This window comes from Muntiacus reevesi, chromosome 2, assembly GCF_963930625.1.
Source record: "Muntiacus reevesi chromosome 2, mMunRee1.1, whole genome shotgun sequence".
Classification (NCBI taxonomy): domain Eukaryota; kingdom Metazoa; phylum Chordata; class Mammalia; order Artiodactyla; family Cervidae; genus Muntiacus; species Muntiacus reevesi.
The window spans coordinates 58,166,049-58,228,716 of NC_089250.1; the positions used below are offsets into that span (position 1 = coordinate 58,166,049).

General features: G+C 48.6%; 2 protein-coding genes across 3 annotated transcripts; one reads left to right on the forward strand and one right to left on the reverse strand.

Annotated features, from left to right (window-relative positions):
• The first annotated feature begins 1,421 nt into the window (after positions 1-1,421).
• On the forward strand, positions 1,422-10,052 carry SDCBP2 (syndecan binding protein 2). The gene is made up of 8 exons (XM_065919710.1): positions 1,422-1,475; positions 2,133-2,202; positions 2,814-2,914; positions 6,953-7,111; positions 7,959-8,134; positions 8,214-8,385; positions 9,654-9,745; positions 9,998-10,052. Exons 1-8 carry the CDS (start codon positions 1,422-1,424, stop codon positions 10,050-10,052), a joined length of 879 nt encoding a protein of 292 aa, XP_065775782.1.
• Positions 10,053-11,313: 1,261 nt separating this feature from the next.
• Positions 11,314-55,318, reverse strand: SNPH (syntaphilin). 2 transcript variants are annotated; one of them, XM_065919712.1, is made up of 6 exons: positions 55,197-55,318; positions 54,849-54,958; positions 21,678-21,774; positions 20,885-20,992; positions 18,459-18,608; positions 11,314-15,448 (listed from the first exon to the last, which is right to left on the reverse strand). In XM_065919712.1, the coding sequence occupies exons 3-6, from the start codon at positions 21,725-21,727 to the stop codon at positions 14,257-14,259; spliced, it is 1,500 nt and encodes a 499-aa protein (XP_065775784.1). In that variant the 5' UTR covers positions 21,728-21,774; positions 54,849-54,958; positions 55,197-55,318; the 3' UTR covers positions 11,314-14,256. The 2 variants fall into 2 exon arrangements, with proteins under 2 accessions (XP_065775784.1, XP_065775783.1); XM_065919711.1 differs by lacking the exons at positions 54,849-54,958; positions 55,197-55,318 and having other exon boundaries at positions 21,678-21,859.
• Positions 55,319-62,668: the final 7,350 nt, after the last annotated feature.

Consider the following 62,668-nt stretch of genomic DNA (forward strand, 5'->3'; position numbering starts at 1 on the left):
AAGTTGATGTGTGTTAAGGCAACAGGTGCAGAGAAAGGACAAGGAAGAGTGATGGAGGGAGATGACCTTGACCCCTGGGGATCACTCAGGAGAGATGCCCAGAGATTCTGGATCTGGTCCAGGAATGTGGGCCCAGTAGAGTGAATAGAGTCCCCCTGGGTCCCCAGGAACTGTTCAGGTGGGAAGACAGACTGAGGACAAGTGAAGAGTCCAGGACGGGAGGCTGGTCCAAAGTCTCTGCTGAGGAGAGGGCCCTGGGTGGGAGCAGTGGTGACCTCAGTGTTTGAGGAGCCAGGGCAGGAGGGTGGCGTAGGGGCTTCCAGCTGGCGAGGACTGGCCGAGCAAAGGCTGGTAGATGTGATGGAGCCAGTGTGTTAGTGGGTAAATGGAGAAGAATCCAGAAACACAAACTGCTCCTTGCTCACATTTCATCTAGGGTGGAAATAAAGCTTTTCTGTGGGTAACTTTTTTCCATTTCTTTGGGTACCTTGCTCCAAGGCTGCTGGTTCTCTCCCCGACAGGTAAGAAGGTTTTTAGTAAATATTTATGGTCCCCCATCATTTCTTTAGCCCTCTGAACAATATTCTGCTGAGCATATAAACTCCGTTACAGTTTGTGTGCATGTTTTTAAGAGTTTCCATTGGCCTTCATCATGATCAAGATGAATACTTGCCAATGAAGCCAGAAATGGCAGTAGGGGCTCAAATGCCCAGAGATGGAGAGGGGTGTAGGGGGGGCAGGGGAGGAATTCTAAAGTGCCTGCTGCCTTTCTGTTGTAATATGAAGTCCTCACCCACTTGACACTGAACTGAACCCCGAGTAGTTGTGGGAGGATGCTGCACAAACCCCTAACGCTGGCAGGGTATACAGCAGGTGCTCACTGTGCACCAACTGGACTGGATTTAGGTCTTGAGTGATAAGATCTTGTAAGGCTGTCTGACCTTTGAAACAGCAGGGAAGGATATGGCCCCCCAGTCCTGCTTTACCTGGTCAGCATGTCCTGGGTGACCCCTGGGTCCAGGTTCTAAAGCCCAGAGTCAGCTGAACATGGTGGGATGGGATTTTGCAGGAGTGGAGAACATGGGCTTGGGAACCAAACAGACTCTGGCTCAACCTCCATCTCTAAAATGGGGATAATAATACCTATTATATAACTAGTATAATATAATAAAATATTATTGTATAATATATAAATATATAACAATAGAACATACATTATATTATATATAACAATATATAATATTATATAATATATATGATATATCATATGTATTATGTATAATAATGTAACAGAAGTATAATAATAATAATACCCTTCCTGGCACCTTTCTCATCCTGAGAGTGCTGAGTGGCACAGTCTCTGCCTCCTCTCACCCTCAGCACCCCACTCTGTGCCCTGCAGGGTGGTCCAAAGAGCAGCCATGGCCACGCTGTACCCATCTCTGGAGGACCTGAAGGTGGACCAAGCCATGCAGGTAACCTTTCAGGCTGTTAGCCCGGGTCCCCTGATGGGGCTTCGGGATTACCCCGGGATGGCTAAGGGAGGCTTGTCTTGGATCAAGGTTAGAGGCCCCTGGGAGTTCCTCATTGGCCCCAAGGCACGTCGGTCCCCAGGGCAGGGCCTGCTAGGCAAAGCCGGAGTCCAGAGGCCGAGGCAGTGGGACCACAGCAGGTGGCGGAGACGAGCAGCTGCAGGCAGGCCTGTGTCTGGTGCTCGCTAGGTCCCAGTGCTTCCTCCTTTGGGGTTCATGCAGACCCCATGCTCTAGGGCAAGCTTCCAGGGTAAACTCCGTGGCCGTGGTGTTTGGCCTCCTCAGCCCCCAGAAGCCCTTTCCTCCTTCCATCCTGCGTGAGGTCTTAGTGGTTTTTGAGAACTGGGGGCTTTTTGACTGACAATTACCTTGGCCGCCGCAGGTAGTAAACGAGTTGTGACATTCTGTGGGTTGCGGGCCCTTGGGAGAACCTCCCTCCTGAGGCATGGAGGTGTGCAAAGCCACATTTATTGAAGGGTTGGATACCCGCTCAGGCCACGAGCATACCTATTGCCCTGACCCCCAACCTCAGGGAGCCCCAAGCTCCAACGGCTCTGGAGTTCCGACCACAGCTGACCGGCACTCCCCTTCCATCCCCAGGCCCAGGCCAGAGCCGTACTCAGGATGCCTGCCCTGCCAGCACGGGGAAAAGGGGACTCCCAGCCTCCAGGTGAGTGATGCGGATGTGGTGCTTCCTGCTGAGAGCGACTTCTGCTGGCCATTTCCGAGAGCCTGCCTCTTGCCTGCCACCGAGTCATGGGCACTGTGTACAGTTGTCCCCTCTACTTTGAGGGGGACACTGAAAAGCTGTGACCTTGTGAGGGCCCCGATAGCCCTGACTTAGGGCCACCAAGGAGACCAGGATGTATGCGGTGGCCCTGGAGCTGCTCTGGCCATCTTGACTCTGGTCCTGCGGTAGCAAACTTGAGCTCAGGCCCAGCTCCTCTTCTCCTCACTGTGCAGCTTCCCAGAGCTGCCTTTGGGTCGGCTGGTGCCAAATAAAGTCAACTGAGCTGAACACCAAAGTGATCTGTGAGGGACTCTGTGTCCCAGGCTGCTCCTGGGGAAAGCAGACCACCTGAGGGGAGGACCCACGTTGCCAGCAAGTGTTCCCAGGGCTGCAGAGCCATCTCAAGAATATACTGCATTCTTGGGAGTAAACAGCATCACGAGCCCTTTTATTTCTTAACAAAGATGAGTGACCCCTTGGGACCAGGCAGGTGTGGCTAAGCTCATGGTCAGAGTGACATCTTTCTTTTCTCCCCCTTCTCTTTCCATCAGTTTTGTACCCTAACCTGGCAGAATTGGAAAACTATATGGGTCTTTCCCTCTCCAGCCAAGAAGTCCAGCAGAGCCTGCCTCAGACTCCAGAAGGTGCCAGTGTAGGTATTTGTCTCTTGCCTGATTCGGGCCCTCCTTCCTTGGTCTTGCCATTTAAACAGACTCGAATCTCCTCTCTCTCTAGCATCCCTGAGGCTCTGTTTCTTGATAACACGTTTCATTTTGAACCTTCATGAGAAGTGCTGTGGGGTTTCAGGGTTTCCTGCAGGCCTTGGGGCTAGAGGGCTGTTGCCTGCCCTTTGACCTCTGACCTGCTGATCTGAGCCTGCTGGATGAGAAGGGAGGACATTAAACCTGGCCTAAACCTGGGTGCTTCTAATGAGGGGCTGCCTGTGACTTGCAAGCAGCTGCATAGTTATGCAGAGCCTGTGAGGAGGAGCTTGTCAGCCCCCAGTCCCCAAATGAAATAATAATCCTTGATTCTTGTTCTCTATGGCTTCAGGGAGCAAAATAATAATAATAATAATAATAACATAGAAATATTCACTCCTAAAAATGTATTCACTTATAGAATCAGTCCCAAACTGTCTCCCCATCAGCTTCAACATTCCTGGTTGGTCCACTGTGCTGGTCCAGTGCAAATAGATTGCAAAGTGCAAATACAAATCTTGGTAAGACTGCAGGATTTCATGAGATTGATAGAAGTGATGATGAGAGCTGCCACACTGACAAATGGGGATTTTACAGGAGAAATCAACAAGGATGAGGACATGTGGGATTCTGAGCAAAGCTGGTGACACCCTGGAGTGTTTCTCCAAAATGACACCCTTGACAGTCACGTAGGGAAGCACACACAGGAAGCAAAGTAGGTCACATTGTCCAATTTTAATCCATTGATTGATCTCTCTTTGGTCAATACCCTAGACAACCTACATTTGATAAAAAAAAAAAAAATATGACAGATAGTGCACTTTCGTAATGAAAATTTTTAATTATTTTTAGTTTAAGTTTTTAAGTAATCGGAGATTCAATCAGGAGGTTGCCAAGACAGAGAAGTCCTTTGTGCTCTTCACCCAGTTTCCCCAATGGTTCCATTTTATGTAACTATACTATAACGCCAAAGCCAGGCATTTTACATTGGTACAACGTGTGTCTAAGGTTCTGTGTCCTTTTATCACCTGCAGCCACCAGCACATTCAAGACCTAGCACTACATCATCGCCACAAAATTCTGTCTCGTGCTGCCTCTTTATAATCATGCCCAGCCTCCCCTTCAGCATCCTCAGCCCCTTGGCAATCACTAGCATGTTTTTGTCCCTATAATTTGGTCATTTCAGAAGGTTATGTAAGTGAAATCACATGGTGTTTGACCTTTTCAGATGGGCTCTTTCAGCATCGTGCCCTGGAGATCCTTCCAGGCTGTCGCCTGTTCCAACAGTTCATTCCTTTTTATTGCAGGATTGCGTTCCACGGGGTAGCTATAGCTCAGTTTGTTTAACCTCTTGAGGGACATTTTGGTTGTTTCCAGTTTTTGTCTTTTATCAACTAAGATATTACAGATGTTTGTGTACAGATTTTTGTATAGACATAAGTTTTCGTTTCTCTGGGATAAACGTCCAGGAGTGCAATTCCTAAGTAGTGTAATACTTGTATGGCTAATTTTCTTAGAAAGAAAGTGCCAAACAATTTTCAGAGCGGCTGTATTATTTTATTTTCCTGCTAACAGTGCATGAGTGTTTTGTTGGCACATCCTTGCCAGCATTTGATATTATCACTATTTTAAATTTTACTCATGTGGGTGTGTAGCGATGCCTTATCGTGGTTTTCATTTGCACTTCCCTAATGGCTAGTGATGCTGAGCATCTTTTCATGTGCTTATTTACCAACCGTATATTCTTTATGATAAAATGTTTATTCACATATTTTGCTCATTTTCTAAATGGATTTTTTTTTAAAGTCAACTTTTGAACCCTTATTCTAATGTCCTTTGTCATTTGATTTGTAAATATTTTCTCCCACTGTGTAACTTCTCCTTTCATTGTATTAAAAGAGTTTATTGCAGAACAAAAAGTTTTCAATTTTGATAAGGTCCAATTTATTGATTGTTTTTCTTTGTGGATCATGCCTTGGTATCCTAAGAAACTTCACTGAGCTCTAGGTTCTGAAAAAATTTCCCTTTTACTTCTAAAACTTTTATAGTTTTTGTTTAAATTTATGATTGAACTTGAGTTAATCTTTGCATAAGGCATAAGGTCACGATTCATATTTTGCCTATAGATGTTCAGTTGTTCCCAGGCCATTCGTTGAGAAGACTCTTCTGTCTCCACTGAATTGTTCTCACACCTCTGTTAAGAAGCAGTTGCCCCTACTTGTGTGAGGCTATTTCTGGATATTCTCTCTTCTGCTCCAAAGGTCTGTCTCTCCTCAACATCACTCTATCTTGATTACTGTAGCTATATAGAAAGTCAGGAAATTTGGCAGAGTGATTTCTTCTGTTTTTTTCTTTTTGTCAGAATACTTTTAGCTGTTCTAGTTCCTTTGTGTTCTCAATGTAAAGTTTAGATTAACCTTCCCTGTATCTATAAAACATACAGACTGTGATAGGAAATGTATTAACTATGTATATCAACTTGCAGACAGTTGACAGCTTCACCTAGTTTTTCTGATACATCAATACAAAATATCTCTTTGTTTATTTAGACCCTTGATCAGGCTTCCCTGATAGCTCTGTTGGTAAAGAATCCACCTGCAATGCAGGAGACCCCGGGTTGATTCCTGGGTCAGGAGGATCCACTGGAAAAGGGATAGGCTACCCATTCCAGGATTTTTGGGCTTCCCTTGTGGCTCAGCTGGTAAGGAATCTGCCTGCAATGCAGGAGACCTGGGATCAATCCCTGGGTTGGGAAGATCCCTTGGAAAAGGGAAAGGCTACCCACTCCAGTATTCTGGCCTGGAGAATTCGTCCATGGGGTCTCAAGGAGTCGGACATGGCTGGCTGAGCAACTTTCACTTTCACTTTCAAACTCACAATACATTAAAAACAACAGTAATGAGTACTCAAAATTTCTCTTTTTAATAACTTCACTATTTTCTACTATATCCTACTGAGGTTATTTCAGTTTGTTTTATCTAAAGGTAGAAATATCACATGATGATGTGATGAGAATTCCATGGACTGTATATTCCATGGGGTCGCAAAGAGTCGGACACGACTGAGCGACTTTCATTTCACTTCACTTCTTTGATCTCTTTTATGAGTGTTTTGTCATTTCCAGCATACAATTCCTGTATATGTTTTATTAGCTCCACACCTAAGTATTTCTTTTTTTTTTTTTTTTTTTGAGCGATTGTAAGTGGTATTGTATTTTTAATTTCAGTTTCCATGTATTCATTGTTAGTATATAGAAGTACAATTGATTTTTTTGGTGTGCATTGGTCTTGTGTCCTGTGACCTTGTTGAACTCACTTATGAGTTCTAGGAGTTTCTCTCTCTCTTTGCACTTTTCTAGTATAGCATCATCTCATCTGAAAATAGGGACCATTTTATGTTTTCTTTTCTGATCTATATGTCTTTTATTTCCTTGCCTTGCCTTATTGATCTGGCTAGTTCTTCCATTACTGTATTTAACAGTCGTGGTGGGAGTGGACATCTTTGCCTTGCTCCAGATTTTTTGGGGGTGGGTTAGTATTCACTCATCTTGATACTTTTGACATAATTTTTTTCAAGGCAGAAATCAACTTGAGCTCCTTTATCCCCTCATTGTTCACTATTTTCTGTGAATCTTTTTATTTTTAAGTGGATTTTAAAAGGTTCTTCTGACACCAAGTTGTCTTGGAAAATGAGGACCCTTTTTCTACAATACACACCTGTCCTCCCGTCTCTATTTTCCTGGGCTGTGTTTTTCGGGGGTGTGGACTTTGACGCCCCCTAGTGGCTTCATGGCGCCATGTGTCCTCTTGCCCGCAGGAGGGAAGTGCGTGGTCTGCGGTGGGCTGGGGCTCAGGGTCCACCACGTTCCCTTTTCCCACTCCCCGCTCCCACGCCTGGGCCTTTTTTTTTTTTTTTTTTCCTCCCGCCCGGGCCCTTGAGGCACGAGGCCCCACGGCGCTGGCTGACCTTTGCTCCCCTGTGGTCTGCAGGCAGCGGTCTCGGGCCCCTCGCCGGGCCAGGTGGTGGCGCCGGTGTCCGGGAACAGCCTAGGCGCGCTGCGTGCGGAGATCAAGCCCGGGGTGCGCGAGATCCACCTATGCAAGGACGAGCGTGGCAAGACGGGGCTGCGGCTGCAGGCCATCGACAAGGTGGGGCTGGGGTCGGGCGGGAGAGAAGGGTAGGGGCCCCGCGGAACGCAGAGGGAGAGCTCGCCCGCGGCCGAGGCTGCCCGCGCTCCCCCGCGTGCCTCCGGGGTTCTGGCCACGTCGTCCACCAGCGGGAGACGGTGGACCACAGTCAGAAAGGTGCTGCGCGGGGCGGGAGCCAAGGCCCACCTGAGCCCTAGACAGGCTCACCCTCTCCATGCCCTCCCATAAGGCACTAGGGCTTGCTCTAGGTTGTGCCAGGGATCCTCCACTTGCCCCTCCTGGGACGTCATGCCGCCTTGCTCCTCACTCACAGGGCTTCTGGGAGGCTTTCTGCAGACAGTGGAAGACGAGGGGTGTGGCGGTGCTGGCTCAGATGCCAGTGTGAGAGGCCTTGTAGACTGGTGACTGGGGATGCAGCCACTAGTTGGAATTCCTGAAAGTGTTAGTTGCTCAGTCATGTCCAACTCTTTGCGACCTCACGTACTGTAGCCCGCCAGGCTCCTCTGTCTATGAAATTGTCTAGGCAAGAATACTGGAGTGGGTAGCCATGCCCTTCTCCAGGAGATCTTCCCAATCCAGGGACTGACCGACTCTCCTGCATTGCAGGCAGATTCTTTATCATCTGAGTTACCGGGAAAACTCCTGAATTCCTGACTCTGTTGCTTCCTAGCTGTTGTGGCCCGTTTCCTCAACAGGAAAATGAGGTACCCTGTATGTTGCTGTACAGAGTTACAGCCCCAGGGCCCAGTAGACTCTGAGAAGATCAAGAGGCAAGCAGCAGCCCAGGAGGAGGCACCTGGGCTCAGGGTGGGCTGGGGAAACTGACTTTGGGGCTCACCTCCTCCAGGGGCTCTTCGTGCAGCTGGTCCAGGCCAACACCCCTGCGTCCTTGGTGGGGCTGCGCTTTGGGGACCAGATTTTGCAGATTGATGGACGTGACTGTGCTGGGTGGAGCACGGACAAAGCCCACCAGGTGGTGAAGAAGGCATCAGCTGAGAAGATCGTCATAGTTGTTCGGGACAGGTGAGCACCCGGGTCCCAGGAGCCTGTCTGTCTGCCCTTGGTTATGTCCCAGGCCCAGCTCACTGTCCCTCCCTGCCAGGCCGTTCCAGAGGACCATCACCATGCACAAGGACAGCACAGGCCATGTCGGCTTCGTCATCAAGAAGGGGAAGATCATCTCTTTGGTCAAAGGGAGTTCTGCAGCCCGTAATGGGCTCCTCACCAACCACTATGTGTGTGAGGTGAATGGGCAAAATGTCATCGGGCTGAAGGTAAGTAAGGGGGAGCGTGGCTCCATCCCAGGGGCTCAGGGGCTGGGAGATCGAGAGGTGGTGGGAAGGTTCGTGTCTGTGGGTGGCTGCTGCCCTCACCCCAGCTTCAGTCCTCATCCTGAGGCTGCTGCAGGGATTCAATGCGATAAAGGTACGAGAGCTCCGAGGACGGTGCAGACACCAAGTGCTCAGTAAATACTCGCTGTTGTTACTTACGCATGAAGGCCAGAGGTGCGATGACAGGTGGTGGTGGTGGGACAGGGTGGGTGCCTTCGGGGAATGGACCCCAGAGGAGGATGAGTCACATGGCTTCTGGTCCCTGGACAAGTGAGAGTGGTTTATCCTGACTGATGCCACCAGAACTGAGAGTGGTTCTTAATGCCCGTTGTGATTTAGAGTGAGGGTCCCCCCTCCTCGGGCATCTAGGGCTTTGGGGCTCGCAGGCAGGTGGGGGTGGCTTGGGGGGGATGCCATCTCACCCCACAGATGACAGTCTTGGCTCCACTGCTCCTCTCTCATAAGGGCCCTCTCCAGGTCACTCTTGTCACACATCTTCTTCCCTGTGCTTGACGGTCTAGTCCCATCTAGCACATCTCCCGTTGATCCTGGCACAGCTAGGAAAGCACACAGCCTGGTCGGAGATCTGTGTAAAGTAAAGGTCACGGTCTCCGCGTAAGGGCCAGAGGCTCGTCTCGTGGCCTTAGCGTTCGTGGCATACTCTATGTAGGTGCTTTTCGTGTCTTGTTCTCCCCATGGTCTGAATGGCTTCTGCAGGCCTTTCTTTTTACTGGTCAACAAGATGTAAGAGGAAGAGGTACCCCGCGGGCTCGGCTCAGGCCGACATGAGCCCAGAGGGTGGGTGGGTGCCTACTGCCCCCCCTTGTCCCCCCACTGCAGCGTGGTTCTCTTTCTGCCTTGGGGTAAGAATCCCAGTGTCACTGGGGCCTGGGAGACGGCACACACGTGTGCTTGGTGGGATTCCCGGGGCTCCTTGGGGTAAGTCATGTCTGTGAGGCTGTTCGGTGTCAGGCCCACACAGGCTCTTGAGGTGAGGGTAGGAGAGATGAGTCCATTTTACTGAGAGAGCCTCAGATGGGAGGCCCACATTCTTGCTTGATCTGGGGGCCTGCCACCCTCACTCAAGGGGCAGCATTCCCTACCGTCATTGTCAGTGGTGGACTCCAGCAGGGCCACGCTGACCACTTCACAGAGGTGCCTCAGAGTTGCCCCTGGTCCCCAAGGTGACCGCTCACTCACCTCTTCTCCAGGACAAAGAAGTCACAGAGATTCTGGCCACCGCCGGGAACGTCATCACCCTGACCATCATCCCCACCGTCATCTACGAGCACATGGTCAAAAAGTAAGGCTGCCCTCCTCCCGACGCCCCCCTCACCTTCCTCCCTCCTTCCCCCCGCCCGCCCCCCTCACCTCCCCACCTCCTGGCCACCGGCTTCCTCTCCTCTTCTGCAGAGCCTCCGCTCTCCTCCCCTCACTTCCCTTCACGGGAGCCAGGGGCTTCTGGTAACTTGGGGTGAGGCAAGGGAGGCACAAGCTTTTGGGGGCAGGGGGAGAAGGTGCTGCCAGTTTTGGCGACTGTCGTTACTGTATCTAGGTTGTCCCCGACCCTGCTCCACCACACCATGGACCACTCCATCCCTGACATCTGAGGCCACGGGACAGCAGCTCAGCCCTATCACCCTCCTCCCGGAAAGGGAATGTCCCTGGCTGCTGAGGCGCGCTGCCTGGGGGCGGGGCCGTCTCAAGGGGGCGGGGTCTTCTCAAGGGGGCGGGTAAAGGGCGGGGCGACATGGCATCCTGTGCGCCTGTCATTTACATACACTGGCCTTGTTGGAGTCTCAGCCACTCAACAGGGCCCACAGGCAGCCATTCTCTGTGCTGATTTAAATGCTCCGCACGTCGGCAGGCCGGCTAAACACTTCCTAAAGTTGCAACTGGGTCCCTTTCAAATTTTTGCCTCTACCAGTAAAACAGTTCCATGTTTTGAGAACACAATTTTTTTTTTGTAAGAATTGTTTCTTTTTTCTTTACTTGTTCTTTGTCACAAACTGTATAGAGTTATAACCCTTCACTGTCTTTTGAATAAAGATTTGATTTTAAATAAAATCCGTTCCTCAAAAGTAATTGAAATTCCAGAATCCTCAGTCCCATGATGCACCAGTGTTGGTTGTCTTTTAAGCAGTGGTGAGACCGATCCGTTTTCTATGCGTTGCCTCTGAGAACATGACTTGCCGCCGTCATATGCCGCCTGTCGGTGTGAAGCAGGGATGACTCGGTAGTGGTGGGGGGTGGTGGGGATAGTGTGGGCTCTGGAAGGGGACACTGGCTTTAGAGCACCCCCTGCTCAGTGACTCCAGCTGGCTTCTGCATCTGTAGGTGTGAGAATCACTTCAGGGGTGCTGGAGAGGATGAAATGGGTGCACTCTCAGGGCCCAATGGGGCTGACACCCAGGGGGTGCCAAGTGACCCCGAGGAGGGGTCAGATGCATAGTAGAGCTGAGCCAGCTTGCAGCTCTCAGGTTCCTTCTACCTCAGGAAAGATCTCTGCCCACTCAGCTCTTTCCAGGGTGTGAGTTTTGACTCCCATGCGGGTAGGGACAGCGTGAGCCCCCTTCATCCCCCTCACTGCCCCAAAAGACACAATATAAAGAAAACAGGCTATGGATCTGGTTGTGTTTTCATGCTTTAATCCAGAGCTGTTCTGCTGTAGGTACAACTCTGTCAGATCAAAAGGACAAAGGAGACAAAAGTGAAGACCCCTCCCCACCTCCCACCCCCTTCCTGTGTCCCCTGAATTCTCTGTCAAGGGCATGGCTGAATGTAACAGTGCACTATGAGTTGTTTGTACTGACCCCTAGGTCACAGAGGGGTCACGAGTTCACTGGGCAGAGGCCCCTCCGTAGGCCTTTACCCCAGAACCTAGTCACTTGCCTCCTGCGCTGCCTTCCCCCCCCCCCAAGGTGCTGCCAGGTACCCCAGTGCTACTGGCAACTGGGAATGGTGTTCATTGAAAAGCTAAGTTACCCCCTTGGGAGATATTTGGAATAAACTTCACTTGAGGCCAGCTCTCTGAGCAGAGTCCTGCCCCTGACTCTGATTCCTGCTTGAGTCTGGACCAGAGGAGCAGCAGGGCCAACTCTGGCCTGGACCCCATAACTGAGAGGAAGCCACTTCTGGCAGCGGGGCTCCAAGGGACTGGCAGTTCCAGAAGGTGATTCCTGAGAACAGTGTTGCTCAGGATCTAATCAGCTCCAGCCAGAGGCTGGGAAGAGGGGAGACCCCAGAGATCTCTGCTCTAGAAGCGGAGGGCAGGAGAGAAGGTCACAGCCCAACAGGAGGAGGTATTAAGCAGGAAGGAAAAGAGGAGCCTTGGAGGATGAGCACTCAGCGGGAGGCTCCGGGGCCCTGGCCTTGCCTCCAGCCCCACATTCTGGGCCCTGCAGTCTGGGCTTGGAGCCTGAGCCGGCGGGCTACTGCCTCTCACCGCCGGAGCCGCCCAGGCAACTCTGCCCCTTTTGCATAGATGCGGGATCCCGAACACACACACACGCACACAGGCACGAGCTGGAGCCCGGCTGACCCAGTCCCAGCACCTGTCCCGGGCCTGGGCCGAAGGTTCGCCTCCTCCAATGACAAGAGACAAAGCCTGTCGAAGGTCCCACCAGACCCCACAAAAGAGAGGACCCGGAGTGGGCTGGGGCCCCTCTGACCAGGCAGGCAGGTCTCAGCCAGAGCAAGAGTAGAGGGTGGCACCAGGTCCTCTTCCCTTGTCCACAGACCTGATCCACACTCTTCCCGAGGGGCTTGTTCAGTATTAGGGACAGCGTGGACCATGGCCCCGGCCCTGACCACGTCCACCAAAACACAAGACACAGTAGGAAGGCCACAGACAGCAAGACGCAGACAGGAGCAGAGGGGCTACGCAGCTCGACTAGATTCCAGGGCTGAAAAATATATAGATTTTATGTTGTCAAATATAGTCATACCTTTATTTTCTCGGCAAAGCTTTTGACTATTTCTAAGGAGACACTGCGCGGCTCCGTGAGTACACGGCATGAGGCGGGGTCCACGGCCAGTCTTGGCTTGGCTTTGGATTGGGGTTGTCCACTGCCCCTCCGCGTCATGACCCCAGGGTCCTGTGGGGCAGCCCAGCCCTGCCCCCAGAGTTCAGGTTTGGCTTGGCTGGGATCGGGGGGAGCTCCACAAAGGATGGCAGGTCTGAGGCCTGGAGTGAGGACGGGGGGCTTCGGAGGCACGAAGCATGTGGCTGAGGGGTTCCCCCCCGACCTGGGGGTGAGGCTGGCTGCCCCCCCGGGCATGCAGGCGTCCCCCGCACCAGCGGAGGGCACAGAGAGGAAGGGCAGAGTCCACGAGTCAGCGGACAGCTGCTGAAACAGCGGGGGTGGGCAAGCAACCTTGACGGAACCAGAGTGCCCCCCTAGGCCAGAGGGGTGGGTAAGACACAGGGTCCCACCAATGCTCCCCACTCCTGCTCCAATGTAGGGTGTAACTCTGAAGAGTGGGTGGGGTGAGCAGTCAGGTATACGTCCTGAACGGGAAGAGGAATGGGTTTACTCTGTAAAATAAGAATGTTAATTAAGTGTCAGCAGCTTTGCTGGTCCCAGGGAAGGAGCGGGGGGCAGTGAACCTTCCCAGATTGACTGGGCTTGGGCTGGGAGCCCTACTCCACTCCCACCTAGGAGACATTCCAGGGCACCCTGCTTTGGCCTGGACGGACATCACGGCTTCAGCACCTCATCTTGCCATTCATCCTGCTGGATATTCCTCCAGAGGCAGATAGGTGTAAGATTTAGGAACCCTCATCCTAGAAAGCAAGCAGCCACCTCACAGGAGATCCTGGGGTGCATGAGAACCAAGCCCCAAAATGAACATAGTGCAAAGAAGAAGTTGGTCCTAGGGTCCCCGGAGAAACTCAGGCAAGCTCCAGGGGCTGGAGTCAAAACAGCTGGGGTTGCCTCCCAGGCTGCAGGGCCTTGTCTCAGAGACTGGAGGAGCCCCCTTGAGCTGCCAGCCCCATCTCTTGTGCTGGCAGAGTCTCCAGATGGGAGCTGGGGCTCAGGCCAGTCTGACTGTCATAGAAGAATGACCTGACACCCGCAGAAACGCCAAGAGGAAAAGTGAGGTGGGGAAGATCTGAGATGAACAGACAGACAGGGGACCCACACTGCCCTCTGCCACCTCTTGCCCATCACCATCTTTCCTCCAGCCCGTGGCCTGACTGCGCTCCCAAATCCCAAGTGGGGAGCAGTCTGAAGAGGCTGGAGCTCAGCGCACACCGAGTGGTTGCAGGCCTGTTCCGAGTCCCAGTCCCCTGCCTGTACTTTGGGTCACAGCTGCCTCCATCTGAGGAGATAATACTGGCCCAGAAGCCTGGGCTGAGGGCAAGGGGTGGCTTGGGAGACAAGGCCTGGGGTACGCAGGGAAACAGACAGGACTTGGGGGCAGGGGATGGGGAGGCCAGGCTGACAAGTCAAGGCTGGCCTCCCCAGATCATCACACGGGAGACTTCCTGAGCAGCGACTGCCCTGTGTCGGGGGCTGGGTGGGCAGGGGGCTGGGGTGGGGGCCTCGCCACTTTCTCTCTCTGCAGTGTGTCTGATCAGCAGGCCTCCCGGCCGGTGGTCTCTCTTCCCTTCTCTCCTGTTGCAGTTTTCGGACACCTTCCCCCAACCTTCACTCCCAGCCTCTGACACGGTTATCATCCTGAAAAAGCCACCTCCAAACCCCAAACTAAAGAAATAAGATGATGTCCCAGGGGAAGGTGTGAGAGGGAGGGCGGCACCCCTACCATCGGTAGTTGGGCCGTGGGAGCCCCTGCCCGGGCCGGCCCTCCTCAGAGCTGGGAGCTGCCTCCGGCGGTCGTGCCAGCAGCGCTCGGGCCCTGATGGCTCAGCGAGCGGCAGCTGATCCTGCGGATGGAGTGCAAGGCCACGGTGCAGCAGCCCCGCAGCAGGGAGCTGATGTTGTAAATGGGCTGGCCCTGGCGCCGCTGGGAGCGGCAGAGCCAGGCCACCGTCGGCACGGCGGGCACCACCACAGCCAGCAGATCCACGATATAGTGGCGGCTCCAGTAGCTCTTGGGCTCCTTCTCGGCCGTGGCTGACTCCTCCTCCTCTTCCACGGGGCACACCACGCTCACCGACGGGCTGGGGTTTGGGTGGGCACCAGGGTGGTGTGGGGTGGGCCCCCAGATGATGGGCTCTGGGGCCTCCAGCTCGTCCCCCACCGTCACCACCACTGCAGAGTTGGGGTCTCTGGGCCCCGGGGGGTGGGGATCCAGCTCTGGGCGCCTGTCCCCTGACTCGGGGACCATCCCGCAGACCTGGGCCTGGGTCACTTTCTCTAGGATGGTGTCCAGGTCAGGCTGAGATGGCATGAAGTCCGTCTGGATGGCGCGCTCCTGCATGCAGCTGGCCTGCACGCCGGCCTCCGTGCCACACAGCAGCTTCTCGTAGGTGTTGCTGGCGGGGAAGCGGGGCCCCAGGCTGAAGGAGCTGTGTAGAGATGAGGGCTCCTCGGGGCCGCAGTCCACCCCTGACGACAGCAGGCTGCTGGCCTCCAACACCTCCGTCCGGCTCAGGGTGTCATCGTTGGCCATGAAGCCGCTGTCGACTCCATCCTCGGCCGAGGTGTCAGGGTGGTCCCCGGGCGGGCGGTCGCCGCAGACAGCGGGGTCGCTCAGCTTGGTGTAGGTGGAGCTGCGGGTAAGAGAGCGGGCCGGGGAGCCACCGGCCGACTCAGCCGCGCCGTCCTCCTTGGCCAAGCCGTTCTGGGCCACTTCCATGCTGTGCAGTAGCGTCTCCAGCTTCTTGTTCTGGATGTTGATGTCCACAAAGTACTTCTGCAGCCCCTTGTCCTTGTCGATCAGGTTATTCTTGACGGTGTCGATGACCTGCTTGAGTTGCTTGATCTCCTTGCGGGCCTCCTTCAGGGCCAGCTGGGCCTCCACGCGGTGACACTCCTCTTCAATCCAGTCCTCCTGCATGCGCGATAGCTGCGTCTTCAGGTCATCTATCTCTGTGTCCCTGTGAGCGGACGAGACACCTGTGCTCATCACCTGGCCGGTCACTCCACTAAGGACAGGCAAGGAAGGGGTTGTCCCCAAGGACAAAAGCACTGAAAACAAAGGAACGGCTCGATGTCTCCTTCCTCATCCTGTTTATTCCACCGGGGAAGCAGTGGGGGTGGGAGAAGGGTGAGGGGTCAGGACAGAGGAGCCTCCTCCTTGGGGACAAGAAGCCACCATCACATTCCCACCCCCCCAGAGCTGAAATGCGGACGACTGTCCACTTTGACATCCACTACCCAAAGAAGAGAGTTGATGATGAAGACCTCGGTTTAAAAATGCAATTGCTATAAAAACTTAACACATCCATTTAAAACTCTTAACATAAAACAACAAAGATGAAACCTAAACTCTCTGCCCAGAGGGATGTGACTTCCTACAAAAACCAGTGGTGGAAATTTTCAGTGGAGGGTTATTTGGCCAGCGACTGCAGGGAGAGGGTGACAAACAACTTTGTTTTTATGAGAGAGATTACTGCCATGAATGTAGTTGATAATGTTACATCTTCCCTCCAGGAGAGGGGTGAGAAGTGGTGGATGAGTCCAAGGAGAGTAACGAGAACAGAGTGGCTGTCTTTTATCTGTGCTGGATGTGTCCTTCTTGTAAGTACTGTTGAGAGGAGAGGCCCAGAAGATTGCTGAAAAAGGCACAGATCTACTCCCAAGAGAAGAGGCAAGAGCAGGCAACCACAGACTGTCAGAAGAGTCTTGGCCAGAAACTCTCAGGCTTTTAAAATCCCTGAGGCTTAGATGAATCCGAGGGGCAGTGCAGGGGAGGGGGGTGAAGTAGGAAACGATGCCATCTAGTCCAGAGGTAAAGCCAGGGTGAAACTCATCAGGACGGGCCAAAAGCAGTAAGAAAGGAAAACCTTTCATGGAACTGAACCTGGCCTGCATGCAGCCACTCAGCCCAAACCCTCCAGTCACATAAATAAAATCCAAATGGCATGTCCATCACTTTGGGGTTTATAAGGCCAGCAGAGGGACCAACCCAGATCCAGCATATGCACTTTTCAAAGGCGGATTAGAAATTCAGGAAATGGGCCCAGGAATCTCACTCCGACTGAAAGGCCTGGGCCTGGGGGGCTGCAGGGGCCACAAGATCAGCAATGGTATCAACTGGAAGGGAACAGAGGGGAAGGGCTGCCCAGCAGGGCACAGCTCGGCGACAGAGGTGCGGTGGCAGCGGGAACCTGGAGGGGCTCAGGGCCCCCACAGGTGCGGGGGAGACTGTCCACTCCTCCTGCCTCGGGGTGGGGGGCTCACTCTAGGGTAACCCTGCTCACTGACGCTGAGCCCTGGGAGGAAGGGTGAGTTTGGAAGAAGGGACTGGGCGTGATCAGCTGGGCTGGGCCCTCTCCTCCTTGGAGCTGGCAGGACCCCAGAGCTGCAGCTTCCCAGCCCTGCCTCAGTCTCAGGTGGGCTGCAGGATGTTATATTTGAACTGGGTCTTGATGGATAAGTTTGCCAAGGAAGTGAGATGGGGGGAAAGGGCGTCTTGGAAGTGGGGATACAGTGTATGAAAGCACAGCGTGAAAAGCCGTCTTTGAGGAGCAGGCAGGCTACTGCAGGAATGAGAACATCACTGTTTGCAGCATGTGTGGAGGGCGACAAGACAGCAAGTAGAGAACGGCCACAGTTACTGCACCAGTCATGGGTGGAGAGGCCAGGAAGCCGAGGGCAGGCATGTCCACAGCAGGGCATCCTGCCCAAACCACAGAGGGCAGGTCGCCTGCTCTGAGCCACAGGGCAGTCCTGGAAAGGCAGCAGGGAAATGGGCTGTCTGCTCCCTGAGGACATCGGAGCAAATGGCCAAGCAGGCCCAGGGCATCACTGAGAAGAAAATGGGAAATAGAAATTCTGGCTCTGCAGACAAGGAGGCCCACAGAATGCCACCTGTGACCTCAAGTTCCAAACCACAACAAATACATACTGAATGGGTTACTTGGCAGAGCTCTGGTCAAGAAAGATGTAGTCTTATTTACTTATTTTATATATATAATAGACACATTCACAGAGGGAGAAAGATTACTGGCTGCCAAGGATGGGGTTCTTGGGGAGAAATGGGGGCATGATTGCTACTGGGAACAGGGTTTCTGTCTGGAGTGATGAAAACATTCTAGAGTTAGATACTCTTGATGGTTGCACCATTCTGTGAATATACTAAAAAAAACCACTGAATTGTTTACTTTAGATAAGTGAATTATATAGTATGTGAATTATATCTCAATAAAATTGTTATATTAAAAAAAGAAAAGATGAAGGAAGGCATAGTCATGGTGCCCTGACCCCCAGTGCCCTGCCTGGCACCTTGTCTGGCTCACAGTTAGCTGTGTATCTGAATCCACACAGTTTGGAGAAGATGGGAAGATGATGCAGAGGTCAGAGGGCAGCCCTGCAGCTTCCATCATAAAGATGAAGCCGTCTGCCTGGAAAGGTGAAGGCTGGGAGGGTCAGGACTGGCCCTCGGGTCTGGAGAATGAGCTCAGACAGGCTCATGGGGTCTCCTGGGAGACCCCTGGGCTGGGTGGGCGCTCAGAGAAAGGTTTCTCACAATGGATGAGGAGGAAGGCACCTGGGCCTGAACAATGGGTCAGGAGCCCCTGGTGACCACCTGGGAGGAGGCCAAGGAGGGTTAACAGGTTGTTTCTCCCCCACCCCGCCCCCCCACCCCAGGGGCAGGTCAGCCAGGAAGGATGCCCTGGGCTCCTACTCCCCAGGTAGAAAGGAGCCAGGGCACGAGAAGTGGCCAAAAGGGGCTGCCAGGCTCCGACCGAGAGAGCACTGCCTTGGAGTGAGAAGGGAGGCGGGGAAGCCGGGGAAACCGCTTTCGGCTTGGCCCTAAGCAGCCACCTGAAGCTTCTAGGAGAAGCTGAGGGAGGTAAGAGACGGATGGGGTTTTGCTGGAGAAAGGAGCCCCCAGCCACTCCTTCCTCCCAGAGATGCCGCGGGCCCTGGCCTTCCGCTCACCGGTCTTGGAGCCGGTCCTGCGTGTCCTTAAGCCGGGCCTTCAGGTGCCGGATGCACACCTCCTTCTGCTGCAGGGGCGTCAAGTACTGCTCCGGGGTGGGGGGCTTGATGCCATGGTTGTCACTGCACAGCGTGTACTTCATGGAGCGCCTGCCAGGGGGCGCTCGTCAGCGGGGAGGGAGGAAGGGCCTGGCGAAGCCTCCAGGAGCCTCCAGGAGCGAGGGAGCCCCGCCTGCCCATCCCGGTGCCCCGCCCACTCACCCCGGTGCCCCCGCCCACTCATCCTGGAGCCCCGTCCACCCATCCTGGTGCCAGGTCCCTCCTCCCCTCCTCCAGCGCCCTGCAGGCCAGGCCTTCCCCTGTGCCCCTGTGGGCACACCCGGCCCTTCTGGAAGGTGGGTTTTATTAAGGTTCTTCTGAGGGAAGGGCATAGCGTCGAGGTGGGGAGGTCAGGGCTCCTGTAGCTCGGGGTGGGGAGATACGTCACAGAGCGTGTGGACAAGCCTGGTACCACCCAGGGCAATGCATCTCTGTCAACCCAATCCCAGCGCTGCAGCCCAGGGCTCAGTCTCCCATCCCAGAGAATGAGGCTGAGGCAGGGAGAAGCCTGCCTCTCCATGTAATTATCCCGGGGCCTGCCTGGTGGGTAGGGACTTATCTGTTGTATATGTGAGTGACTCGGTGTGGAAATCTAATAACTGTACCGCAAGAACGATCTGAGCTGGCTCTGTGTTGTCGTCATCACCATCGTCTAAGCGTTCATTCTGTGTAAGGCAGGTACCGAAGTGGTAGCCTGTCCTTTCCCTGGCGTAAGGTGGGTGATAGTAAATATAAAATTAATAGTGTGTAAGTTTTCTTACTGTTCTACAACTGTGCTTTCAGAGGATCACATTACCCTACAGTATGCCTTTCTCTTGTAATTGGAGAAACTGCATATCAGCCTGTCATCACTGTAAGTGGTTTTTAGAAAAATGTAACAATGTTCCTCATACTATATTATGAATATGATTGTAATACTGTATGCCATAAAATTTTGATAATGATTCATTCATTAGATAGGCTGGGCTACCGTGAAGCAATCGTATTGCTGCTTCTTTGTTATCAATGTGTATTGTTATCAATACATGCATCATTATACTTGTAAGTAAATATGAATTTCTTTTTCACATGATCTTTTCATTTTTGATGTCTAGTCTTAGTGATACATATAATTCCTATAGCACTTTGTGTCATATGACAATATTGATGTACTGACAGATGATTCATCTTAGAAACAATGTAAACATAACATGTCAATAAATACAGTGCTGTAAATATTTTCGTGTGCTTATAATTTTCTTAACATTTTGTTTTCTCTAGTTTACTGTATTGTAAGCATATTGTTGATAGTACATATAACACACCAAATATATGCCAGTCAACTGATTATGTTATAAAGGCTTCTGCTCAACAGTAGGCAGTTATGTTTTGGGGCGGCCAAATGTTATATGTGGATCTTCAACTGCACAAGGGGTCAGTGCCCCAACCCCCTTGTTGGACCAGGGTCAACTATTCTAGGACACCAGCTCATGAACACGTTCCCACAAATGCAGGTGGATCCTTCCCATCTGCACATGCCCACTCATGCTCTAGAGGCACATGCGAGCCCAGATGTGCTATGAGCATCGACCTGTTCATAGCGGTACCCTGAGGTGGAGGCAGGCTGGATATGCACCACTCCCAGCAGCCACACTCCCCTGCATGGGGTGGTGCAGACGTGTGTGTGTGGTGAGCACACCCAGGTCCCACCAGTGCCAAGGAGAAGGAATTCCCACCCAGAGGAGGCGGGAGGGCCAAGGCTTTCACCCAGGGGCAGAGAGCACCCCAATCCCACCAGCAGACCACGGCCTGACCTCCTCAACTCACAGCTTCCTGCCTTTTCCCTGACAGAACTCCCATTTTGCTTGGGTGGCCCTGCAGCCAGTCAGTCACACCTGCACCCACCAGCACAGTGTAGACAAAACTTACTGGGGAACATGTCCTGTCTCAGAAAATATGAGCCTGGCGTAGAGGGGAGGGAGGGTTGGCCTTCTGCCTGCTTCTTCCCTGAACGTGGACCTGATGCCTGAAGGTGTCGGAGCCAGCTGTACACCAAGGATGGTGGAGGTGGGGTCCTCGACACTTTAGGGAGTCGCCCACCTCTGGCCCCTTGTTCTGAAAGCATCACCCCTAGTTTGTCTCAGCCAATGTCTTTGGTTACGTGCAGCTGGGTGTGATCATATTCATGTTACAGATGGGAAACTGAGGCTCAGAGAGAAGGGACCTGCTCAAGGTCACACAGCCAGGGAGTGTGCTCGAGTTGGGGATGGTTAGAACACGCACACCCCCCAGGCCCCAAGGCGTTCAGGTCCCCGCGGACTGGGAGGCAGGAGGGAGGGGCCGGTTACCTGGGCGTGGGGCTGCTGTCACTGCCCTTGCAGGAGCCCGAGTTGCTGCTGCTACTGAGAGAAGAGGTACCGTAGGCATCCCGCACGCTCACGGGCGGAGAGGTGCGCCTGGGGGCAGGGAGAAGAGGCAGGTGCTCGTTCTGGCTGGTGGGCAGCTGCGGACACTGGGCGAACACCGCCAGGCCGCTGCGGCCCAGAGGGCCCCCACTTTGGGGTCACCGCCGGGGAGAGAAGGAGAGGGGAGGGTGGGGGGGACAGAATAGACAGGGGTGACACAACAGACAGTGCAAATCAAGATGGAAAACCAGGAGGAGGCAGGTCCTCCTGGCTCCCCAGGGCAGAGGCGGAGGCTGAGCAGGGCTATGGGCCAAGGATGGGGCCCAGCTACCCCTACCAAGGGTCCTCAACGTCCAGGGTCCCCCAAGCCCAGAAGGAAAGGGCCCTGCACGAACTGAGACGGAGGTGAAGAGGAATGGGCAGGCAGGCATAGGGGCAGGAGGAGGGGCATACAGAGAGGCCAGGTGAGCCTGGGAAGGCTACATGATGTCTTTGTGAGGATGGAACAACAATATTAATGATGGGAGGGATTCAATGGTTTAAGTCTTCAGAGAACTTTTCTATCCATGGTGTCATCTGAGCCCTTAAACAGTTCCTGAGGCAAGCGTCAGCAAGCTCATTTTAAAGACGGGAAAAGTGGGGGCAATGACTTGCTCCAAGTAGATGGTGGAGTGGAGGCAGAGACCCCCTCCCCCCACTTTCAGAGGCCAAGGCTCTGGGCAAGGGGGAGACTCACCTTCGGGATCCACCAGAGGCCCGTCTACTGCCTGGCAGGGACATGGCCATGAGGCTGCGGGTCCGGGTGAGGGGCGGGATGGGCGGTGTCCCCGGGGCTGAGGAGAGAGGGCGGGTTGGGGGGGCCGTGGGGAGGGCCGGGCCCGGCCACGTCATCCTCTCGTTGGGGCCACTGCCCGGCATGGCTTCTCCTCTCACCCTTCAGCAGGATACCCGGGACGAGGCGGGGGGCTGGCAGGCCAGGTTCTGCCCACAACTGCCTCCACCAGTGAATTTAGCAGGGTCCCACCACCCAACTTAAAATCATGATCGTCAGAGCCTCAAGATGGCCAGAAATCATCAGTCCAGCCCCGTGTCCTCAGATGAGTGGATGGTGCCCCAGAAGAGCAAAGGCCTGTCCCCAGGTCACACGGACACTGGGACAGGGCCTCCTGATTGGCTTAGCTCAGCACTGAGTCCGGCTGTGAGCCAGGGCCCCCAGACCCCTGACTCTCAGACCCCCACCCCTGTGCTGGTCAATCCACCCTCCTCCTTGGAGGGGACTGCAGGCTGGAGGACTCCTGGAGCATCACCAGGAAGCCCAGATTAGGCTGGGCTAGTCTCGACGTCACCTTCCCAGAGGGCCTGTTGGTGCGAGGCTCAGGGCTTCCCGTCTATAGGGGAGACAAGACAGACCAACACACCAGCACACGTGTAGAAAGACATATGGATACACATGAACATGAAAAGGTACCACATCCCTGCCATTCCAAGGCGTGCCGCACAGGGCTCATGGAACATGCTCGGGGGCCTGTCCACAATGCAGGACATGCAGCCCTTGCCCGCCATGCCCCCACTGCCCACATGCTACACACAGGCATGCCTATGCCCATCCATGCAAATGCGCATGCTCATTTCGGGATGCATGAGGAACTCAGGGCACAGGCTCAAAGCAAATGAGGAAGGAGACAGATGGGAGAAGAAGACACGCCCCCCCCGAACCATTCAGAGCATCACTGTAGGCTGGACCCAGTAGGAAGTGACCATGCCTGCAGAGATCCATCCTTGGCCCTCTTGACAAGTGGGTAGGGAGACTCAGACCTGGGCTCCTGCCCGGGGATCCCTAGGGCCCTTTCCTGGGTAGGAGCTTGGGTTCCAAGGGCAGCTTTACAGAAGTTTAAGGGAGGGAGAGGCCCCATGCTGGGCTGGTGTTGGCTGTTTTGGGAGGACGCCTGCGCTGGGCTTTAGCCCAGAGCTCCTGAAGGCCAGGGCAGGGGGTGGGCCTGAACTCTTTGCAGCCAACATGCTAGTTCTGTGCCAGCTCCAAAGACCCTAGTCCCCTCCTTCCACACTCAGAGGAGGGACTAAGGACAGTCGCCTGGGTTACAGGACTTGGCCGAGGACACCGTGCACTAGACCTTCCTTCATGCTGGGAGAGAAGCGGTTGCCAAGCCCTACTCCACGCCAAAACCCCGTGCCAACCACCTTACGTACATTACGCCATCGACTCCTCCCAACAACCCTATGAGGAAGTGCTGTGATTAGTCCTTTTACAGATGAGGGATCTGAGCGGGAAGGGACTGCCCGAGTCCCTGCCCCAGTGTGGCACGGCTAACACCTCAGCCAGGCCAACACCAGATGCTGAGGGGCTGGATCACGGAGCCCGGATCCCCTGCCCAGGGCACCACCCCTTCCCACGTCAGGGCCTCTGAGGATCCCGGCCGCCCTGGCCAGTGGCGAGGCTGCCTCCTGAGCAAACAAAGGTGCTGCTCAGGTGGCCTGTCTCCTGGCTGGGACACAGACACGGTCTGTTCCCTGGAGGGCCTGGACACAGCCAGCATTGTCTGCCCAGAGGTGTCAGGTGCCAGGTACGGGAGCCGCCGGCACCCTACCTGTTATCTGAGCTGCTCGACCTGGCTTGGCAATGCATCCCACCTGCCATGCCCCAACCACCCAGGCAGGGCCTCCTGGAACTGCAGGGCTGGCCCTCAGAGGAGGAGCCATGGGACAGGGGCTGGGGGGACAAGGGTGCTCCTCCATACTTGCCAGGAAGGCCACCAATGTCTTAATACCTCCTAGGCATAGGAGGGCCTCAACCAGGAGCATGGGGGAGGGGCTGATTGTCCTAACTCATGGGTAGACAAGGGCTTCAAGGATCACCTGTTGTTGTTTTTTTTTTTTTAATTAGAGGATAATGGCTTTATAATATTGGGTTGGTTTTTGCCATATAGCAAAATGAATCAGCTATATGCACATATATATCCCCTCCCTTTTGAGCCTCCCTCCTGTTCCCACACCCCTCATTCTACCCCTCTAGGTTGTCACAGAGCATGGAGCTGAGCTCCTTGGGCTACACGGCAGCTTCCCACTAGCTATCTTATGGGAATGTATATATGTCAATGCTATGCTCCAATTCATCTCACCCTTGATCATCTGTCATTGACGGAACTCTTCTGCCTGCTGCCAGGTGACCATGCTGAGTGCTATTATGTGTCTTGGCCCATTATTCAAAATAAAAATCCTTCAAGGCAGGATCTGTTATCACATTTGGGTTCAAGGTCACACAGCTGCACATCCAATAGACCCTGGCCTCTAGCCCCAGTCAGCCTGGCTTTACCGGCTATCCTCCTATCATCACTTCTGGCTTTTGGGAGGATGCTGTGCCTTCAGGAGGACCTTCAGCAGAGGCAGGACTCAGAACTGAGGCCAGGCTTCACTCTTCCAAGCTAGCTCTGGTTGAGTGTTGTTAAGGAGCTCGCAAAGCCTGGGTGGAGCTCTAGGCTCCAGTCCTGGGAGGCAGGCACCAGGCCTGCTTTGCCTTGGAGCTGCATGTGGCCTTGTACAATGAGGGCTTTGTCCCCATTCCTACCTTGCTTGGCAACCAATCCCACACCTCCCTCCTCTCTTGCTCTCTTCCTTCCTCTCTGGCCTGGGGAAGGGCAGGGCAAGGGGATGGCATTTGTACCTGGATGGAGCCGACAGTCTCTTGGGAGGCCAAAGACAGCCATTCATCCGGGACAGAGGTGGAAGTGGCATTTCCCCTGCTGGGATGAGACCTTGCAGGCTGGAGTCCCTCTGGGAGGGTAGAAGATACCCAGGCCCAAAGGGAGTCACCTCCCCAGGATCTAGCCCAGAAGTGTTGGTGATCACCTGTGTTCTCTCAGGTCCTCCCTCCCCTCTGAGCCCCAGAGAGGAGGTAAGTTGCCATGGCATTTGTTGCCATGCCAACTGCTTGGCCTGGAGTCCCACAAGCCTATCCCCACGTAGCCATTGGAATGGAAGGTGGAAAGGAAACCCCTAAACAATGGGCTGACAGTCGCCCATCACCTCCACCCCAGGGTAAGCCCAGCCCCATTTCCCCATCCTGCCCACACCTTGGCAACCCTGTTGGATCCACCTCTTTCATCAGTCCCTCACACACCCAACAATGGGAGCTTGGGAGATGGAAAGAGTCAGAAATAGTCTAAGAGATCTGGGCTCAAATCCCAGCTCTGTCACCCTCTAGCTGCCTGCCTTGGGCAAGTCATGCCACTTCTCTGAGCCTCAGCTTCATCATCTGTAGGTATAACAGAAAGCTCCTCATATGGTTACTGTGAGGATGAGATGGGATAATTCGGGCACGGGGCTTAGCCCAGTGCCCACCATACAATGAACACACAAAAATGGGAAGTGCCAGGATTTGGGTAGTAGGTAACTGCAGTGCAATGTGAGCTTTGAGAGAGAAACATTCAAGGCGTAATAGTGGCTTCAGGAAGGTCAGGGAAAGCGTCTTCAAAAGGAAATTTACACTGGGCCTTAAGGGGTTAACAGGAGTTCACCAGGCAGAAAAAGTGCATGGGAGGGATGGAGAAGCTTGGGCAAAGGCAGTGAGTAGTTCAATAGAATAGTGTGGCTGCTTGAGGAAACTAGGGGGCCTAGTGGAGGCAGGGGCACAGTGGGAGTGAGGCTGCAGAAGGAGATGGGGCCAGACCACACAGGGCCACAAATGCCAGAATCTTGTCCTGTGGGCAACAGGGAGCCATGGAAGGGCCTTAAAATGGGGATGGACATGATCAGATTTGCATTTTAGAAAGCCCTGCATAGGGGATCTTTGTGGACCATAGCTGGAAAGGAAGAGAGACCAGTTAGGAGGTTATCAAAAAATTAGAAGGGCCTGGTTCAGGGCATGGGCTTCCCAGGTGGCGCTAGTGGTAAAGAACCTGCCTGTCAAAGCAGGAGATATAGGAGACATGGATTCAATTTCTGGGTTGGGAAGACACCCTGGAGGAGGGCATGGCAACCCACTCCAGTATTCTTGCCTCCATTATTCTTGTCCAGTATAACCCATGGAGAGAGGAGCCTGGCGGGTTATAGTCCATAGGGTCACAAAGAGCTGGACATGATTTAGCGCGAATGACTGCAGAGCAGCCCAGGAACAATGGAGAAAAGGGCATGGGGTCTCCTAGAAATTTATCAGAGGCCCTAAATTAAGTAAAACGTAGTGCGTAACTCATCTTTTTTTTTTTTTTTTTTCTTTTTAGGTAAGAATTGGATTTATTTAGAGAGCAACACACTCCATAGACAGATTATGGGCCATCTTAGAAGGGGAGAACAGCCTAGGGCAAAACTCTTGACCATGGCATTCAAGGCCCTCTCATCTCTACCGATTCCAACCAGCTCTCAGCTGCTTGCTGACCCCCGAGGAAAGCCCTGTTGTTGCTCCCATGTCTGCAAAGGCTGTTTGCCCAGCTGACAGCCCTTGCCCGGCCTTGTCCTCATGCATACATTGCACTTTGTGTTAGGGTCTGCCCTGCAGGCCTTTCCTCCTGGGACTTCACCGGTCACTTACTCTCTCGACCACTTAGCATGCCATGGCTTAGGTTGAAATTCAGGGAACACCACCCTCTAGGGAACTTCATAAAAATAAACACAATCAATACACAACTGTTAGTAACACAATGGATTAAGCAGGCATGTATGATAGACCAAGCGGTTGGATTAGATGGTCTCTAAGACAGTTCTGGATCCAACATTCTCTGATTCTAGGGCTGTGAATGAAATAATAGAGTTCTAATTGACGCTTTCTTCCCTCTCAATGACTAGAACCCCTGGGTTTCAGTTTCTCCATCTGTAAAATTAGGAAGCTGCCTTCTTCAAAGCGAGACATGATGGAATTTTACTCAATCAGTGAGTCATGGGGGAGAAACCAGGCTCTTGAGTTAATCTAATATGCTAGCTAAGTGAAAGTCCCTGTATGTACCATAAATTATCCTCCCCCGCCCCCAAAGAATTAGCCATCAATAAAAGAAGAAAGCTATCCAAAAATCCCAGGGAACAGAACAATCTGTGTCTGATGACTCAAGCCTCTCACAGCTGTGGAAAGCAAAGCAACACAACCTACAGACCAGAACTTGGGCGAAATCCTCTCTCTGCCAAGACTACACCAGAAGGCAGAACATTCCACCTGTCAAGCTGCAGAGCGCCTGGTGCTCCTAGAACGCTAATGCAGAGAGGAGTGGCAGGTGGAAGACGGGCCTGGGAGTGTTCCAGCCACCCTCTCTGGATCTCCAGGTTAGTGCTCTGAGCGCTGCTCATGGCTGAGGGGTTTGGTAAACTTCCCCTGGCTTCAAAACCTCATCACCCACTACGCTTCTCCACCCTGTCAGCAAAAGCCAGGACCTTTCCTCCTGGACACGGAAAGGGAGGCAGTGGCAGCACGTCTCCAGCTTGCTCCTTGTTTCCTACCCAGGCTGCCCGCAGAACTGGAGCCACGGATGCAGCCACTGGACCCCTCCTCACTGTGGCAACCCCAGCACAGCGCAGGGCAGACCCACAACTTGGTCACGTGCTGCGAAGGCTCTCAAGGCAAGCAGGATGGGAGTGAGGGCGGAGGTGTCAGAGATGCTGGCTAGTCTCCGGTGGTTACACTCAGATCCCAGAGCTGGGAGGGCATGGAGCCCAGTGGTCTTCAAACCAACCAGAGAACTTACCCCTGGGACTGCAAGGGGCTATGGGCTCAGGCCTCCTTCCCCATTTCACCTGGAGAGGCTCCTCTTGTATTTGTTCTACCTATGGAAGGTCCAAAGTAAGACTACCTTTTTGGGTTTTGCAGGTTAAACATCTATGCAATGTATATTTTCCATGATGAGATACTCCTTCATATCGACTAGGATGGCTATAATCAAAAATGCAGATAATAATAAACAGGGGTGAGGATGCAGAGAAATTGGAACCCTTGTGTGTTGCTGGTGGGCATGTAAAACAATACGGTACAGCTGCTGTGGAAAACAGGCTGGCAGTTCTTCAAGTAAAACATTGAATTAGCAAATGACCTAGCAATTCCACTGGTGGGTATTTACCCCAAAGAATAGAAGATAGATGTTCAAACAAAAACTCACATAGGAATGTCCATAGCAGCCCTGTTCACAACAGCCAGAAGCAGGAAATGACCCAAATCAAATGTCCATCGAAGGATGAATGGACAAAAAGTGTGGTTTATACATTTGGTGGAATACCATTTAATCAGAAAAAGGAATGAAGTATTAATATATGCAACAACATGGATGAACCTTGACGGTATTATGCTAAATGAAAGAAGCCAGACACCAAAAGACATACTGTGATTCCATTTGTATGAAGTGTCCAGAAAAGGCAAATCCATAGCGACAGAAAGCAGATTGGCGGTTGCCAAGGGCTGGGGGAAGGAGGAGTAGGGAATGACTGCTAGAGGGCATGGGATTGATGAAAATGTTTTAGAATTAGAAAGCGGTGACAGATATACAACTTTGTGACTATGCTAAAAATCCTTTGTATTGTACATTTAAAACTGTGGATTTTATGGTATATAGCTATATATCAATAAAAATATATAATCTATATAATATTTATTTCAAATGAACTGGTGTAAAATGACAGGCATGATCCAAGAAGCGGAAGGGAATGATGGCTCAGCAAGCAGAGATCGGACAGGGACCAGAAGCAGCCCTCCTGTTCTACCTGACTTCAGGTCGCTGGGCCCAGGGTGGTTGCTGCCCTGGTGCCCCTGAGAGCCTGGAGGAGACAGGCGACTAAGGCTGCCGCTTTTGAAGGTTTGGAATATCCCCAATTCCATCTGATTCTCACAAATTCCCTGTGGAGGGAGGCCAGGTAGAGACTGATCCATGGACACATGGGAAATCTGAAGCTGCAGAGCTTTTGAGATCACTCAAGGTCACACCTGGACATCTAGGTCTCAAGCGCCTGCATTTCTACTGCATCATGAAGGTCTCATAGCACAAGAGATCTGGGACATGTATTGTTATGCTGCATGAAAAAGCAAAATTCTACTTTCCTGGGAGATCCTAAAATACTGTGAGGGAGACGTGGGGTTACATCCCCAAATCCTGTGCTCTTCATGCTTCCATAAAAGGAGGACATTGCAGGTGGAGAAAAGGGAAGCCTCATATACTCTTGGTGGCAGTATAAAATGAGGCAGCCTCTGAGGAAAACAGTGTGGAAGTTCCTTAAAAAACTGAAAATAGAACTACCATATGATCTAGCAATTCCACTCCTGGGTATATATGCAGAAAAACCAGTAACTTGAAAAAACATATGCACCCTAATGTTCAATAGCAGCGCTATTTACAATAGCCAAGACATGAAAACAACACAAGTGGCCATCAACAGAAGATTAGATTAAGAAGGTGTATATATATATATATACACATACACACACAAAATGAATATTACTTAGCTGTAAAAAGAATGAAATGTTGCCATTTGCAACAATGTGGATGGACCTAGAGAATATTATGCTTAGTAAAATGTCAGACAGAGAAGGAGAAATATGTGATATCACTGATATCTGCAATCTAAATAATAATACAAATGAATCTATATACAAAGCAAAATATACTCACAGATATAGAGCACAAACTTGGAGATACCAGAGGACAGAGGGAAAGGGAAGTGACAAATTAGAGGTTGGGGTTAACAGACACAAACTACTGCATATAAAATAGATAAGTAACAAGGATGTACTAAAATGCAGTGATCCCCAACCTTTTTGGCACCAGAGACCAGTTTCATGGAAGGCAATTTTTCCATGGACCAGTGTGGGGAGATGGTTTTTGGGATGATTCAACCTCATTACATTTACTGTGCACTTTGTTCCTATTATCATTACATCAACTCTGCCTCAGATTACCAGGTATTAGATCCTAGAGGTTGGGAATCCCTGCTGTCAAGCACAGGGAATTATCCCCATTATCTTGTAATAACCTAGAATGGAATATAATTTGAAAAAATACTGAATCATTAAGCTGTACAGCTGAAACTAACACAATAGTATAAATCAACTATATTTCAATAAAAAGATGATAAAATAATACACTTCCTGAGACAAAAAAGTGGGACATCACAGAAACAGGAGGTTAGCAGAGCAAGGATGATTATTCAAAAAGAAATTCTTCATGTCTTCTCCCTAACCAGCATGTCTCTCCACGTCCCTCCAAGAGTCAGCCATGTGGGCAAAGAAGAAGTCCTCATTGCGAGGACCATTGTGTTCAACTCTTCCAACAGCTGTTGGCTGCACCCTGCTCTCTAGACCAAGTGTTGTGTGAGCCCAGCACTGACAGACCCTCAGCTCCCCAAGCCAGATCACAGGGTCGCTGTTCATGACCTTGAGCCCCTGACATGTCTGAGTCTCAGCTGCCACACGCGTTCAGTGGGAGCCACCCACCTGACCTTGCCTGTCTCTTTAAGATCCAACCAAGGCAACGAATGCAGCAACGGAGGAGGTGCTTAGACAAACAGAAGACAGAGTATTTCTTGCCATTACTACGAATATCGCTACCTTGAAGGGGATCTTCTCTCCTTTTTCAGAGATATTATTCTTTGCTTTATGTCAAGTCCCAGCAGGCACAGGGGGTGACTCTGAAATTACTGGCACCCTCTGCCCTGCTGACTGCCCTGGGCTGGCTCTCCAGGGCAATGCCTGCCAGCTCTCCTATATGGGGAGGGGCGGCAGGGGGCAACACTGGTTTCTGTCCCTCCAGCATCCAGCATGCCAAGGCTGCCCCTCTGCAGACAGCCACGGGGAGGCCTGGGGGACAGAGGGGCCCTGGTGCAAGCCCCAGCTGGGCAGATGCCTGGCAAGTGGCTCCTGGCAGACGGAGGCCCTCCAGTGACCTTGGACACAGCATATGCTTCCCTGGGCTTCCTGGCTGATAGAGCTGTCAAGCCATCGCCTGGCTCCTTTCCCCGTTGCCTCCTCTGCCTGAGGTTCCAGCTCTAAAGCCTCACAGGATGGAACCTCTGACTCTATGGATTCTCTCTCTCTCTCTTTTTTTTTCTTTCAAATCTCTGCCTTGGTTCTCAGAATCCTTGAGTTGGTGTCCACACCTCTCCTATATTTACCCCAAGTACCTCCAGGGGCTAACAACCTCACAGAATTCTAGAATCCTGGGTAGACTTTGTCACATGCCATCATTTTACAGAGAGACACTGAAACCCAGGAAGAACACGCAATTTGTTTAAAGTTGCCCAGCAAGTCAGGGATAGAGTCTGGGCTGGGAGTTCAACTCCTGGCTCCAGTGACAAAGCTTCTGCACTGTGGCCTCCACCCCACACCCCTATTTGAATCCAGGCAGAAGCATCCTAAAAGATGTTGCTGTGAAAGTGCTGCACTCAATATGCCAGAAAATTTGGAAAACTCAGCAGTGGCTACAGGATTGGAAAAGGTCAGTTTTCATTCCAAACCCAAAGAAAGGCAATGCCAAATAATGCTCAAACTATTGCACAATTGAACTCATCTCACACGCTAGCAAAGTAATGCTCAAAGTTCTTCAAGCCAGCCTTCAACAGAACATGAACTGTGAACTTCCAGATGTTCAAGATGGATTTAGAAAAGGCAGAGGAACCAGAGATCAAATTGCCAACATCTGCTGGATCATTGAAAAAGCAAGAGAGTTCTAGAAAAACATTTACTTCTGCTTTATTGACTATGCCAAAGCCTTTGACTGTGTGGATCACAACAAACTGTGGAACATTCTTCAAGAGATGGGAATACCAGAGCACTTTACTTAATTCCTGAGAAATCTGTATGCTGGTCAAGAAGCAACAGAACTGGACATGGAACAACAGCCTGGTTCCAAATTGGGAAAGAAGTATGTCAAGGCTGTATATTGTCACCCTGCTTATTTAACTTATATGCAGAGTACATCATGTGAAATGCTGGGCTACATGAAACACAAGCTGGAATTAAGATTGCCAGGAGAAATATCAATAACCTCAGATATGCAGATGACACCACATTTATGGCAGAAAGCGAAGAACTAAAGAGCCTCTTGATGAAAGTGAAAGAGGAAAGTCAAAAAGTTGGCTTAAAGCTCAATATTCAGGAAACTATGATCATGGCATCCGGTCCCATCACTTCATGGCAAATAGATGGGGAAACAATGGAAACAGTGACAGACTTTATTTTTGGGGAGCTCTAAAATAACTGCAGATGGTGACTGTAGCCATGAAATTAAAGGATGCTTGCTCCTTGGAAGAAAAGCTATGACCAACCTAGAAAGCATATTAAAAAGCAGAGATATTACTTTGCCAACAAAGGTCCACCTTGTCAAAGCTGTGATTTTTCCAGTAGTCATGTACGGATGTGAGAGTTGAGCTATCAAGAAAGCTGAGCACCAAAGAATTGATGCTTTTGAATGGTGGTGTTGGAGAAGATTCTTGAGAGTCCCTTGGACTGCAAGGAGATCAACTAGTTAATCCTAAAGAAAATCAGTCCTGAATATTCATTGGAAGGACTGATGCTGAAGCTGAAACTCCAATACTTTGGCCACCTGATGCAAAGAAGTGACTCATTGGAAAAGACCCTGATGCTGGAAAGATTGAAGGCAGGAGAAGAAGGGGACAACAGAGGAGATGGTTGGAGGGCATCACTGACTCGATGGACATGAGTTTGAGCAAGCTCCAGGAGTTGGCGATGGACATGGAAGCCTGGCATGCCGTAGTCCATGGGGTCGCAAAGAGTCGCACATGACTGAGTGACTGAACTGAGAAGTTTGATAAATTAAGAACAAAAGCTAGCTTTTTGTGTAAAGAGGTCATGGAAGGAAAGCTGAGGGTAAGAAAGAAATCTCACCAACTTCAAGGCAGCTCAAATGGCACAGTAAAATATACACTGAAACTGAGGGCTGGGGAAGAAGGGAATACCCCAGCCTGACCACACATGCAAACATGGTAGCAATAATGAGGTTCAGGGTCCACTCTGAGCTTCCTGACCACCAAAGCAAAAAGAGAAATTATGCCCAGTTTTCTTGTTCTTATAGTTAGAGGAGAGTGGGAAGCAGACTAGCTCTTCCGGATAAATAAAGCTCTCCCTAAAATGCTTGCTAAAAGAAATATTATGGCATGGGATTTGCTGTAGGGATAGAGGACTGCCCATTGTGAACCTGCAACAAGGGTCCCAAGGTAAGGGAAAGACGGTCATTTCTGAGCTCGCCCAAGTTGCCCTGTGTGTGCTATGCTCTGCTGACACGAGATTGAAAGACCCATGGAACACAAGGGCCAAAGGCTAAAAGGGTGTACAGATATGATCTGATCTGCCTGGGACCACAGCCCCTTTCCATGGAGATAGCCCCACCCAGCCTGAGATGAGAGAGCTTCTGCCTTTCTGTGTATCCAAACCAGGAGACCACAGAAACTCACACTGTGTCTTGCATTCTTTCTCCCACCCTCTCTCCTGGCATTTCACGACAACCTAGTCCAACGGCCACATTTTCTAAACCATGAAACCAACGACTTGTCAGAGGCCACGATGTGAGCTGCAGGGTCAGGGGACAGGAGACTGAAGGTGGGCCAGCTGAGTTCAATCGCACCAACCACTCTGGGCATGCTGCTTCTGTTGGAAGCCAAGTCTCATCTATCTTCCAGAGGCTCGTGGGGGCTTGGAGACACAGGCCCAGTTCACCCAACCGTTTCTTGGCCCCAGGGGCCATGATGATCCTACGTCAGCGTCCTTCACCTCTCCTCCCAGGCCCTCATTCTTTCTCCAGCTGCCAGCTTCCCTGCCATCCTTGGCAGCTGACTCCTACCCAGCTGATTTCCAATGGCACGTCCACTCTCAAGCTGAATTCTCTTGCCTCTTCACCAAGATCCAAGGTATTTGACAGTGCCCAACATAGCTCAGACTTTCTGGAAGAGGGTGGGTAATTATAAACCCCTGTTCCCAAAAGACTTCCTACTCTGGAGAAGCTGCGTGTGTGTGTGTGTGTGTGTGTGTGTGTATGTGTGTGTGTGTGTTAGTTGCTCAGTAGTGTCCGACTCTTTTGCAATCCCAGGGACTATAGCCTGCCAGGCTCTTCTGTCCTTGGAATTCTCTAGGCAGGAATACTGGAGTAGGTTGCCATTTCCTTCTCCAGGGGATCTTCCCGATCCAGGGATGGAAGCCATATCTCTTATGGCTTCGGTACTGGCAGGCGGATTCTTCACCATGTGAGCCACCTAGAATTCTTTTTTCCAAATTTATGAATCCTTGGGATTCTTCAATAAGTATTGGCTTCCAGGTAGCCAACACCTTTTGACTCAAATTGGAACACAATTGTAGGTCTCTGGCATTGCAGGCAGATTCTTTACTGTCTGAGCCACGAGGGAAGCCCCAGAGAAGCTGCTCTACCCCTTAATTTAGCTAAAGTGAGCGTTTATAAATGTTTTAAAGGAGAGATTCTGTAAACATCTACGTCTGTATTAAAATCCCTTTGTCTCAGAATGAGTTTTTACCCTTTGCTAAGAGACTAATTGAACAGAAAGACATGGCTTTGGGATCAGATAATAAGTCTGAATCTGAATTCCAAAGTGAGCCATCCACTATCTTCATGACAGTGAGAATCCCACTTTATTTCTCTAAGCCTCAGTCTCCTTATCTGTAAAATGGAGCTAATTACAGTTGTTGTACACGAGTATAGTCACAATTAGCAATTATGTGTGTCTAATTAGCTATCATATATGTGAAATGCCTAGCGAGGAAAGTACTCTATATGCTGTATTTATTTAGTCACCTACATAGTCTTATTCTTGGGCTTCCCTGGTGGCCCAGTGGTTAAGAATCTGCTTTGAAATGCAGGACACATGTTCAACCCCTGATCCAGGAAGATCCCACATGCTGGGGAGCAACTAAGCCTGTGCACCACAACTACTGAGCCGGTGCTCTAGACCCCACGAGTTGCAATTACTGAGCCCATGAGCCACACTTACTAGAGCCTGTGTGCCGAGAGCCTGTGCTCAGAACAAGAGAAGCCACTGCAGTGAGACGTCCACAGACCACGACAAAGAGTAGCTCCCACTCTTGGCAACTAGAGAAAGCCCAGGTGCAGCAACAAAGATCCACCACAGCCAAAAAATAAAATAAATAAATCTTAAGAAGTCTTATTCTTAATGTTATTCACACATGTTATATTTTTATTCCACCTTAAAATCGTCCTCTGAAACATCATCGTAGTTTGTATTTCAGGGGGCCCTCTGTCTCTTCCCGGGCTTTGTTTTCTCTATAGTTCTTCGCCACAGCTCATATATTTACATATTTTGTTTATTGTCTCTAGAATACAAGCTCCAGGAAGGTAAGAATGTTTGCCTGTTTTGTTCTTCATTTAGTTTCCAGCACCTGGATGAGTGCCTGGCCTCAAATATTTTCTGAATGAATTAGTGGTTCTGCATTCACTTTGATTGATGTCACTACCCAGGTAAAAGCATGCTTCTGGCAGAAAGTGAAGAAGAACTAAAGAGCCTCTTGATGAAAGTGAAAGAGGAGAGTGAAAAAGTTGGCTTAAAGCTCAACATTCAGAAAACTAAGATCATGGCATCTGGTCCCATCACTTCATGGCAAATAGATGGGGAAACAGTGGAAACAGTGGCTGACTGTATTTTTTTGGGCTTCAAAATCACTGCAGATGAGTTCCAAGCTTACTCCTTGGAAGGAAAGTTATGACCAACCTAGACATCATGTTAAAAAGCAGAGACATTACTTTGTCAACAAAGGTCCATCTAGTCAAGCCTATGGTTTTTCCAGTGGTCATGTATGGATGTGAGAGTTGGGCTATAAAGAAAGCTGAGCGCTGAAGAATTGATGCTTTTAAGAAACTGTGGTGTTGGAGAAGACTCTTGAGAGTCCCTTGGACTGCAACCAGATCCGACCAGTCAATCCTAAAGGAGATCAGGCCTGGGTGTTCATTGGAAGGACTGATGTTGAAGTTGAAACTCCAGTACTTTGGCCACCTGATGCGAAGAGCTGACTCATTGGAAAAGACCCTGGGAAAGATTGAGGGCAGGAGGAGAAGGGGGCGACAGAGGATGAGATGGCTGGATGGCATCACCGACTCAATGGACATAGGTTTGGGTAGACTCTGGGAGTTTGTGATGGACAGGGAGGCCTGGTGTGCTGCGGTTCACAGGGTCACAGAGTCGGACACGACTGCGCAACTGAACTGAACTGAACTGAAGCAAGTCAAAATGGGGCAAAAAAAAGTTTAGCAGTACTTAGTTTGTTACTCTAGTCCTTTTCACACATGATGTCCTATTTAGGTGGGCTTGTCTCTCCAGGTAGATTTGTAAGCCTGGGTTTTTTTTTCACTAATTTATTTTTTAATTGAAGTATAATTGCTTTGTAAGCCAGGGTTTTATCCGTCTTCATATCCATAGTATCTAACAGGGTTTTGAGTGCAAAACTCTTAAAACCTGTATCTTAAAGGAAAAAGCATGAAAGCAGCACAGTTTGAAAGCTGCCATTTCACCAGTCTCTTGCCAGGGACTGTCCTGCATGCTCCACATTGATCCTGTCAATTCACCCTTATATTATGGGGTGTTCTCTCTGAAACCAGTGAACTTGCATGAGGGCAGGTGGCAAGTAGGTGGTAATGCTGAGAGTAGAACTCAAACCATTCCAGCTGCCCCTCCAAATTATTGGGTTGGCCAAACAGTTCATTCAGGTCTTCCCAGAACATCTGCTATAAAAACCTGAATGACCTTTTTGGCAAACCTGATACATCTCCCCACTCAGAAAATCCAATTCACTGTGTCAACAACCCCAAATACTAATAGCATCCCTCAGAGAAAAGTGAAATATATATTACAATGGATCCTCATTGTTTGGGGACTCCATAGTTGTGAATTCAATTACTTGCTAAGCATTTATTTACAAGTCCTGTCAGTTGCCTGATGCCCACATTCCCAGCTCAGGTGGAACAAGGCAACCTTCTTACGTTTTTCCTTTCTTTCTTTCAAAATAAAACTTGATAAAAAATTAGTGTTTCAAACTGGAGTCACCAGAAGTACATAGTTATTGAAAATATACATACTTCACTTGGCTTGTTTCATTTCTTAAAAACAAGTGTCTTTTTGTGGTCTATTTACAGCCATGTTTTAACAGCTTTGTGCTCTTTTTGGCAGGGTGACTTTGCTATTTAAAATGGCCTGCAAGTACAGAGCTGATGTGCTCTCCAGTGTTCCTAAGCTCAGGAAGGCTGTTAGGTACCTTACAGAGAAGATAAATGTCAGATAAGCTTCACTGAGGTGTGAGTTACAGGGTTGCTGGCACAAATTCGATGTGAATGTATCAACAATGCATATTAAAGGTGCTGTCTTAAAGCAGAAACACAAATAAATAAAACAAGGTTTTATTGCTCAGTTGATGAAAACATGACAAGAGACTTCCAGGAACCTAGCTCTGTTTTCCCTCGGGAGTAATGGTTTCGCACTAATTCAGGGTTCCCAGTTGGTTTATAGTGATAGAACATGACTATTGTAAATAAGAATTGACTGTGCTAAGCATAGGTGCCAAGGACACAGATGTGCACAAAACAGGTCGAGTTGTATTCATGTGCGCACTAGTACACACATATAACTACGCTCATCTGTGTGTGTGCAGTCCATGTACTCAACACTGCCATCAGCACCAGCACAAGCCAAGCGTTCCGAGGGGCTGAGGAATAAAGGCGGGAACTCAGAGGGTAGAGCCAGACGCCCCTGGATTCAAATCCCAGCTCAGACGGGAGCTGTGTGCCTGCAGGCCAGTCACAATCAGGGCCAGTTTCCTTATGTGCACATGAGGTTAATCACCGCCACATGGTGACGTGGGCCTGTGCATGTTAAGGTGCCAAGCACAAGGCCGAGCACACCACAAGTCGCAGGGGGGATAGGGTTTGAAGCAAGCAACAGGACAGGGCCTTTTAAGGCCCTTGTTATCTATTCCAGCAGTCATGGACAGATGTGATAGCTGGCCCATAAAGAAGGCTGAGCGCTGAAGAATTGATGCTTTCAAACTGTGATGCTGGAGAAGACTCTTGAGAGTTGCTTGGCCGGCAAGGAGATCAAACCAGTCAATCCTAAAGGAAATCAACCCTGAATATTCATTGGAAGGACTGATGCTGAAGCTGAAGCTCTGATACTTTTGGTGTGAAGAGCCGACTCATTGGAAAAGACCCTGATGCTGGGAAAGGTTGAAGGCAACAGGACAAAAGGGTGGCAGAGGGTGAGATGGTTAGATAGCATCACTAACTCAGTGGACATGAATTTAAGCAAACTCTAGGAGATAGTGAAGGACAGAGGAGCCTGGCATGCTACAGTCCATGGAGTCACGAAGAGTTGGACATGACTTAGTGACTGAATGGCAACAATAACAATCTATACAGGGCATGTGTGGGGGCCCAGGAGTCAAACTTAGGGCCTCCTCCTTAGCATACTGGCCTCCTTGCTCTCACAGACCTGGGCTTCACTCTGCCCAGTGTTACTTCTAGGAACACCTGAGGCTAGGAGTCCAGGAACCAAAGGCTTGAGAAATGGAATATTTCCTGTCATATCAGTAAACAAGGCTGTCACAGTCATCAGTGATGGTATGTAGCCTTCCAAGGCACTGAGCCCTAAGAAAACTCAGGAAGGTGGAGAATACCTGCCACCTAGCAGCCATCAGACTGCAGCCACTCTCTACCATGAGCCCTGAGGAACTCAAGATGTGAAAACAGAATATTGGCCCCAGATAGCTGAAGTGCATATCAAAAGAATGGTGACTTCAGCACAGCCAAAAATATAGAAATAAAAAGAGACATATATATATGTGTGTGTGTGTATATATATATATATATATATATATATATATATATATGTACACACACACACACACATACATCTTGCATCTTCCCCAAAATAGAAAGGCACTAAATTTCTTAACTTGGGATATTCAGCTTTCTTTAATTAACAATAATCTTTTGATTGTTCAGACTGCCTGTTCTTTGTTGCAAAACTTCTGTAAAATCTGGTTCCTTCCCTTGCCTCCTCAGAGCCGTTGTCTCAGGGTTACTTGAGATGCTGTCTCTTGGGCTTGAAGTCCTAAAAATTCCCACCAAATAAAACATAACTCTCAACTTTTAGGTTGTGAACACTTTCTAAGCTGACAGGGTCAAAACCAGAGGGTGCTCAGAGGCAGGCAAGTCCAGAGGTCCCAAACTGGCAGCACACAGGCTGTATCGTGCCAATAGACTAGTTTGCTTTGGCCTGCATATGCGTGTATTTTATTTTCAGTCAACATTTATAACTTGAAAGATTTCACATTTAAAAAAAAAGATTTCATACTTAAAAAACCTGGAGATTTCTAGCCTGTCTTAACCCCAAAGATCCTGTGGCTCTGTGCCCGCATTCCTGCAGGGCAGTGATGGACTGAGGCTGAAGAGTGGCTCCTTTTGGCTAATTCTCACCTGCACACTTGCTCTTTACCTGTTTTTTTTTTTTTTTTTTTTTTGTTAGCTCTCTGGTGTTGGAGTTTGGATTCTCTAGTCTAGTCTGATCCCATTTTATAGGTAGAGGATCTGAGGTTGGGGGGTTTTTGGCCCTTGCCCAAAGCCCTAGGATGAACTGGTGGAGCTGAGACTTGAACCCTTGCAATTCTGAACCCAGGCACTGGACATATAGGGAAGTTGGGAACATGGAATGACGGACTTGGGCTGAAGGGTAATTCTGCTTAGGAGAAGTCTGCCTTAGGGCAGAAAGGTAAAGCAGAGAAGAACAGCTCTGGCTGCAGATAGTACAAAGTTCTCTCTTCCCCACCTGCTGGCAAACACCGCCTCCTGAGTATATAAGCTAAACTCCTCTTGGGTGTGTTGACACAAGGCTCTCAGGTGTCCCTCTTCCTGACTTTTCTCTGGAGCACACAAACATCTTCATAATCACAGGGGCCCTTGAGGAGACATGCAGAGCAGGGACTTTTCCTAGGGCAGAATCCATCTGGAAAACTTAATTCTCAGCAGAGGACTAACCATGGGCTTTAGCTTCCTCATCTGCAGCATGGAGTTTCCATTGGGAATTTTAATCATATAATGCTTGTGAAGAGTCCTGGCACACACTACCCAGTAAGCAATAATTCCATTTCCTTATTTTATAAACCAAGGCCCAGAGATATAACTCATCCCAAGAAGGTCACAAATTAGGTACAATTGGATAATTATTAAATGTTAAATATAGCTCTATTTATGAATATCGTTACTATAGCTATAGGGCTTTGCTGGTGGCTCAGATGGTAAAGAATCTGCCTGCAATGCGAGAGACCCTGGTTTGATCCCCCGGAGAAGGGTCCGGCAACCGACTCCAGTATTCTTGACTGGAGAATTCCATGGACAGAGGAGCCTGGTCGGTTACAGTTGGAGATGACTGAGCAACTAACACATTACAATTATAAAAGTAGCATACACCTTAAAAAAAACAACCTCCAGTTTTGCTACTCAAAGATAAACCACTGATTAATTTTATTGTTGCTCCTTCTAGTTTTTCTAAGCATAAAAGAAAAACTGTATTGGTTGGGGGGGGGTAGTTATTTTTATATAGTTATAGCCATGGTAGAGAGGGAACTTTGTATCTTTCAAAAATTTAACACAGTTTATGAATTGCCCATGATATGGCATTTTCTTTATAAAAAGTATTTTATGGGCTGTATAATATTCCATTTCATGGCTCTATCAGAGTTACCCTTAGCATTCCCTTTTGTTGAACATTTAGACTTCTTTCACTCTCAAAAAGGATGCCACAGTAGGCATCTTCGTACATAAATGTTTTTCTGTATTTAGAATTACTTCCTCAGGATGAATCCTCAGGAAAGATATTTAGGGTTAAAAAGTATGAATATGCTGCCAACTGCTTTGCTAAAGGGTTGAGTTGCCAGTTGATTCTCCCCCCATAGCATATGCACAGCAGCTGTGTTTCCCCTCGATAAAACCACAGGCACTTAGATTTGCCTCGTAAAAGGCAAGGAGTTCCAGTTCAAACACAAGAGTTACCCAAGATGGTCTTTCTGCGTCTCTTTGGCTAGCGACGTGTCCTCACTCCCATGTGGCAAAGAGGGAAACTGAGGCCTCCTGGAGAGCTTGAGCTTGAAAGTGGCCTACTTCCATGCCCCCTCAGGCTTCCTCCCTCTCCTACTCACAGCACTTCTTATCTGTGTGGCAGCTCTGGCAAGGCCATTTTGGTCAGTGTTTACCAAGTGTCTATGTGCGCTGGGTTCTCCGCAGCGGTCCCAGTCAACAGAGTGTGTGTCGGGGGGGTGGGGCGGGCAGAGGATGGAGAGTCTCTGCAGAACTCAGGAGCAGGTTTCTGCGGATGCACGCAGAGCTGTCTGTGGGGATCATTCCAGACTGAGCACAGGGGACGGGAGTCAACACTCCAGAGGCCTGCAGAGACAAGGAGCTGGGCACACCAGGTCAGACAGGGTAGGGCCCAAAGGGGAGCAGAGGGGAGACTGGGTGCTGTGGGAGCACCTTCTGAGGCTACAGTAAAAAGTTCTGAGCAGAGGAAGGACAAGGTCAGGTTTAGAGTCTAGAAGGCAACCCTGCACCAGCTCTGCCAAGAGTGGGCTGGAAGAGATGAGGAGAGGCACCAGGAGACGGAAGATGGGAGAAAAGGAGAGGAAGTAAGAGAAGTAAAGACGGCTTTGAGAGAAATTTATGGGGAAGGCGGCCCGGATGAGATGGGCGAACCAAGGAGAGGGAAGAACCGTGATGACACCCAGGCCTCTGGACAGGTGGGGGTGATGGGCACTCATCACTGCCCATCCAATGTTCCTCTCCCCTCTTCCCTTAATAACAGAACCCTATTTTTGTTCAGGGGGAACTATACACCCAGTTTAAAACATACAAGTGTCCAGAGTGGTGGTGGCAGCTCTGGCCTGTGCACTGTGAGCAGTAACATCTCGGCTCAAGAGTCAGACTAGCTGTTGTTTAGCCTGCGAGGGCCAAAAGAGAAGTGGGCATCACGCCTTCAGTGGCTCAGAGTCTCCCAGGTGCCAGGAACAGGACTGCACTCAGAATCAAGGCCTAGCGGACACCAGCTGAAGGAAGTCAGGCAGCCAACCAGGTGATCCGGGCCTGAGAACCCCATATAGTCAATTCAGGCACCGGGGAATGGGCCCTGAGGGAGTGTCACCATCCATCTGTCCTGGGAGCACAGGAGAGAGAGCATGGAATTGGGAACCCGGACCCTCAGCTCTGCCACCGACTCAGACCTGAGGGCGCCCCTCTCTTGAGCTGGTCCCTCAGCGTCCCCATCTATAAATGGAAGAAACATCCCAACCTCATGGAGCTGTGTGACCACCTGGCCTCTACCTTCCTTGTCAGCCTCGCCTCCCATCACACCTTCCCAACCATCTTCACTCTCACTGATTCATCCTGTGGATTCACCATGCTCTGACATGTGCCGTGCCCTCCACCTAGAGTGCTCTTCCCAGCTTCTTCCATCTGCTTATCTTCCAAGTTGAATTCAAGCATAGATGCGTGTGTGTGGCTCCACAGAAGACAAGAGTTCACAGCTCAGCCACGGTGGCCGAACTGTACCTCTGACTTTTGGAGCACTTGTTATACCAATAAGACACGGGTTGTTTACATACATCAGCTATGGATCACTGTCTTCCATCTTTTGAGGGCTTCTAAGCCTCAGACAGACAGACAGACACATACACACACACACACCCACACCCACACCCACACACACACACATGCAGCATGTATCTGCTGGAGAGCTGCACAAGGGTGCTGGCAGAAGAGATAATGATGTCCTGATCCAGGCTCCACATGCCCAGAGCAAAGCAGAGAAGTTTACCGTGCACTGTTCCAGCCCGAGGATCTCAAACCTGGCCTTCCTTAATGAATTCATGACGCCTCCTCCTCTGTCTCCCGAAGGCCTTTTGTGGCAACAGGTGGTGCTGACACACTCCTTGTCCTTGGAGTTGGGATGGTCAGGGAGAGAGCTCTGCACCAGCCTCTCACCCACAGGAAGGCGCAGCTGTGCCCATAAGACGGACAAGGTGAGGGAGGCGCAGAGAGGTGACCTGCCTCTCTGGGGTCACAGGAATCAAAGACATCAAGACCTCCAGCCTGGGCCCTCTTACTCTAGAGATCAGAGGTCTGTGTGGGCTCTGACACCAACACCCCCTGGTCTCAGGGACTCAGGCCCCCTGTTTGCAAAACGAAGTTGTTGTGGTGTATGAACTTGAAGTACTTCTAGGTCTGTCCTGTGATTCCACATGCTAGTAGAGAAGGATTGAATTCAGAGGCTAGAGTCTCCCAGGAAGCTAGTTTCTCTCTCTTACACACACACGTACACACACTCACTGAGTCTGAAACTCCTACAGGGCCCTCTGGGGCAAGACAGAGATTGGGAGAAAATAGTTGCAAAATATATATTTGACGAGGAACTTGTATCAAGAATGCATAAAGAACTCTTACAACTCAATAATAGTAAGACAGCCCAACGGTTAAATATTTAAAAGTTGGGAAAAATTTTTGAACAAATAATTCACCAAAGAAGATATATGGATGGCAAATAAGCACACAAAAAGATGCTCAACATCATCTGTCTTTAGGAGAACGCAAATTAAAGCCATAAGGAGACACCACTATACACCTATTGGATGATTAATGATAAAAAGGCTGATCACACCCAGTGCTTTGTGGATGTGGAGAAACCAGAACTCTCATACACGCTGCTGGGAATGTAAAATGGCACAACCGCTTTGGAAACATTTTGACAGTTTCACCTTAAATATGTATTTACTAAGGGATCTAGCCATTCCACTTCACTCCTAAGTATTTACCCCAGAGAATAAGAAGGTATATCCACACAAAGACTTATACACAAATGTTCACAGTAGCTTTATTCATAATAGCAAGAAACTAGGAAAAAAAACCAAAATGTCCGTCAACAAATAAAGGGAAAAGCAAATCATGGTTTATCCTTACACACAATGGAGTACTACTCAGAAGTAAAAAGGAATACACTATCGATAAACACAACAACTTGAATCTCTAAATAATCATGCCAGGTCAAAGAAGCCAGACCCTCTCCTCCAACCAAAAAACATACATGCTGTATGGTTCCATTGATATAAAGTTATAGAAAATGTAAAGTAACTGACGGAAAAGCAGATCAGTGGTTGCCTGAGGAGGGGAGTAGAGAGGGAGGTATGAGAGGAAGGAATGACTACAAAGGTACCAGAGGAAACTTTGGGGGTTGATGGATGTGTTAATTATCTTAATGGTGGTGATGGTTTCATGGGTCACATCCCATGTCAAAAGTTACACTTCTAAGTAGGTGTAGCTTGATGATCAAGAGCTGGAAAGAAGGGAAGGGGCCAGAGAAAGAGAAGAAGGCAGGGCAGCAGCGAGCAGGAGGGGTCTTTCTTGGAAGCCTGGCACATGCACAGATGTGGACACAGATGCACGGACGTACACGCACTGAGTATGAAATCACCACATGGCCTCTCGGGAAGTTCTAAGAGTCTCTTAACTCAAGAGATTCCATCTGAAAAAACATCAAGGCTATTTGCCATTCGCTCATTACTTGTCCAGAGTACTTCCTGCATGCCTGGCTTGCACTGGGCACTGGGGATTCAGAGACAAATCAAACACAGGCCTTGTTCTGGGCAGTTCACGCTATTGACCATGGTGTAGCCTTCCCAAAATTCAGCCTATGCATTTAGCCTCATAACCTAAACATCCCAGCCGGGTTCCCTTCACAGGATGTGTGAGAACTCTTCTTCTTCGACCTCATTTTGTTTCTAGCCTTGTCATCTCTTGGGAGAAAGCCTTCAATTAGCTCATACCTCCAGCAGATTTTTGTCTTTTATCTGTGCTAAGCAGACATCCAAGCGAAACCCCAACTGTTTCTCATAATTGACTAATGAGATCTGAGTCAAAGTCTTCACAGAATCACAGAACTTAAGGACAGGAAAGAATGTGAAGATTTCAAAGCCCAACATCCAATGATGCTGATTGAAGCATCATTTCTCTGAATAACATTCCTGTTCTGCAGTCACCTAGACTCAGTTTGAATACCTCCAGGGATAGGGGAGCTCACTACCAACCAAAGATGTATCAGATCTTTGGAAAATTAGAGAAGTTATAAAGTTCTTTCCTTCTAACTGGGTGGAAGGGCACTAGCATTTATTAAGCACCTACTGTGTGCTAAAACCTGTGCTGCAGGCTTTACACACATGGGATTTCTAATCTAGTTTAATTCTCTACACAGTTTTGCTCCTATGAGGCTGGAATTACAACTATGAAGTCCATTTTTATTATTGAGGAAACAAAAGGGTCAGAGAAATCAAGTGACTTGCCCATAGTCACAAAGTAAGTCCATGTTCAAGACCAAGGCGGCAGTCCAAGCTTGTCCAGCTGCAGAGTCCGTGCTCTCAACTGACCACTCAGAGAGCAGGGCAAGGGATCTGATGCTGTCCAGGCTTGGATCCTGGGCTCCTTCACTGGAAGGCTGACCTCTGAGATTCCTCACAACAGCCATCTCCTGCTAGTCCCAACAACTCTGAGGCCCATCCTCTCCCCGGCGTGGAGCCTACCCGCCCCCTGTTTTTAGAAGGAAGCCACAAGCCAGGCTGTTGGCTCAAGTAGTCCTACAGCTCTAGGCCAGGCCCTGGGTACTGGGGGCTGCTCTCTGTAGTGCAGGAAATGGGAGGGCGTGGAGGGTGAGGAGCTCTCCATCCTCTGAGAGCACAGAGCTTGGACCTGGGCTCTGGGAAGGAGCTGACGAACAGGCACTCCTGAAAGATAGCACATGAACTGCGCCTTGAGACAGATGGGAACATGGGGAGACAGCAGTGGTGATGGGAAGAAAATTTCAGGATGAATTAAAGTAAAGGATGTAGGAAGGAGGGGCCCGTGGAAGGAATACTGCTGACTGGGATAGAATTTGACCAAGGGCCCCTTATGGACATTTCTGAAGCAGCAAAATACCTTTCTTTAGCTCTTAGGCTGGCTCATTCCAATCAGCCCCAGGGCTGGTAATCTTGCTCGCAAGAGCCCAGCTAAGGGCTGAGGGGGGTGGGAGGGATACGCACAGGCCCAAAGGAGCAGAAACAGGGAGAGAAAGAGAATGAAAAAGCAAAGAGATAAAAAGGAAGGGGGAGAAGCTGGGCTCAGGAATCGGTTATTTAGTAGCTCAGCCACATACAAAAGACAAGTCACCTCATTTTCCTGTGACTTGACTTCCTCTTTTGTAATAATACTTTCCTCGCAGAGCGGTAGGAGGATGGGCCATGTCACACATCTCTGTGACTCTTATCATTCGCTGGGACAAGGGTTGGGACCCAGCGGGGAGAGAAGCGATTGAGGCCATAGAGAGAAGGCGCATTTGTGGGGCCATCTGCCATGTGCCGGCCCTTTTGGCGGATCATCCTCTCCTCTCAGGCGCAAATGATCGATCCCTCTTTGGTAGATGAGAACATGGCCCAGGGGTGGGGGCTGGGAGGGGAGGGTGCGGGGTAAGATAATTTGTCTGCGGTCCCAGGCTGACAAACAGCAGAACTGGAGATGAGCCAGGCCTGACTCTGAAGCCAGAGCTCACCCTGAGCAGCAAGTAGCCCCTGGGAGGCCCAGGTCGGCTTCAGCTCTGTGCCCCAAATGAGAGGAAGGTGACCTTACTCAGCGCCCTAGGCTTCGCCTCACTGCAGAGGCCACATTTGGCACACCTGTCTCCCAGGAGAGCTCAATGTCCGAAGTCTGCCACCTCCAAAAGGGAGGATGGAAGGAGGTGAGTGATACAATGAAGAGAGGAGCAGTGGCTGGGAGGGAGGAGAGGGACGTGGTGCCAAACTAGCCTCCTAATGAGGCTTTGGGAAAGACCCAGGAGTCCCTGTGCCATTTCTACCATTTAAAAAAGCTCTGGAGAACAGGGGAGTGCCCTTCGCTGAGAGGTACTAACCCTCCAGCCCAGCTAGATTGGTGGGCTCACCACTAGGACTTGTTCAGCTTACCCAGTCCTACTCCTCTCCCTTTTCCCAACCCTTCAGATGCTGCTCTAGTTCCTCCCACTAGGAAGCCTTCCCAGATAGCCCCAGCCTACGGTTACCCTTTCTCTTGGGGACGCCAGTAGCACTCACTGCTTGCATCACCTGTGACCAGTCCTGTGCTAGAATTCCCGATCCTCTAGATTGCAAGACTGTTGAGCATCGCCATTTCAAATCCCATCACAGTGCAAGAATTCCTTCTAGAACATTAAGACCTATGTGAGCAGCCTAGAGATGAGGAACTAGCTCTCAAAACAAAACTTCACTGCTAGATGGTTTTTCAATTTAGCTAAATTTTAAATTCAATGTAACTAAAATTTTCAATTTAGTTCTTCCTTGAACTGAGTCTAAACTGTCCTTCCTGGCTGGCATCTGTAAGTGCTAATCTGGGGACTGCCTCTCAGGGCATGTGGAAGCCCAAGATCTCTCCTGTGACTGAAATTTGAGTTTCTGCATACAACTATCTTCACACCCGATGACCACTATTCCATCCCAGCAGTGTGGGAAGCCATGTCCAACATGCCTGGGTTGGGGTCCCAACCCACCACTTTTTTGGTTACACGAGTATAGCCAGTTCCTTCTTTCCACTGAACTCAGTTTCCTCAATTATAAAAATGCCCCACCTCACCAGGTGGCACGGCCTCACCTGTTGAATGTGGTAGCTTTATTGCTTCATTCATTAACCACTTTTTTTTTGAAACAACATGGCTTAGAAGAAAGAACATAGCTTCGATGCCAAACGGACCAGCATTCAGTGTAGGCTCTGAACAAGCTACTTCCCCTCTCTGAGCCCCAGGGCCCTATCTATAAAATGAGGATAACATACGCTAGGTGGGACTGAGTTGTTTTGCGTCTTGTTTTTTCTAACAAGTGTCTTGGCCTTTCTTCTGGATCTGCCCAGTTTTGCAAGGTTACTGTAAAGCAGCTACTCTTTTACTGAACACCAGCATGTGGCAGGCACAGTAAGTGTTTCAGATGAAGACTCCACTCAATCCCCAAACCCACTCTCTAAAGCAGATACTACAATCTAGCCTCTAACACTCGGAAGGCATGCAATCCAATGGCCGTTGTTATTAATATTTCTATGAGCCAGGCTCCATGTATCATCCATATAGCTTTATCAGCCTCAAAATCTCCCTGAGGGGAGGGACTGCCCGTCAGTACCTGCTTATAGACCTGACACCGTACACACTGGCTGAATGAATGAATGGAAATATTTCTTTGTATTCCCCCATGAAGGCCTGGGTAAAGCCTGACCACGGCAGGTGCTTGATGAATATTTGATTAAGTGGAGCCACAAAAATGTAAACTGTCCTCAGCGGCTTTAGTCTGAATCCCAGAATGCCTTGAAAGCATGTCAGTGGGGTTCCTCCAGCTAATCAGGAGGCCCTCTCTGAGAACGCTCCAGGCTTCCTTCACAATCAGATCCAAGCTTTTCCTTGGGGGTGGCTATGTGGCAGAGCTGTCAAAAAGAGACCACTTACTGTACAGACCTCATCATAACCCAGACAGAGGTGGTAGAACCAGCGTGGCTTCCAGAGAACAGAAAGTGCCCCTTCTGCTGAGGAGATACCAGCACCTCTCCTCACACCTGCTTCTCAAGGGTGGCTTTTGTGCCAGCTTCACTGGCCATCAGTCAAGTTCCCCCTTCTGAGGCTGTTGACCAAGCTTCCGGAGACCCTGTGGTAGGGAGGCTGGCAGGTGCCAGGGGGCTCAGAGAGGGTTGGAAGCCTCAGTCTCCAGAGAATTCTTCCTGACTGTGCTGCCAGAAGTGAAGGGGCACAAATTGGGCCTTTGAAGCAGGCGGCCCAGAAGCAGAAGATCCAAGCGGCTAAAGCAATGTGTTCCCTTGTCTTGCAGAGAGGGAGGGCAACCTGGTCCAGGTCTGCACTCTCAGCTTCGTTTCCTTTCTCTGTCCTCATCCTCAGCCAACAGCTATGAGCAATAAGTGTCTGGCATCTCACACTGTACATCAGGGAGCACAGATTGATGGCCTGACACAGACACACTTTAATGGGTGTGTTTTAAAAGGCTGCCTAGTTGGCCACATTAAAAAAAAAATCAAAAGATGTCACAAACATTCAGATTTCTGTCTTATTTTTTATTATTGTAATTATTTATTTTTTGGTCACGCAGCTTGTGGAATCTTAGTTCCCCGACCAAGGATCGAATCCATGCCCCATGCTGTGGAAGCATGGAGTCCTAACCATTGGACAGCCAGGGAAAGACCTGGATTTCTTTCTTATATATGAGATGATCCGACAACATGTGACCCACATTCTTGCATGGCAGCTGCCTCTGTCAAGCAAACACTCTCCAATTTGCTATCATCCCCCAAAGCCCAACATGGACAACAGAGTTTGAGGTCCCTTCCTTTACATGTTTTATTATAGCATATGAACCTCCTCTAGTGACCTTAGGAGGTAGATAGATAGCATCATGTCCCCATTTTACAGATGAGGAAGCAGAGGCTCTAGAGAAAAAATTACTTGGCCAGGATTTGAACCCAAGAGCCTGACTTCAGAGCCAAACTCAAGGACAGTAAGTGTGTGCAGTCACTTCAGTTGTGTCCGACTCTGTGACCTTATGGATTGTAGCCTGCCATGCTCCTCTGTTCATGGGATTCTCCAGGCAAGAACACTAGAGTGGATCCTCCTCCTCCAGGGGATCTTTCTGGCCCAGGGATTGGACCTGTGTCTCTTAGGTCTCTTGCACTGGCAGGCGGGTTCTTTACTACTAGCTCCACCTGGGAAGCCCCTTGGTCTGATGCAAAATATGGACAATGCAGTGAGACATTTTTTTTAATATTTATTTTTATTTATTTGACTGTACTGGGTCTCAGTTGTGGCATGTGAGATCCTGTTCCCTAACCAGGAATTGAACCGAGGCATTGGGAGTTTGGAGTCTTAATCACTGGACCACCAGGGAAATCCCTGAAGTGAGTCTTTAAATAAAGCAAAATGCATTTGATTTGAAGGAATCATTTTTCCCCCTGATTTTATATAGCCTTCTTACTTTGGGGATAAATGTATTAAAATGTTCTTTTTCTCTATATATGACTGTAATAGTAAATAGAGCAAGTGTTATTTGCCCTTATTTGGCAGAGTAAAAAGTTGGCCAACTTAGGATAGACTCTCAAATTTACTGATCTTTGAAATCTGTCTGAGGACCATTGCTCTGCTGTACAGCCTTCCTGTCCAGAATGAAAGCATGTTTCTGCTACTCCTCATGGTTCAAAAACCCCCCACCTTGATCCACATCTCATCCTATCTTTGAAGAGGTAGCTTTTGAACTGAGCCTTTCCCAAATCCTCTCCTTCCAGCAAACCCACAGAGCATGTGTTCATACCTCTAGTTATATTTATCTCATTCTTCCTCAGGTTACAGTTATCTGTATTCTATCCACTCTTGTACCCCTTAAAGTGGTTCTAGAACAGAAGAAAGTGTTGCTGAATTGTTAACCAGTCAGTGCTTGAAGAGATCACCACCTCTGCCTATCATTTTGCAGGTGTCGAAAAGCAAAGAGCCTTGCCTCAGGCCACCCGGGGAGTCCAGGCAGAACTGAGGTCAGTCTCCTGTCTCCTTGGCACTCACTCTTTCCACTGTACCAGCCTGCTTCCCAGATGTTCCCTTTTGGTTGGCTCAGTACCTCAATTCAGAGGTGCTAGCATATGACAAACACTTCATAAATACCTGCTCATCAAGCAGTACAAAGCAGCCTGGGAACACAGGCCTCCTCTCTCTAAGAGCCCTTCGCTTTACATCATCTGCACCAAACCTCGACTCGGTGTGAGCTGCCCATCAAATGAAGAAACGGCCCCTTAGGTCCCTAGTGACCTAGATGTACAAAGATACCCTTATGGCTCAGAAATGCAATCTCCGTAAGGCCAGAGTTCTGATCCCAGCCTAGCTGAGTAATTTTGGGTAAATGCCTTCATCTCTCCAGGTGTCAGGTGCTCCAGACAGATGGAATAATGACACGAGGAAGAAGTCTCCAAGCCTACTGGATGGTTATAAGCACTAGACAGGCTTTCCAAGAGGAGCCTCAGAGTCCTGCTTCTAGAGGCCTCTGATGACAGGGAAGGTTCCAGTCCCCCTGAGACAAATGGATGGTTCCTTTGGAACTGAGCCACAGAGTGAGTTGGGATGGTCCCTCAGATTGTGGCCACTTTTTGGGTTGCTGCAGTGAAGAGTCAAAAACTCCTCAGAAATGTCCTAATCTGGGTAGACCATTTATTATTATTACTATTATATGCAAATTTAATGCAGAAAATGGCATCATCTCTCTAAAGTCTTCCTGACCCATGGAATAGGAGAGGCCATCCCTTTCTCCCTGTCCCATTACATCCACATCAGTGTTATCACAGCTCCTAGATGGTCCAACCATACCCACAGGCTTAGATATTTGTCTCCCTCTATTAGCTGTGAACTGCTTGAAATTAGGAATAGCCTCTTACTCTTTTCTGTATCCTATGTGCTTGGTCTAGGGCCTGATAAATAAATAATAGACAAAGGCTGATCTATGTTTAGCCAGACAAGGAAACCCCTCCACTCCTGCTCTGGGACAAGGCAGCATTTAGGCCATTTAGAGTCACAGAGGCATCCAGTGCATTGGGACATGCAGAAAGAAACTGGCTAACCCAAAGTCACGCTGTCAGTGAAAAGGCTCTGGCTAAAAGCAGTTCTTTCAACTCTCAGCTAAACTGTCTCTGGTTCTATCACACATTAGCTGTGTAACTCTGGGCAAGATCCTTTGCCTCACCGCCCTGGCTTCCTCACTTATAAAATGGGTAAGATTAAAGTCTAAGCCTACATTATAGGATTATTTGAAGCGTTAGTGAACCTGTATAAAACAGCACAGGACCTAGGAGGAGCTCAAAACGTGTGCCTGTCAGGACTGTCATTCACTCCCAGCCGTTCTCCTTGGTAAAGGGGCATCGGTCACTCATCAGCAAAGCCGAGCTCATACTGCAAGGAAGACTTCACAGCACCAACTTACACACTCGTCAACCCAGCAAGTTCCCCCGCAACAGTCCCTTGGGGGAAATGCCTGATCTTTTGTCACGAATCCTTCACAGCTTCCCCTTCTCCAAAGCCCTAGGTACAGTTACAAGTGTACACACACCTCACAGCAACTAGAAGCAGGGTAGCAAAACCTTGGCAAGAGCTCACCCTTTCGACTCAGACAGACCAGGTCTCGGATAACAGTTCTGCCACCTGGAGCTCTGTAGCCTTAGGTCACTCTCTCTAAGCCTCAGACTCTTTCACTTTCACATCAATATAATCTGTTACAAGGATTATCTGAAATAGGTAATGGTCTGCTATTCCATAAATGATACTCAGAGTAATAATAGTTGTCTTATTTTTATTTAACAAAATCCACTTGACAAAATGTCAGAAGCAGAAGGAAGCTTCGGGATCATGTCTTCTCATTTTATACCTGGGGAACTAGAGGTCCTGAGAGGAGGTATGATTGGCCCAAGGTCACTCAATGTGGTGGTAGTAGAAGAAGACCTGGGACCTGGGTCTCCTGATTTTTTGCTACATGTCCATTTTGACTTGTTTGATTCTCCTTTTCTGCTCCTTCCCCGAAATACAAGAAGAGGCTGGAATCACTCTCTTCCCAATTTTCTTCTCTTTATGCTGATCTTTCACCAGCCAGAACCACCTGTTTGTCAACATCATCACTCCCCAAGGCATATCTAGTTCCTTCAAGCCTGACTCAGGGAGAAGGTAAAACAAGTATTGGCCACTGGCAATAGCAATAGTAAGAGCAATAATAACGACAACCAACAATTGGCACAGTACCATACTTAACAATGCTTTTCCCTACACTGTCAACACACTCCTGCAGTTTCTCTCTAACCTAGTTAGCTTAGGGACATAATTTCCTCAAACTTATTTGATCCAACATTTACTGAGAACCTGCTTTATGCCTAGCCATGGGCTAGAGGTTGAAGACATAGAGAGAAAAAAATCCAGGCCTCTGCTGGGAGAAGCTCACAAATTAATGGGGAAGTAGTGGAGTTGGGGAAATTTCTTATGGCCCAAATGGTGCAGCAGCAAAATGCCCTGCACTACCCTTATGGGGAGCCTTCTTTATCATGCTGTCAAGAGGCAGAATGTATCTGTGGAATAAACTACAACAAGAAAGGGTGAATGTAAAGCTGAACAGGACAGCAGGAGGGAAGATAAAGAATAGGAAATGCAGACACCAAAATCTTGACCTCCGTATCTTGTGGAGATTCTAGTGAGAGACTCCTGGAGTGCAAGGGAGCAGGAGTGGGATCCAGGAGAAAACAGGAAGGCTTAGTCCCTGCCTGCCTGTCAGCACATAAGATTTTGATGCTTCTGGTCCCTAAAGGGCTCTGCTCTTTGACGCCAACATTTTCCAAACCCAGTGCTGGGCTACATGTGCCTCCTTGGGACCATCATTTGCTGGAATGATGTCAGCACCCTTGCAGTAGAAATGTTTGTACCTCCTGCTTGCTTCCTAGGCCCCTCAGCCTGGCAGCCCAGCCCACTCCAGCACACATTATCCCCTGGCAGGGAACCATCTACAAGGATGTGGAAGAGACGGGTGGGGTCGGGGAGGTGAGAAAACACAGGACTAAGAGGAGCCACCCCTCCCCTCTTCCTCCAGTCTATCTCCCAAGTCCCACATCCCTGAGAACCTACTATGTGCCAGGTACAGGCAGTATTTTTAGTGCTTTTATATGGGTCTCATTCAGTCTTCACATCAACCCTCTGAGAAATTCTTCCCAGATTTACAGATGAGGAAACTGAAGCTTGGGGGAGGGAAGTAACTTGACAAAGGTAATTCCAGTGATGGCACAGGATATGCCAATACAGGACGGTCTGAAGCCTCCAGTTCTATAAGGCCCACATAGTCAATGCTTCCCTTGAGAAGTCCTGAGTTTAAAGAGATCAACTGAGGAAACCCCAAATATTTCATAGACCCAAGTTTAAATTCTAGGTTGCTTTTAATAGGGATGTCCTCCTGACATGTAAGAGCTGCTTGAATGGCATATTAAAATTGTACAGACCATCTAATCCAACTCCTGCATTTAACAGACAAGCAGACAGACACCCACACCTAAAGAATTTTAAGATGGCTACTTGGGGCCTCTGAGCAGGCTAAGGGACATCGAGAACCCCAATCTCTGGCACCTTCCCTCCCCCACCCTGCCTGCAGAGATCACCTTCTTTGGGGAAGCAACTCCAGCCCATCCCACCTCCAGATGGACAGAGAAGGTGAGGAAACAGGCCTCTCCTCAGACTGTAGGGGTGAGGGAGGGAATGTGGGACTCCCCTGGCTAGTTGGTGTCCCCAACAGCCCAACTCCCGGCTAAGGAGCAGAAGGAGAAATTATCACATCTCGAGGAAGCTCCAGGGAGGCTGAGGCTCAGAACTCCTATTCTAGGGGTCAGGGGCATTTTTTTCCAGATCTACCGCAGGGCCTTGATTCTTCTCAGGAGGGGAATAAGGGAAGGAAGAAGTCATTGGCACTTGACCTTGGGCTGGGCTTGAGGTTCCATCCTCCCGCCACCCTCAGGTACACTTGCTCCTTCTCCAAGAAGGAAAGAGGCTTAAATGTTTGCCAAATGCTGGAACAGGAAGACAAATAGGAACGGGGTGGTCCCTAAAATCCCCTAAAATCGCCCACTTCAGGCATCTTCTCTGCTGCCACCAAGCATCCTCTAACTGGTGAATTTCAAGGTGGTGGCGGTGGTGGGGCGCTTAGAAGGGTGTAGGGGAATGAAGGGAGGGTAAGAATGAGTCACTGTTAACCCCTCCGCGGCTGGTGCCCTCTGAGGGATTCTACCGCAGCGAGCGGCCCCCGCCCGCAGCCCGCAGCGGTGCAGCACACGCGGCCCCCCTCCCGGCTCCGCCGAGGCCTCCTCACCTGAGTCCACTGGCCCTCCGCAGCCCCGCCGGCGGCTCTCACCGCTCCGGCCCGGCTTGGCGCAGCGCCTCTGCAGTCGCTGCTGCAGCTGCCTGGCCCAGATCAGCAACCTGCGGCGGTGGGGAAAACAGACAGACAGGGGCGGGTGAGCGTGGGCGGGGACCCGGGGCGGTCGAATCCCCCGGCCGCTGACAGCCGGGCCGCCGCAGCCCGAAAAGCCTGGAGGGCTGGCTGACAGCTGGGCGCTCCGGCCGCTCTCCCGCGCCTCCCCTTCCCCCACCCACACTTGGCCTTTTGGGCCGCTGCGGCACCGCTGGGGCGGTGGTCCCCGGAGGTCCCTGTCATCACCTGCGGAGGCTTCCATGGCTTCGGCTGCCCTGCCCAGGCCGCCGAACTGCTCTCCGGAGCCCCTGCTGGAGGCGGCTAGCTGGGTGCTCGCCGGGGCTGGGGCTGCCGGGAGGGAGGGAGGGAGGGACAGGGAGGGTGAGGTGGATGCAGGGGACCAGCCAGTCGGCGGCTCGCCGGCAGCTGCGTAAGCGCCCCGTCTTCACTTTCCTTCTTAAAGAGATAGTTAGCATCTTGCTCCAAGAGATTTCGGGAGCGGCGATGCCAGCATGTACCGAATAGGGGTGGCCTCTCCCACTTCCACACCGGCCTGTACGTAGAGCCGGTGGTGGCACCTGGCCAGAGCATGTTGGCTCACTGACAGGTCGTGTGACCCTGGACTAGTCCTGTCACCTCTCTGGGCCTCAGTTTTCTCATCTGTGACATGGGGTGTTGATACCAAACTCACTTCATGTCACATGGTGATCTTAAATAGTCATTTGATCCTAATTCCTTGAAGAATATTTTCACTCAAGTACCTCTGAATATTTAATGCAAACAGTACTCAGACTACTTAGAAAAATGATAGTAAGAATCTTAAATATCTGAAAACAAAAAATGTTTTTCTTTGAGGTATTAAGATGGTGAATCGTCAGAAAGATGGAAAGATAAAAACAATCACAACCTAAAATAAGTGTTCATTATACACCTTTCCCCTCTGTGTCTGTCTTCCAACCACTGTCACAGGGAAGAAGAGAAAAAAACAAGTGGGAAAAGTCTAGAAAACTGGACTCTCTTCCTAGCCCTTCCACTTCTAGTCCTGTAACTTTAGATAAAGTAACTTACTCTCTGGGCCTAGATTCTTATCTGCTCTATGTGTGGGAAGTTGGGTGCAATGGGATGGTGCTCCCTCCTTCAGAACCAGCCCTAACTATCTGATCAGTAACTCCTTTACTCAAATCATCCCTCAGTTCTTCCAGTTGTTGTTTAGTTGCTAAATCGTGTCAACTCTTTTGCGATCCCATGGTCTGTAGCCTGCCAGGATCCTCTGTCCGTGGGATTTTCCAGGCAAGAATACTGGTGCAGGTTGCCATTTCCTTCTTCAGGGGATCTTCCTGACCGGGCTATCAGACCTGTCTCCTGCATTGGCAGGTGAATTCTTTACCACTGAGCCACCGGGGAAGCCAGGCCTTTCTTGACCACCCTAAATAAAATAGTGACTCCCTCCTCCTTCACTTCTTCTGCCCTAGTTTTGCTGTATTTCAGCACCATATTAAATTTTTACTATTTGTAGTCTTTCATTATTACCCCCACTAGAATGTACACTTCATGAAGGTAGGGACTTTATCTCCTGCCATATTCCCACTGCTTAGATGTTGCCTGACACATATCACATGCTCATAAATATTGACTATGTAAATGAAAGAGTAAGCATGCATTGTGCCAAGCCCTAGTTTCTATAGAACATGAGGTCAGATACTATCCTAGTCTCCAAGATTCCTAAGTCCTTAAGTCTCTGTCTACTCTTGGCAAGGCTTAACTTGGTACCCTTCACCCTAAGCTGACTTTTCCAGAGAAGTATTTGTAAAGTGAATTCTCTGACCTCATATCATGACTCTGCAATACTGGCCTGGTAAGAAATAGTGAATATTTACAACACATAATTATAATATTTACAATATCTATATATAATAAGAAATAATTATTTTAAGTGAACTGTTACTTTTCAGAGTTAAACCTTTTTTTGTAGCTCTGATTTGTGGTAAATCCATCATTCTGTAACAATACATATAATTTTACAAAAAATGTCTATAAATTTTTTGACATTGGTTATATTTCCCCCTCATTCATTTGAACTGAATTCCTCTATCAGATGGCTGTATTATATTATGCTTAGTGGAAAAATATGACAGAGCAATCATAGTAGGAATAGGAAATTGTAGTTGAAAAAGCCATGTAAATTAAGGCCTGCTGTCTAAACAACAAAAACCTAATGCTAAATCAGCAAGTTCATTGATGGAACATTTTATCTGCTCTAAAGCCCACCTAAATTATATAAGTGACTTACTTACACTTAAAGCAAAACCAAAGGAAGCCATGTAATTATTGTTTGTTTATCAGGAGATAATTTCTGAAATCCTCATTTAAAAATATTTTTTGTCTGTCCTCATGTTTTTTTCCTTGATACTTAGAAGACTACATTTCCCAGAAAAATCCATAAGGAATTTCACCCCCCAGAAGAGAGAGGATCTCTATCCACGTTACTGTCCTCTGGGATGGTGCTAGCTAGCAAAGACTCCTCAGCAACATAAACCATGTGATTGAGAAGAAGATAGCCAATGTTTAGTTACAATAGAAATTGTAAGCAATGAGGATTTTAAACACAAAATGAATTATTCAAAAGGAACTAGTAGTTTTGCTTTTGTTTTGTACAAATTGAGAAATACTTAAATTTGTTTATTTTCAAAAGCATTTCTGGTTCCAGTTCTGGGTAAGTACATTCCTCCCACTGAATGCCTCAATAAACCTGAAGAAAATGCATGTAGCAGCTACTCGAGGACTCTGAAAATACTAGCAGGCAAAATGGGGTAAAGGATAGAATTTGACACACCACTAACTAGTGAATTTACCAATTTTGCTTCCTCTGGTATCCCCCAGCCTGGTCTCAAGGTAGCCTCAAATCTGGAATTGGGGAATCAACACAGAGAAAATGCTTAGTTCTGACTTGAGGGTTAGGAAAAGAGACCCCTAATGCTCAAGGTGAGTGAGGGAAATAATTTTACTTTTATTCTCTAATCTTACCTCATGACCCAGTCCTAGGAAATCCTGCAGTGGTAGCTGTGACATCTGGGACCCATAGGTCTCTAAAACTGAGGGAGGAAAAACTTCTCCAATCAGAGAGTGTGAGCCTCTCTACTGGTATTTGTGTTTTGTTTCTTTCTGTTCCTCCCACCATTTGGGTCCAGATACAGGTGCAATTGTGGGAAGAAGGCAGGAAAACAGAGTGGAATAAATAAAGCTACAATCTCCAGCCTTCTGGTGAATCCCAAAGAGGATGAACTAAATCATTATAAGGGTAATAATAAAAAAATAATAATTCTGGTTACTACTGAAAACTAAGAATAAAGAAAAATCTTGCAAGCAATCAGAGAAAAATTTTATGTTATTTACACAGGAATAATGATTTGAATAACTGTGAATTTCTTAACTGAAACCATGAAGGGCAGGAAAAAAATGGCACAAGAATTTTATATTGCTGAGAGAAAAGAGCAGTCAACCAGGATTCTACACACAGCAAAAATATCCATCAGGAATAAAAGTAAAATAAAGACATTCTAAGATAAAGGCAAGATAAGAAAATTTATTTTCAGCAGAGCTTCTCTGAAAGAACTGTGAAAGAATATTCTTCAAACAGAAGGGAAATTATATTAGAAGGAAAGTTAGAACACCAGGAAGAAAAGGACAATAAGAATCATAAATATTTGGGTAAATTTAATGGACTATTCTCCTCTTGAATTCTTTAAAATATGCTTGACAGTTGAAAGCAAAAATCATAACATTGTCTAATGGGTTTTCAATGTAGATAGATGTAATATATAAAACAATTATGATTACAATATAAAGTAGGAAGGCTAAAGGAACTTAAATGATACAAAGTTTCTACACTTCACTCAATGTGGTAAAATATTGATTCTAAGTAGTGTGAAAATTTAAGAATTTAATTTTTAATCCTTAGAGTTACCATTTAAAAATATCTAAAACAAAAGATATACTAAAAAAAAAAAAAACTAAACAGATAAATTATAATGGCATTCTAAAAACAAAGTTCAGATATTCCAAAAGAAGGCAAGAAAGGAGGAAACAGAAGTGAGAAATAGAAGAAACAAATAGTAAACAAATAATAAGATGGCAGATCTAAATCCAAACATGTCAGTATTTATACATTAAATGTAGAAACACATCAGCTAAACAGAGATTATCAGGATGGACTTAAAAATGACTTAATTAGATGCTTACCATAAGAAACTCAGTTTAAAGAATGATGTAGGTAGGCTAAAAGTAAAATATGGGGAAAGATACACTGCAATACTAATCAAAGGAGAGCTGGAATGACTTAATATAAGAAAATGTAGACTTCAAAGAAAATAAAATTACCAGAGACAAAGGACTCATTATACAAAAGTAAAAGAGTTACTTTACCAGGAAGATATAATAATTGTAAATAATTGTAGAAGAGCTTCAAAATACATGAAGCAAAACCTGTCAGAACTGCATGGAGAAATAGATTCACAATTATAGCTGCAGACACAAACACTCCTTTTTCTGTAATCAGTAGAACTAGTAGACAGAAAATAAGTGAGGATATGGAAGACTGAAATGCACAATTACAACTAGGTTCAATTGACATTTATAGAACACTCCACCTATCGACTACAGAACATATTGTTTTCAAGACAGACCCTATACTAGATCATAAAACAAACAATAAATTTAAAAGAATCAAAATCATTTAAAGTATGTTCTCAGATCATAATGAATAGAATAATTACATAAAGGTAACAGGAAATTCTCCCTTGAAAATTAAACAACATACTTCTAAATAATCCACAAGTTAAAGGGGAAGTTTCAAGGGAAATTAGAAAATATTTTGAACTGAACAAAACTGAAAATACAACTTATCAAAATTAGTGCAATGCAACTTAAAGCAGTGCTTGGATGGAAATAAATAGCATTAAATGTTTAAAGAAGGAAGGTCCCAAATCAATTAAGCTTTAACCTTAATAAAACTAAAAAATAAGAGAAAAATAAACTCAAAGCAAGCTACAGGAGGATATAATATCACAGTAGAAATCAATGAAATTGAAAAAAGAAAAGCAAAGGAGAAAGTCAATGAAACCAAAAGCTTTGAAAAGACCAATAAAATTAATATGCCCCTAATATGACTGAAAAGAAAAAAGAAGACAGAAATTAACAGTATCTAGAATGAAAGAGGAGTTATTACTATGGACCCTGCAGACATTAAAAGGATAATCAGGGAACATTTCAAAAAACTACACAATTTAGATGAAAGGGAACAATTCTTTGGAAACCACAAACCAGTAAAACTCACCTAAAATGAAATAGATAACTGCATAGCCTTACAATTATTTAAAAAATTGAATTCATAGTTTAAAACCTTTCAAAATATAAATCTCCAGATCCAGATGGTTTCATGGGTTAATTCAACCAAACACTTAAAGAAGAAATAGTACAAACTCTGCATAGTCTTTTCATTGAAAAATAAAATAGGAAGAAACAATTTCCAAGTAATTTTTATGAGGTCAGTACCATCCTGATCCTAAGATCAGAAAAAGACAGTACAAGAAAAGACAAATACAGACAGACCAATACCCCTCATGAACACAGATGCAAAAATCCTAAACAAAATGCTAGCAAGTCCATATGGAAAGATGCTTAACATCATTAGTTATTAGGGAAATGAAATAAAAACCATGAGATATTACTTAAAACTCATTGCTGCTGCTGCTGCTGCTAAGTCGCTTCAGTCGTGTCCGACTCTGTGCGACCCCATAGACGGCAGCCCACCAGGCTCCTCCATCCCTAGGATTCTCCAGGCAAGAATACTGGAGTGGGTTGCCATTTCCTTCTCCAATAGGATAGCTATAATCAAAAAAGGGGGCAATAACAAGTACTGGTGAAAATATAGAGAAATTGGAACTCATACATTGTTGGTAGAAGTGTAAAAAGGCACAGATACTTTGTAAAACAGTTTGATAATGCCTTTAACGCTGCTGCTGCGGCTAAGTTGCTTCAGTCATGTCTGACTCTGTGCGACCCCATAGACGGCAGCCCACCAGGCTCCTCTGTCCCTGAGATTCTCCAGGCAAGAATACTGGAGTGTGTTGCCATGTCCTTCTCCAATGCATGCATGCATGCTAAGTCGCTTCAGTTGTGTCCGACTCTGTGCGACCCTATGGACAGCAGCCCCCCGTGCTCCTCTGTTCATGGGATTCTCTAGGCAAGAATACTGGAGTGGGTTGCCATTTCCTTCTCCAAATTCCTTTAATAGTTAAACATAAAATTATCATTTGACTCAGAAATTCTACTCCTATGTTTATATCCAAGAAAGATTAAAACATGTATACACAAAAACTTGTAACTAACAAAGTCTTGTTCACAGCAACATTATTCATAATAGTAAAAAATGGAAAAAACAACAACAATAAAATGGAAACAAGCCACATCTACCAACTGATGAATGGATAAACAAAACAAATATCCATATAATGGAATATTAATTTAGCCATTAAAAGGAATATAGTACAGATACATTCAACATAGATAAACGCTGGATCATAGAAAAAGCAAGAGAGTTCCAGAAAAACATCTATTTCTGCTTTATTGACTAAGCCAAAGTCTTTGACTGTGTGGATCACAACAAACTGGAAAATTCTGAAAGAGATGGGAATACTAGACCACCCGACCTGCCTCTTGAGAAACCTGTATGCAGGTCAGGAAGCAACAGTTAGAATTGGACATGGAACAACAGACTGGTTCCAAACAGGAAAAGGAGTATGTCAAGGCTGTATATTGTCACCCCGCTTATTTAACTTATATGCAGAGTACATCATGAGAAATGCTGGGCTGGAGGAAGCACAAGCTGGAATCAAGATTGCCGGGAGAAATATCAATAACCTCAGATATGCAGATGACTCCACCCTTATGGCACAAAGTGAAGAAGAACTAAAGAGCCTCTTGATGAAAGTGAAAGAGGAGAGTGAAAAAGTTGGCTTAAAGCTCAACATTCAGAAAATTAAGATCATGGCATCTGGTCCCATCACTTCATGGCAAATAGGTGGGGAAACAGTGGAAACAGTGTCAGACTTTATTTTGGGGGGCTCCACAATCACTGCAGATGGTGATTGCAGCCATGAAATGAAAAGATGCTTACTCCTTGGAAGGAAAGTTATGACCAACCTAGACAGCATATTAAAAAGCAGAGACATTACTTTGCCAACAAAGGTCTGTCTAGTCAAGGCTATGGTTTTTCCAGTAGTCATGTATGGATGTGAGAGTTGGGCTATAAAGAAAGCTGAGCGCCAAAGAATTGCTGCTTTTGAACTGTGGTGTTGGAGAAGACTCTTGAGAGTCCCTTGGACTGCAAGGAGATCCACCCAATCTATCCTAAAGGAAATCAGTCCTGGGTGTTCTTTGCAAGGACTGATGTTGAAGCTGAAACTCCAATATTTTAGTCACCTGATGTGAAGAGCTGACTCATTTGAAAAGACCCTGATGTTGGGAAAGATTGAGGGCAGGAGAAGAAGGGGACAACAGAGGATGAGATGGTTGGATGGCATCACCGACTCAATGGACATGAGTTCGGGTGAACTCCGGGAGTTGGTGATGGACAGGGAGGCCTGGTTCATGGGGTCACAAAGAGTAGGACACGACTGAGAGACTGAACTGTAACTGTAACAGGGTATAAAATTAACCTG

Coding starts and splice junctions, on each gene's coding strand:
- SDCBP2 (XM_065919710.1), top strand. CDS start 1,422: ATGGCCACGCTGTACCCATCTCTGGAGGACCTGAAGGTGGACCAAGCC. Junction 7,112..7,958: donor GGCTGCAGGCCATCGACAAG/GTGGGGCTGGGG, acceptor CACCTCCTCCAG/GGGCTCTTCGTGCAGCTGGT. Junction 9,746..9,997: donor TACGAGCACATGGTCAAAAA/GTAAGGCTGCCC, acceptor TACTGTATCTAG/GTTGTCCCCGACCCTGCTCC.
- SNPH (XM_065919711.1), bottom strand. CDS start 21,859: ATGCCGGGCAGTGGCCCCAACGAGAGGATGACGTGGCCGGGCCCGGCC. Junction 20,993..21,677: donor GCCTCTGGTGGATCCCGAAG/GTGAGTCTCCCC, acceptor CCCTGCCCCCAG/GCGCACCTCTCCGCCCGTGA. Junction 18,609..20,884: donor GACAGCAGCCCCACGCCCAG/GTAACCGGCCCC, acceptor GCCCCCTGGCAG/GCGCTCCATGAAGTACACGC.